Raw genomic sequence first — 72,089 nt, 5'->3', positions numbered from 1 at the left:
CAAAATTATATCCCGAATTGTACCTGCACTTATGTTAAAGTGATTGCAAAGTCTATTTTTTTTTTTATTTTTTTTAAATAACATACATATTATACTTACTGGCTCTGTGCAGTTGGTTTTGCATAGAGCAGCCCCGATCCTCCTCTTCTCGGTCCCTCTTCAGTGCTCCTGGCCCCTCCCTCCTGTTGAGTGGCCCAACAGCAAGCAGCTTGCTATGGGGGCACCCGAGCCGAGTCACAGCTTCCTGTATCCATTCAGACACAGAGCCCTGACCCGGCCCCGCCCCCTCTCTCTCCCTTTTGGCTGACTGACTTTGATTGTCAGCAGCGGGAGCCAATCGGCACCACACTGCTGTCTCAGCCAATGAGGAAGGGAGTCCTGGGCAGCTGAGACACTCCTGCAACATCGCTGGATAAAGATGGGCTCGGGTAAATATTAGGGGGGCTGAGGGGCTGTTGCACACAGAAGGTTTTTTTTACCTGAATGCATAGAATGATGCAATTAGATAAAAAAAACCTTCTGCTTTTACAATCCCTTTAAGCAATCTAAATCAAATAAAATGCAAATTAAATTATATACAGTATCAATAGCAGCAGCTGTCTAAAGGTGATGAATCACCGTGCAGAATACATAGAAAATATCTCTTAGTTAAGACAACGCTTGACAATATTATACATAAACAAAAACAATATATTTCTGATCAAAAACACACAAAAAAAAAAGAAAAAAAAGTGCTTAAAGGGATTGTAAACATTCACCTTGTAAAACAACACATTCAGTTTAAAATAAGAATGAAAGGCAAAATATTTTTGTATAGATATAAAAAACATCATAAATACCTTTTTTCCCTTTTTTTTTTATAAGTGATGAGATTCCCTCTGTTCTCAGCTGCATAAGAGCTGGGGGAATAGAAACAGCAGCACTCTGAGCTTCCCAGTGAATGGCTGCACAGCGGGGGCGTGTCAGGAGAAAGTCATATCATTTGAGGATAGCACACTGAGTTCCCAGCATAGCTAGAGAATTGACCACAGTGTGCTCTCCTTCTTGGTGTGGTCAATTTGTAATAGGAAGGCAGAAGGACTGGCAGGAACACCAGAGATTTCATATAAAAGGAAACATTACAAGGAGAACAAGATACTTTATCATACAAGGACATGGTACAGCAGACACATATCAGGAATATGAAGTGTTGGGGTAACAAAAGCTTTTTATAGTTCACTAGTCCAAACGTGTTTGTGTATAGTGTTTACTTCATTCCATATGAAGTTCTGTGCAAAGAAGAAAAGTGCTGATAAAGGTGGTGTTCCCAGGAGGGGTATGTTTCAGACAGAGGAAGTATCCTGAGGATAGGAATAACACTCCACTCTCAAGATTATATTGACCCCTTGTTTTACCAACCACCTTACCTTTTGGGGGGGGGGGGGGGGGGGCTGCTACAAGCTGCTACAAGCTAGAGCTATGAAACACCACAATCAAGAAATAATCAGAGGGTGTACTGGCCTAGCTCATTATAGTCAATACAAACGCTTTATTAAAAGAAAGTGCAAATTCATACTCAAGAACGTAGTTTTGACAAAGGTACATCAACACCAATGTTACAGCATCAAGATTGTCGCATCACAGATATGAAGTCCTTACAGTGGCTGGCTGACACGTTTCAAGGTCTCGCCTCTTTCTCAGAGCCTCTGAAATAAATGTTGATGTGCCTTTGTCAAATCTACGTTTTGTATGTGGCTATGAATTTGTACTTTCTTTTGATAAAGCTTTTTCTATACATATATGTATATATACACATACACACATATAGGTGTGATAGGAGCGGAGCCCTATGCCTGCAAATAATTTCATTAGCGCAGGCATAGGGTTTCGCTACTTTCACACCTATATGTGTGTATGTGTATATATACATATATGTGTGTGTGTATATATACCCCTACACAGAAGTTCAGATGTTATGCCTGCCTCCAAAGACGCCCAAAAAATGCCCAAAAAAACGGCTGCAACAAAAACGCCCAGGTGTGTTGTTGCAGGCATAACATCTGAACTTCTGTAAAGGGGTATATATACACACACACATATATGTATATATATATATATATATACATACACACATATAGGTGTGATAGGAGCGGAGCCCTATGCCTGCAAATAATTTCATTAGCGCAGGCATAGGGTTCCGCTACTTTCACAACTATATGTGTGTATGTGTATATATATATACATATATGTGTGTGTGTATATATACCCCTATACAGAAGTTCAGATGTCATGCCTGCCTCCAAAGACGTCCACAAAAAAGACCAATAAACACCTGCAACAAAAACGGCCAGGTGTGAAAATAGCAGAGCCATATGCCTGCTCTACTGCAATTCTAAGACAAACAATATTTTTTTTCTGGTTCTGGACATGCTACAGAGCTGAAACTTCACAGGTACACTTTTTAGACCCCCCAGACACTAAATTCAAAGAAATCTCTTTTTTTTTTTTTCAATAATTTTTTTAATAATTGGCTCTCTATCAAAAACGACAATTTTTAAGAACTTTTTTTTGTGTGATTAATAGTCCCTGGGGCATGACCCAGAACCCTAGGCACTTTTTAGGGGTATTTATTGGGTTTTAGGGCTTCGAAATGATGTTATTTGATTATCGAAGTTCGGGTCCCATTGATTTCAATGGGGTTCTGGAATCCGGACCCGAACTTTCGGGAAGTTCGGGTGTTCTGGTCGAACCAAACTTTTCAAAAGTTCGATCATCCCTAATCTTGACATCCCTAGTCTTGAGAGGGCAGCAAGGCGGGTGCTATCCCGAGTGGACAAGTATTAGAGCCCTAAGTGACACCTTTTGTGAGGCCCATCTCTAAGCGCAGGAGAGTGATGCTTTTTTTCTTGGAGACTATGAAACACCACAGTATTGCCCTAAAGATTCTGCCATATGATATAGGTAAACACTGTTTTTATAATTAACCTGTTGCACCGACATGTGTTTGCTGGAACCAACTGTGTCAGAGGATGAACAGCAGAAGAACTGGTATATCTGCCAATACTAAACATGGTTGTGCTAATTTGCACAGAAATGCACACAGACGTTGTGTGTGGGTGCGTGTGAATGCGTGTGTGCGCACCGTCACACACATTGGGGTGCCATGGTGCGCACAAAGAGCAACTGTCAGGGTATTACCTTGCCCTCATGTTGCCAGCCATCTTGGACATGTGAAGACTGCTGCCTCTTATAAACTCTGATTGCATCATCACTTGCCTGCTGCCTGGGTGGCACACAGTGATGATGCTGCACACCTGACTATATCTATCACCTGATGGGTTGCAGTCCTTGCCCTTGTGTTTGTGCTCCAAGATGTCTTCTGTTTTCCGTGTTCCTCCGCGTATGGCCTGGCTTGGTTGACGACTCTCCTGGCTCTCGACCCGGCATCAGCAGACGACCCGGCATCTGCAGACTATCCGCTTCTGGACTCAACCCCGGCTTGGATGACTACCTGCTTCTGGACTTGACCCCGGCTTGCTCTTGCTCCTACTTCCTCACTCTTGCTGTGCGTATATTGTTGTTTGCTCCAATAAGCTGCTTTATTTTACCTGCATCCCGTGGGGTCTGGTTTCCTGGCACCCTGACAGTAACAGATTTTGGCACCCAGTGACCTTTAAAAGGACAACAGTCTGGCTCATGAATAGCTGGAGGATCATCAGCCTTCTGTATTCTGTGCTTCTGTGTTGTTGTATTCTTGGATTTGCCATTGCTGACCAAGCTTGCCCCTGGACTTGTCTTGACTCTTCAGCTTATTCACACGGACTTTGCTACTGCCTGCTCTCTTCTTCATCCTGTTCTTGTTCCTGACTGACCTCCTGTGTATGATCCTGGTTCTGGCTCCTGGCTCTGCTTCCTACTCCACTCATCTGTCAAGATCTGCCTGCACACCTGCAGTGTCAACTGCTTGCTGTCATCCCTGCATGGCCAAGTCTCCTTCTAGTGCCTTGCCTGATCTGATCATCAGACAATTACGCAGCTTCTTTGGGCGCAGCACTCTCTGTCACCACCTTTAGGGCTGCTCTTCACTCAGCCACAAGGTAAACCCTATCATCACTTCTGCCTCCAACCAGGTACGTGACAAACTGTGTGAAGAAAAGTTGCATATCCATGCCTTTCATTCATTATCCACTTTCCAACCACTCTATAGCCCGATGACAGCTACAGTTCTGGGAGGGCATCATATGATGTCCTCTCATGATCACGCCCGCCACATGCCCACTGGCATGCTCTGTGATCACTGTTTCCTTCACAGATCGGGGTAAAGAGCCAATAAGTGGCTCTTTACCACATGATCAGCTGTGTCCAATCACAGGTAATCATGATGTAAACACAAGCCGGTAATCAGCATTCCTTTTCTCATGCTGAAAGCATGAGGAGAGGAGAGCTGACAACTGTCTTGTGTGAAAGGGACATTTACACTGATATTCAGAGCATTAATTATCATTGTTCTGATTATTGGTGCAGTCTCAACAGTGCCTACCAGGGCTGCCAATTAGTGCCCACCAGTGCTGCCAATTAGTGCCTTCTCATCAGTGTCACCTATCAGTGCTGCCCATCAGTGCCGCCTCTCAGTGCCCATCAGTACCACCTGTCAGTGCCCATCAGTGCATCCTATCAGTGCCACCTATTAGTGCCACCTATCAGTGCCCATCAGTGCCACCTGTCAGTGCCCATCAGTGCCACCTAACAGTGCCCATCAGTGCCACCTATTGGTGCAGCCTCATCAGTGTCCACCAGTGCCTATCAGTGCAGCCTATCATTGCCCATCAGCGCCACCTCATCAGTACTGTCTCATTAGTGCCCATCAGTGCAGCCTCATCAGCGCACATCAGTGAAGGCGAAAAGTTACCTGTTTGCAAAATGTTATAATAAACTATGGAAAATGTTTTTTTTTTCAACATTTTTGGTCTCTTTTAATTTATTTTGCAAAAAAAATAAAACCGCAGTGGGTAATAAATACACCCAAAAGAAAGCTCCATTTATATGAAAAAAATGATAAACAATTCATATGGGTACAGTATTGCATGACCGTGCAATTGTCATTCAAAGTGTGACAGCGCTGAAAAGCTGAAAGATGGCCTGGGCAGGAAGGGGGTAAAAGTGACCAGTAGGCAAGTGTTTTAAAAGGAGTTTCTGGTTAAGTGAATCGTTTGGTATGATTTAATGAGGGTATGTAGTGAGAGTGTATGAGAATGGAGACTGAAGTGTAAACCTTCATGTTAACCTTATGGGTTTTGGAAAGTAACTAATGAAAGGAAGGAGAAGCAGACAGTTTGGAAGAGGAGGCGGTGGTGGTCTGTAATTATAGTTCTGTCAGAGGGCTCGATTGATGGCTGTATGGTCTGCCCATCTAAGCAGCAGGGACCCTAAGTTAGGGCCCGCTGCATAGCAGAACTCTCCTAGGGACTGGGACTTGACCATGATTGTATGAGGCCTTGCTAAGTATACAGTAGCTTCCCTTCATGTCTTTTGGTTGAAGAGTAAGTGAAAAGTCTAAAATAATTGGTGGAGAAAAATGAGAGCCTTACACTATTTCCCTCAAAACGACTTTATAGTTAGTGTTAGGACAGGTGTCACTGGCAGTTAAAAGGAAATGATCCTTCCGGTGTAGGGCTCAGTGCAGTTGTTTGGCCTCCATGGAAGGGGATAGTAACTAACACAAGAGAAAGCAATACCATCAGGTTAACATTGGGTGAAAGTAACTATATAAAGTTAGTGACATGCGGTTCCACCATGTATTATCATTCAAGCTTCACGGCAACCCTGTCACTATTTAAAAGAAGAAGTATAACTTTTTTCAGTATTCAGTTACTAATAGAACAAAGCACATGTAATACTACCTCCAATATTTCTAGGTGCCTTGTAATGCCAACTGCGGTGTTGGACAGGGCAACACTTCCTTTGCTCAAAGCTGCCAAACACCCAGCCAGCAAGGAGACAACTGCGAGCCTGTCCCTGACTCCCAGCACTTGCGGAGGCATACACTGACACTCAGAATGCAGAGGAAGGTGAATACAGTGAAATACTTACCTGTCCAGCTGTATGCACCACCAAACATTTTAAATTGAAGATCCAAGTCTGTAGAAAGTTCTCCAGCATTCAATAAATAGGGAGTGTCCGATTCTGACATCCCCTACTGAACTCAATGATATAATTTGCCTGCCCCTACATCGTTGCAATCAAAGCTATGGTATTCCCAGTAGTAGGCTATGGCTGTGAAAGCTGGACCATAAGGAAGGCTGAAAGCCAGAGAATTTATGCTTTTGAACTATGGTGTTGGAGAAGACTCTTGAAAGTCCCTTGGACGGCAAGAAGATCAAACCAGTCAGTCTTGAAGAAAATCAACCCTGAAAATGTATTGGAAGGACAGATCCTGAAGCTGAAACTCAAATACGTTAGCCACCTAATGCAAAGTGAGGACCCATTGGAAATGACCCTGATGCTGGGAAACATGGAAGGAAAAAGAAGAAGAGGACGACAGAAAACAAGATAGATGGCATCATCGAAACAATGAACATGAAGTTAGGCAAGCTCCAGGAGGCAGTGGAGGACAGAAAAGCCTGGCACAATATGGTCCATGAGATTACGAAGAGACGGACACGACTAAACGACTGAACAACCAACATCACTGCATTAGACAATACTGAAGTTAATGGTGGCAAAAGCAACTACAGAAAGAAGCATGGAAATCCGGTATCTAACACTCACAAATTATTGAATGCTGGAGACCTTTCTGCAGAGTGGGATCTTCAATCAAAATGTTTGGTGGTGCATGCAGTGGGACAGGTAGGTATTGTTTTCTTTGCAGGAATAGCTGCAAGTGTTGAATGCTCGAAATCTTTTAGCCAGCTTAAATCTTCAAGCAGTGTTGGTGGCGTGGGCAGTAGAGCAGGTTTATATCAATTCCTTTCTTTACAAAAATGGCTTTAATCCATTTTCTTTTTTTTTTAATGCAAGAACTTTTTAAAATTACACTTACAGCCTCTCCTCTTATAAGAAAGTACACCGATGCATAGCGCATAGTAGCACAATGTAAGATATTTCAAGTACAGGTACAGAACTTTTTAAAATGTGAATATAAATATTAGACTCTGTATGTGAAGCATCCTTTGTCTTTGGTTGATTGGCTCTTGTACGTACTGCTCACTTTGATGACAGTTCCTCTGTAACTAATAGCATGAAAGTCAGACATTGAGGAGTCACTGGTACTTTTCTTCCAGTTTTCTACTTCGCTGCACTGCCCAGCAGAACCCACAGGACCAACCAATTATATGATACAGGGTTTAAACGCTTAAGCTAATGTTATCCTATTAGAAGGGCTGAAGAATTCAAAAGAACGGCTTAAAACCAGCACCTCTATAATTAGATGTCCAAAACTATCTTCCTGATTGCCAGAATCACATATGCTTTGCATATTATTACTACGGAGGAGAACAGATGTACAGTTCTCTCATGTGACAACATTCGGCAATAATTACGATAATATTTGTTGATGGAGAGTTCTCATACAATTTCCCAGTGGATCAGAAATATTGGATATATGCTTTTTTTGTATCATACTTAATTTTCATTGATAAACAAGATGGGTAAGACTAAACAGCAAGTAAGTGTTAAAGTACCAGCCATATGGGCATAAGTTGGACCTCATCTGGAAATAATTTGCATGTGCATAAGATGAGGTGGGCCCTATGGAAATCCAGTGAATACTGAACAGGATGGCTGGCAGAGCCATCTATACAATTATTGATGTTGTTTAAGGTAATCTTTCCTGAAAGAATAAAGAAGGTACATTTGTTGACTGCAAACTCAAAAAAAGTATAAGAGCCAGACAGCTAGTATTTTCAGATGGAGGTCAGCAGTGGCTACCCTCATACTTATGTTCAGAAACGTTCATTATAAGGCTGAAGTGTTACAAGCCGATTCTGTTTCATCCTGTTTGATTCAGAGATTTAACTTATACAAACACAGTATATACAGTCGGAAGAGGCTATAAACCAGAAGAGTGTATGCAAACCCTTACAATGCAATTTTTCATATTTGCTAATGTTTGATCTGTTAAAAGAGAAGTATAGCCAAAGCTCTTTTGCCCATACTTCTCATGTAGGTCACAGGAGTGCTCAGAATCCTGTGACTCAGAATCAACTGACAGGGGGCTAAAGCCTGCTGTCAGCTAACATCACAGAGCTATTCCAGACTATGGAGGGATCCTGACAACAATGTCGGGATTCATCCAGATGCTTTGTAGGCAGCTAGATTAGCCCCTCAGAGTGTCACTGAGAGCCTGAGCCAACTGCCTCTCCTGCCTAGTGTTCCGGTGAGCGCTGGAGGGGTGGAACAGAGAGCAGTGACAGATAGCCACTGTTTTCTGCTCAGAGCAGACCCAAGATCTGAGTGATCCAGGGTCATGTGATTGCTCAGTTCTCAGGCTTAGAGACAGCGGGGGACAGCTTGCAACATTAGGTTGATGCTGCAACAGGTAGGTTAGTATGTGTGTTTTTTTTTTTTATTGCCCCACTTCTTTAAATATACCTTTAAAAGGGGATTTGTTTATCACTTGCCATAAATGCAGGGTTGGCCTGCATTCCCTTCTTGCATAATCCTAAAGTGTTACTAAACCCCCAACAGTAAAATCAGTCTGTAAATGCAGTAAAACATGCTTGTTATACTCACTGTGAAACCTAAGGGGTTGATCTTCTGCATGGTGTATAAAGGCTGTTTGATCCTGGCTCTCTGATCCTCCTCTTCTTTAACTGACTCCAATCCATCTTGTGATAGAACAGAGCATTAGGAGTCAGGTTGCACATGCTCAGTTTCGTGTGTATTGCTAGAGAGTTATTTTTTTACTTGGGACAGTGCACGTGATTAGCGCAGGGCCAATCAGCTCTGTTGAGACAGAGGGTCAGGGGAGAATGAAGACATCTCCTATAAACTTTAAGCAGAGACTGATACAAGTCACAAGACTGTTGTAAATGCTGATGATAAAAAGTATTTATTCTGTTTGTATTTACTAAAATAATTGCATTTCCGTGTTCTGTGTACTGTGGGAGACCAGCTATAGTGAATGCAGGGTCCTGGGTTTAGTAACACTTTAAGAGGTTTTTGTAGCCTTCCTCAGTCTTTTCTTGAACTATAGAATATTTAGTATCTGTGTTGTAGAGAAGAGGAGAATGGCAAGGTTTAAGTAGTTTAGCAGCCGGGCTGACACAACTTAGACACAAAAATGCAATGTATTTTCAGCCCACGACAAGAGAGAGCATTTCTTGCATATCAATATGTATTTTACTGTACATCTTAAAAGGGGGAAAACAGAGGTAAATGTGCATGTATTACAGAGATATACTGCATATAGTTTTTTTTTTTCTTACCCTGATATACGCTCTAAGTCATTTTATGAATTTTTTTTCAGGTTTATCGAAATCTGGCCTCATGTAACTACAAGGGTGTCAAGAAATACACAAGTACAGCAATGTGTTGTTCTGATGATATTGATCTATGTTTTCACCAAGGTGACCCTGTTATATCAAGAACATTTCTTCCTTTAGATTTAGATATGAAAACAAATAGGTCACGGGTATGTTATTCATCTCATTTACTTTTTTTTGTCCAACAACTTATACATTAAAGCAGGATTTCTCAACCAGGATTCCATGGAGTCGTAGGGTTACTCTAGACTAGAGCATAAGTGCTCAACCTATGGCCCTCCAGCTGTTGCAGAAATTCAAGTTCCATCATGCCTCTGCCTTTGGGAGTCATGCTTTTAACTGTCAGCGGCTTGTAGTGCTTCATGGGAGTTGTAGTTCTGCAACAACTGGAGGGCCACAGGTTGAGCACCCATGCTCTAGAGCACATGTGTCAAACAAATGGCAAAATCCAGCCGTACAGGTAATTTCATGTGGCCCTCGCTCCTCTCCTGCAGCTGTAGCACCCCTCTCATCTCTGCTCCTACCTTAACTATATATCCAGAAATGAGGATCCTTGGTGCAAATGGTGGGATTGCATATTGTGGCCAAAAACAAATCTAATACTTTCATCTGACTGCCATTGCATCCATGTTTTTCTCTACTTATTGCCACTGCACAAATGTACTTCTCTACTGATTGCCACTGCACTAATGTTCTTATCTACTGATTTCCATTGCACAAATGTTCTCCTCTACTGCTTGCCACTGTATCCATGTTATTCTCTACGGATTGCCACTGTACCAATATACTTCTCTACTGATTGCCACTGCATCGATGTTCTTCTCTACTGATTGCCACTGCATCAATGTTCTTCTCTACTGATTGCCACTGCATCAATGCTCACTGTTGATTGCCACTGCACCAATTCCCTTATCTACTGAGTGCCACTGTACAAAAGCTCTTCTCTTCTAACCACCACTACACCAATGTTGGTCAATTGACCACATTTTTCCACTGACCATCACTGCCCCAATGCATTTGTCAACTCAGTGTCAATGCACCAACACAGTTTTGCAGTGACGGCTCATGCCTTGATGCACTTCTCCACTGACTGTCACTGCATTGACTCCACTGATTGCCATTGCACCAATTCACTTCTCCAGTAACCACCACTGCACTCATGCACTTCTCTATTGACCACCACTTCATTAACACATTTTTTCTACTAACTGTTTCTGCCCCATGTATTTCTCCAGTGAGAACCACTGCACGCAATGTACTTTTCCTCTAATTACTTTCCTTCACTGACTCATACTGCACTGATGAACTTCTCCACCGCTGCCACTGCATCCACATACTGTACTTCTGCAATGTATTTTCAGTGAGAACCACTGCATGCAATGTACTTTTCCTCTAATTACTTTCCTCCACTGACTCATACTGTACTGATGAACTTCTCCACTGCTGCCACTGCATCCACATACTGTACTTCTCCACTGACCTCCATTGCACTGATACATTTATGCACTGAATACACTGCACTGACACACTTTACTTTCTACCACTTACCTAACCTTTAAAATGAATACCTATTATGTAACCTACCCCCTAACACTTAAATGTATCCCTAAACCTAACCTTAAAAAATACCACTTAATACTTACCTAACCCTAACACTAAACCTTAAAGCCTACCCTGAAAATGAACCCCCTAACCATTAACCTAATTCCTAAAATTAACTTTTCATACTCCTAAAACTCAGTTCTAACCTTTCCACTAATTAAGATTTACAAATTGAATTTACCCCCAAACACATAAACTCACTGCTAACCTAACTGTGAACATCTCTAAATATTACTCTAACACGTAGTTACATAGTTACATAGTTACATAGTAGTTGAGGTTGAATAAAGACAATTGTCCATCCAGTTCAACCTGTGTAGGTGTTTGTGGACGTAATCATTTCCCATACCCCTGAATGTTTTGATCTTTGAGATGTACGTCCAAGAGTCTTTTAAAAGTAGCCATACTCTCCGCAGTTACCACCATTTGTGGTAGAGAGTTCCAAATTCTTATTGTCCTTACTGTAAAAAAAACCCTGCGTAGCCTTAGGTTAAAACGCTTCTCCTCTAATCACATTGTATGGCCTTGTGTTCCCTTGCATTCTTTGCGACTGAATCATTTTTTTTCCTATGCTGAAATCACCATTGAGGTATTTGTATTAGTCTTATTCTGTCTCCTAACTTTATTCCTTGCCCTAGCCAAACCCTTAAACTACCTATAACAAATAAGCCCTAACACTTAAAGTACTTCCTAACACTTAACGTTTACCTTTAATTCAACCCTTAACTCCCAACTTATCTGCTAACATTTAAACTTAAGTCTAACATTTTTTAGAGGCCTGGCATAATTTCCTTGTGCTTACTTATGCCAAGGGAGCCACACATTCCACATCCCACTACAATACAAGTAAATGGCTTTACGTGGCCACGCTTTTGTAAAAGCTAATGCTTCTTTGCATTGGTGTTTACATGCGCAAGTGCCTAGAGAGCTGCATACAGCAGAAGACCATCATTTTACCACTGGGTATAGCATTCAGCCCCATCCAGCTGTAGCTTGCCACTGACTTTAACAGGCTGCAGGCAGTGGGGCTGAACACTGCACCTGTCCCTCCTGGGTGCAAACTAAAGCTCCATTCTACGCCCGAGCGTATCATTTTCAGGTGTTTTTTTGTGCATTTTTCAGGCAGTTTTTGGGTGTTTTTTGCAGGCCTTTGGAGGCAGACATTGACATCTGACCAAAAATGCTTGCAATCTGCCAAAAAGGAAGTTCATTTATTTTTTTTGAACTTCAGGTGACAAACCGCTCGTATGTGAACAGGAGCCATTGAAATAATTGGGATTTTGCTTGATGGGTGTTTTGGAACTTCAGAGATGAGGGTTTTACGAGCCAAAAAATGCTCAGGTGTTTTTCACGGCAGCTAAAAGCTGTATCCCTCTTCTCTGGAAGCAGTCACAGCCACCCACGGTAGCTATGTGGCTGCGGAAAGTAGCAAGTATCAATGAAATGGAAGATCTTGTGGCTGCTGAACGGGGCACAAGGGAGAGGTTCCTCAAAAGATGGTACTACTGGCATGAGTTCAGTTTTTCTGCAGAATACAAAGACTTGGTGATCTAGCTTGTTATTAGCGGAATGGGTGGCCATCTCCCCCCCCCTCCCCCCCTAATCCCCTCTTTCCTCCTTTCTTTCTCGCCCCCTTCCCCCCTCTATTGTCCCAACCCCCCCTTTTTCCCTCTCATTTAGTGGGATCTTCCCACCCTCTACGTAAAAAAGGAAAGGGAGAGGAAGGGAAATGTTAATCACCCCATTTTCTCTTTTGTTTCTCGTTCCTTCCCTCTTAGACATACATACCTGGGTCTCCTATGGTTGGCTGCGAGGGGTTGGGTCCGCCGGAGTTGTTTTTCTCCACCTCCGTACCCCGGCCATGTGATAGATGCCGTTGGAGGGGGGGACCTCTCCGGGGAACAAGCTCCCTGTGGCAGTTTTCTCTGACGTCTAGTACCACTGCCCTCTAGTTTAGAGGCTGCATATGCTGCGATTTTAAGTATTCGCTTTTGAGCTGTTCTATGTCTGTAATGGTGTGTATAGACCTGTACTGTTGATTTTGCCTGTACTGTGTGTCTTTTCCTCTCCTAATAAACTTTGAATTTACAAATCCAAGGCCCAAAGGCCAGGATGGACACACAGCAGCTAGACTCCCTGTGCGCAAGGGGCCTAACTTTAAAAACAAACTTTTAAAATTAACCTTTGACTACAAATCCCTCTTTTTAGGAAGAACCTTAAAAATTTTATTTTAACGCTTAATTTATTGCTTACAGTGTATTTGTAACTTAACCCTTAAAATTATTATCTGAATTTTAAATCAACATGCACTCAACCCTAAGCATTACATTAGCCTATTAATCCTTTACCTAACCTTTACAATCAACTGTTCAAGTTTTGCAATTAATCCCTTAATAAACTTAGTCTTGACCTAACTTTTAACATGAATCCTCATAAAACAAACCCTCAACTTTATTAAAATCTGAAATTAAAATATAACCCTAATGTTTAAGCTTTAGACCCCATTCAGACTAGCGCGACTTGTCAGGCGACTTGTCAGCCTGACAAGTCGCACTCGGTCGCTTGCCATTGATTAGCACAGGACCCGTTCTAATAGGAGCGACACAAGTCGCTCTGAGTTAGAAAAAGGGTCCTGTACAACTTTGGGGCGACCTGGGAGCGAATTGCATTGACTTACATTATGTGAAGTCCCTGCAAGTCACGCCGAAGTCGGATCGCCTCAGTGTGAACCGGCTCTTAAACTAACTCCTAAAAGTATCCTTACTTTTAAAATGAATTTGAAACAATTAACTTGTTTCTAAAACCTAACCCTTTCCCCTCCCAAAAATGTATTGACGTAACTCTTAAAATTATTAACACGGGTCAGCCTTACACCTAGCATTACCTATAATTTAACTCTGACAACAAACACTTAATGAAAATGCTGGCATTTAACCATATCCCCACTCTAAATTCATACCTAATCCAAAATATCATAATTAATACTTTTTCCATTCATCCTTAACCTAACCAAAACTCATCATCAAGCCTAATACTAGAAAAACTCCCAACATTGTGCACTTAACTTATTGCCACTAAAGTGTTGTCAATACCTTGCAGGCCAAAGTGAGGGGCTGTCAGTATTCAAGTTTGTATCCCAGAGACTCAGCAAGTTCCCAAATCACAATCTTTCAGCTGAAAGTTTTAAAGATTCGCCATCAGAAATAAGAAACACCTACTGTACAATGTAGTGCATTGCCTTTTTCCCTGTTTAGAAGAGTCACAAAAGCCAATAATTTAAAGAAATGTATACTATGGCCCCTTTCTACAAAAGGATGGGCTCACATATTCTATCTGTTGGAACTGTTAGGAAGAGCTGACAGCTCTGTGAAAGCAAGGATACTGTTTTTTTTTTAAATCTAAATTTAATACACCAATAGATTCCCTTATGAACAGACATACACTAACCAACATAAATTGACTGCCATGCAGTGGCCTACCCTAGGTAAAGGTAAGCACCGATTGAAGGACTCGCACTGTGGGATGATGCATACCAACAGATGTCAAAAGCATAGCGTAGATTAAACACAGGTTAGAAGATAACAGAGACCACAAACATGCATCTACCCCTAAAAAAATTACACAATAATGACTAGCAATAAAAAGAGTAGGCTAGTGAAATGTAGTGTATGTCATGCCCTAAATGAAGCTACCTTGCCTTGTAATCTCTTGCTAAAAAAGTTGTCATTAATTATGGATCCATTAATAAAATAACTATGAAGGCGGCAGTGTTAATGACAACCTCCCCTGAGAAATGATACAGAATATAACACAGCCCCACTTTTCCTGTACCACTGCCTCTGTCTTCTAAAAAACATTCAATATTCGAACACCCTTTACATTCTCAAATATTTTTTTCAAGCTTTTTGATATTTCATATCTATTTTAGTAGAACAAAATGAGTAGTGGAATCCTCATATTGTAAAAGCAATGTTCAGCACACAGAAGAGTGGCCAAATAGCCATTCTCCAATCTGATTCACCTAAATAACAACCTCTTCTATGGGCCATATGGAAGCTAATGAAGGTAGGACCTCAATACCTCCAACAGGTTCCTTCTGAATAGGGATGATGTTCACACTCAGATATGCAGGATTTGCATACATTTCCAGTCTTCACAGTTCGGCAGAAAGGCAAGCTAAATTGGGTGTTCGCATGACCACCAAAGCAAACCTCCAGAAGCGGCCAGAAGTCATTTACTTTAGTGGAGGCATAGCAACTAGCAACTGAAGATGCTGTGCAACCAAAGATATCATCAGTTTCTAGGATGCCAGCGACCACAGGGTTGTGATTTGTGATGGTCCACCAGAACCATTTTTATAAAAAACAACATGGGATTCCCCAAAACATTTTTACTAGACCCTTATCCTGGATAGGGGGTCTATCAAAGATAAAAAAAAACTGTCTGGAGTCACCCCCCAAGCTACATACAGGGCTGCAGTTAGAAATCATGAAGCCCCCTATAGCCTACCTGGCAGCCCCCCCCCCCACAAAAAAATATATCAAGACAATATTTCCACTAAAAGAACACTAAAACCATTATATATATATATATATATATATATATATATATATATATATATATGTATTGTTTTTTACATTTTGTTACTTTATTACAGGACAGGGAAGCCTGCAGCGCTGCGGTTGGGGGGGGGGGCACAGTGAAAAGGGGGCACACAGGGAGGGGGGGGATCAGAAGCAGGCAGAATAGGGAGGGGGGGTCGGTGTCAGTGAAGCAATTACAAGAACAATGCCCTGGGTCTGTGTCTCTCCCTGCAGCAGCTGTAAGCTGGCAGGAGGGGGAGAAACTGGCTTTCAACTGCTGCCTGCAGAGAGCCGCACAAGGCTTCCTTCTGTAATTTCCCCTCTGTCCGACTCCACCGATTTCCCATTCCATGCTGTTGGGGCCTCCCTGTGTGCCCGGGCCCCCCTACAGGAGGACTGGCTGCCCCCCCCCCCCCCTATCAGCGGCCCTGGCTACATACCAGACCTATAACAAAGAAAAATTGCAGCACTCACCACAATATCAAAGGACCCAAAACACCTAAAGTGTTATAATAGTGAGTTCAACATTGAAAATATAAAAATAAAATGTAAACATAAATAGTTCTTATGAAGAAGTATCAAGTGTAATTATTCAGGTGATCTCTCTCCTCTAGTGCTTTAATCACCCAGTGCGCCCCCCACCAATGTCAGAAAAACACACTCACCAGATATAGTTCCTGTCTTAATAAATATAACAGCAAAAATCCCATATGATAAGATCCAGGTAATCAGAGGTATGTAGTCATCATTAGCTCGCACTTATCCCCTCTATCCGAATCACAGGACCCTCTTCAGAATGTATCCAAGTGCATGGATCATAATCAGGAAGCTTTATTTTTCATGGTAAAAACAACTCAGTTTGTCCCAAGTAATAAATCACCAACATTAATAGGTCACCCCCCTCTGCTGCAACATTTGGCACCTTTTGAGGGGGAGGGGGAGGGGGGGAGCAGGTACCTGGTTTTGACAGCTACCCACTTCCACTTCCGGCTGACTTCACGGCAGCAAACTCATCTGGAAATTTGGCCAGCCTCCTCCTTCCCCTGCCACTGGGCCATTCACAAAGCGCAGCGCGCTTGGCGCATGCGCAGTAGGGAACAGGCTGTGAAAACGGAAGGCTTCACTGCTGGTTTCCCTTACCTGAAGTGAAGACATCAATGGATTTGTGAACAGGTAAGTATCCTATTATTAAAAGTCAGCAGCTACAGCATTTGTACTGGAACTCTGCTTTAAGTCCCCTTCGTGACCATGCAGCCAATCACATCCTTCCCATATCTCTCCTTTTTGAGTTGTCCATCACTAGTGGGAAGCAGGAATAGGCACAGGCCACAGATTAACCTAAATGATGCCCTTGGCTGTGTGGCTCCCATGTCTCAAAGAGGCCAATGGTTACAGCAGTTTTAGATGGATTTAGGCTACAGGATCGCGGGCAGAATTCCTGCTATTCTGCCCGCAATACCGAATCATGGAAAATCGCGGTACGCCCGTGTGATTCCCGTCACTTCCAAAGGCACCCCAAACGCAGCGTGATTCTGGCGCAATTGTCGCCCAACGAATCACACAAAAATCGTGCAAACAGAACCGTGGGATGCCTGTCGTTCTTATACTTCTTTTGGGTGACAGGCATCCCGCGATTCTGTTTGCACAATATTACCGCGATTTGTCGGGTGCTAATAACGGCAAAATCGCACCGCATTTGGGGTGCCATTGAAAGTGTCGGGAATTGCACGGGCGTCCTGCGATTTACCATGATTTGGTATCGTGGGCAGAATCACAGCAATTCTGACCGCGATCCAGGACGCCAGTATGTGAATGGAGCCTTAGAGTTGGTGTCAAATAAATTAACCACTTGCCGACCGCTCACATGAAGCGCACTGCGGCAAAGTGGCTCGATTCCATCCAGCGACGTAGACCTACATCGCTGGACTCCTCCCCTTGTGGGCGGCGCGCGCGCAACGCCGGAGGCTCGCTCCTGCTGTATTCAGACACAGCAGGAGTCGGGCCAGGGGAGGAGAGGCGGTGATCACCGCCGCTCTTCCCCGATCGTCGGGGATCAAGTGAGGAAATCCGCCCGCTTGTGTAAACAAAGCGGGCGGATCTCCTATGTGACAGGCAGGGACAGATTACAAGATTCAGCATAACTGAACCTGCGATCTGTGCCTGTGTCACACAGTTCCCTCCCCCCCACACACGTCAGTAAGCACCAGGCATACATTTAACCCCTTGATCACCAATAAAGTTAACTCCTTCCCTGCCAGTGTCATTATTACAGTAACAGTGCATATTTATAGCACTAATTACTGTAGTAATGTCACTGGTCCCCCCCAAAAGTGTCAAAAATGTCAGTCAAGGGTCGCAGTCCCGCAAAACAAAATCGCAGATCGCCACCATTACTCGTTAAAAAAAAAAAAACAATAAAAATGACATAAATTACACATCTTTCCCGTAGTTAGTAGCTGTGACAACTTTTGCGCAAACCAAACAAAATACACTTATTGCGATTTTTTTTACCAAACATATGTAGCAGAAAACAAATTAGCCTAAAATGTAAAAAAAAATTTGATTTTTACATTTTTTTTTGGGGGGGGGGGGGGGATTTCATATAAAAAAATGTGAAAAATATTGTTATTTTTTCAAAATTGTCGCTCTTTTTTTGTTTATAGCGCAAAAAGTAAAAATCGCACAGGTGATCAAATACCACCAAAAGAAATCTCTATTTGTGGGGAAAAAAGGACATACATTTAATTTGGGTACAGCACTGCATGACCGTGCAATTGTCCGTTAAAATAACGCAGTGCCGAATCGCAAAATATAGCCTGGTCAGGAATGGGGTAAAATCTTCCGGTCTTAAAGCGGTTAAAAATTCGCTCATTGAGAATTTTTTTGTCAAAGACATGTAGCTAGATACATTGTGGCCTACATATATGACAAAAATTGAATATATTGGATATTTTTTAACTGTCAAAGTAGAAAAATATTGTTATTTTTTCAAAATTGTTGCATTTTTTTATTAATATCGCAAAAAATAAAAAGCACAGAGGTGATCAAATACCACCAAAAGAAAGCTCTGTTTGTTGGAAAAAAAGGACGTAGAAATTTTGTTTGGGTACAGCGTCGCATGACCGCACAATTGTCAGTTAAAGTCGCACAGTGCCAAGTTGCAAAAAGTGGCTTGGACGTAAAGCAGGAAAATCCTCCGGTCCTAAAGTGGTTAAAGCCCAACTACAGTTAAAACTTTTTTGTTCCTGCAACCATTTTTTTTCCTAAGGAAAAGAGGTGAAATGATATACCGAATACTATAGTCACAAATATTAACCACATATGGTTGCCAGAGGATAGTGATAGTGAGCGTTTGAAGTAGCCATAGAGACTGGTAGTTGGAAGCACAAAATAACCACAAACATCTTTTTTTATAGATGACCATGGAAAAAATGGTACGATTGTATTGTCTTAGCATGCATACTGTATCTGTATAATAGAGGGGACTTTGCAGGCACCCCTGGTGGTAAATATGTCAAATGCCTCGTACACACGCAACGATTATCGGCCGACCGATCGGCCGTATTTTGTCCAAGTTGTGTTTTGTTGGTTGGAATGTGCCTAGACTGCACACAAATTTTCTCGGCCAACAAAATTCTACTTCAGAAGTGATGTCATGTGCTGGTTTACTTTCCGTGTGTTTTTTCTTCTCTGAGCATGCCCAGTCTTGCTCATCAGATTTTTGACTGCCGAAATCTGTACTGACTGATGGAAAATCGGCCGTTGTGTTGACGGCCAACAAAAATTTTATAGCCTGCACACCAGATTTTATTTGGCCGAAAAGTCGGAGTCGGTTGTCGAAAGCATCATACTAACAAGCCAAAAATCGGCCGATCGGACGTAGGCCGAAAATTCACGGCCAATAATCGATGCGTGTGTACAAGGCATAAGGACTTTGCAGGCACCCCTGGTGGTGACTATGTCTAGGGACAGATTTGAATAATTATACCCAAAGAATGATACATCAAAAATGTTTGTAGGTGCCAATGACTCGTACTGATGCTATAGACAGCCATGCATTTTCATGGGAGTTATCAATTGAAGCCTATATATTTCTCTTAACACAGGCTTCCTTTAATTAAATAATCAATTAATCAGTTGCAAAATGTCTACTTCATCTAATTAACTTTCAATATACAAATTGTTAACATATGTATTGGAAGTATTTATTTACCCTTTTCTGCCTTTTGTCTTGTCATGCATAATGTAAGAGGCTACTGGGAAGCTGAATAGCTTCTCACACAATATCCAGTGTTTTAGATTGCCCAAAAGGTATTGTCACTGGACAATTGGCGTTATGCAAATGATTTACAGATTCCCAGTATCTCTGTTTGGGACAATTTTTTGTAATGTTTAGCAAGCCTTAATCTGTTAGCCTAAATGTTTAGATCCATTAACAGCTAAAGCCACAGTGTCCACATTTCAAACTGTTAACAGTAAACAAAAGGTTTGTGGAATGGTCCTTTAACAATAGCTTAAGCCACCAACCATTTTGTAATCAGATGCTGTGAATGTGTACACACCAATTCTGGTCCTCCTCCCTCAATTACACAGATATCCAGTTTTATCCCTACTACTGTGTCTTCGCACATAGCAGTTATACGAGTTTGCCTTCACATAGGCGTTTGATTATACAGATGTTTCAGACAAAAAACAATATGAAAATGCATACTGTATGTGTTAGCAACTAATGGGAAGATCCATGGAGCATGGGTGGACTCAATGACAGCTTCATCAATTCCAAAAGGAACATAATGAATGAACATCATTTAAATAACTAATGGTTTACAGTATTGGTGCTCACACACATGGATTTCATGCCTTTTAATTCAAGTACCTGATTATTGGATTTTGATATATATATTACAAATAATATGCGTGACAAATTATTTTTTTCTGGAAATTGGCAAACTGGAATGTGTATTTGGATATTATGTTAGAAAATATAAGTTGTTAAATGGTGAAGCAAACTGGTAGTTGCCTCCATTGTCTGATCATGTCCACCATCTGAACATTATTCAGTCACATTATAATGTTCATCATATGTTTTGTGATAATCTGGAATAAAGCTGCTGAAGATTGTGGAAGTGTGAACCTGGTGTACATTTGTCTTTTCTCAGTCAGAATAAGCACAAACAGTTATCTAATGTATTTGCAGGTAATTATTGGTCCAACTTACCTTGTAGCTGGTCTAATTTACGTAAATTGTTTGCTACTCTGAGAGTAGAGGGAAATATTCAAGGAGATGTAAAGTCTTATGGTTTTTCACCTTAATGCATTCCATGCATTAGGCCCCTTTCCCACATACAAACCGTTCATCCGTTTTTCATCCATCTTTTGACGGATGAAAAATGGACATTAATGCATTCCTATGGAAAAACGGATGTAAATGGATGAGCATTCATTTACATCTGTATTCATCCACTTCCGTCAACATCAATTTTTTTTTTGAACGGATGAAAGCCTTATTTTTCATCCATTAAAAATGGATCGAACGAAAAACGCATGAAAACGGAGGAAAACAGATGAAAACAGATGCATGAAAGAAGAAATTGGTCGCACATCACCACAGAATTCAATGAAGAAAAGTTCTTTATTCACATAAGTGGTACAAGGTACAGCAGGGTAGGACAGTAGACCATGTTTCACACGAATGTTACGTGCTTGTTCACTAGGCCAATTGGTAGTGAACAAGCACATAGCAGTTGTGTGAAACACGGTCTACTGTCCTACCCTTCTGTACCTTGTACCACTTATGTGAATAAAGAACTTTTCTTCATTGGATTCCATGGTGGTGTGCGACCATTTTCTTCTTTCATGCTTCTCCTGGTGGTGAGCCGAGGTTCAGCACCCACCTTAAATCGTGGACTTTGACTAGCCTGAGCGGTGTTATCGCTCTTCATAGATGATAACAGATGACAGGGGATGAAAAACGGATGCAACACTGATGTTGACTGAAAAAAACTGATGACAAAAAAATGTGACTGAACTGATGAAATGAACGGTCCATATATGTGTGAAAGGGGCCTTAAGGTGAAAAACCTTTTCTGCTTCAGGTGCCCCTCTCAGCCCCCCTTTTTCTTACCTGAACCCGATTGTTCCAGCGGTGAGCACAAGCCATTGGCTCCCGCTGCTGTCAATCAAATCCAGTGACACGATAGCTGGGGGTGAGGCAGAGTTCTGCTGTCTGTGTCAATGGACGCAGCAGCGGGACTCGTGAGCGTGCCCGTTCGGGTGCTACATGCAAAACGGCTCTCCGGGGGGGGGGGCACCCAATGAAGAGGAGGATCGGGGCTGCTCTGTGCAAAACCCTTGCACGGAACAGGTAAGTATAACATGTTTGTTATTTAAAAAAAGAAACAAACCTTTACAATTACTTTCAGTAACACACCACACAAAATTGCCCACAGCCCTAGGATTTGGAAGCAAAAGAGATCTCCCAACAAATATACTGTAAATTATGCACATTTCATACGTGGTATATACCAAAAAGAAAAGAAAGAAGGAGAGGGAGCATCACTACATGAGTGTAGTGTTTATTAAAATTTAATAAAAATGAAAGGTATAGATTGCACTTACATGTAAAATTAATATACAAGTACATCTGTCAAGTAGAGATGTCCCGAACTGTTCGCCGGCGGACAGTTCCCGGCGAACTTCGCATGTTCGAGTTCGCCGCTGCGGGCGAACATATGCGATGTTCGGTCCGCCTCCTATACATCATCATTGAGGCAAACTTTGACCCTGAATCTCACAGTCAGCAGACACATTCCAGGCCAATCAGCATACCTCCCTCCCACACCCTCCCACCTCCTATGAATAAGCAAGGGCAGCATCCATCTTAGATCATTTCTGTGTTACTGAGAGCAGGGAAAGTGCTGCTGCTGCTGCTGCTGTTATAGCTAGGGACAGTTAGTCAGTGTTCCCGGTCTTGTTAGCCAGTGTTCTTGGTACACTCCTGCTGTAAGGACAGCACCCCAATAAGCCCTTCCTAGGGCTGGTATTTGAGGTTTTTTTTGGATATATATATCTATTGTCCCCAAAAAGCCCTTTTGAGGGCTGGTATTTGTGTAATTTTTTTTGTTCTGTGATATATATATATATATCTATTGTCCCCAAAAGCCCTTTTGAGGGCTGGTATTTGAGTATTTTTTACATATATATATATATATATATATATATATATATATATATATATATATCTATTGTGCACTGCAGTTACCTGCCCGCTGTGTGTGAGAGGGCACAGACCCACCACAGACTGTACTGTGTGCACACCACACTCATTTCGGGTGGCACAGGCACAGTACCTTGCATTTTAAAAAATATTTTTTGTTTTCCTCTGTCATAATTGCAGTGAGTGCTGTGTCAGGTCCACAGAGTGTACTGTACCCACTGCAGTGCACTGCCCACCACTGATATATATACGGTGGCACAGCATCTTGTTGCAAATTGAAAAAAAAATATATATTTTTTATTATTGCAGTTGCCTGGGCTGCCAGTGACTGTCAGGTCCACAGAGTGTACTGTGCCCACTGCAGTGCCACTGCCCACCCACCACTGATATATACGGTGGCAGGCATGACTTTTTTTGGATTAGTGTCTGGGGGGGTCTAAAAAGCGTACCTGTGAAGTTTAAGCTCTGTAGCATGTCCAGAACCAGAAAAAAAAGATCATATAGGTGTAAAAGGGGTTCCCACCATCCCTGCTCTACTGAAAAATGATCTTTTTTTCTGGTTCTGGACATGCTACAGAGCTGAAACTTCACAGGTACACTTTTTAGACCCCCTAGACACCTAGACACTAAATCACACAAAAAAAACTTGTTAAAATTTGTCATTTTTGATAGAGAGCCAATTATTGGAAAAATTAAAAAAAAAAAAAAAATGTCTTTGGATTTATTGTCTGGGGGGGGTCTAAAAAGTGTACCTGTGAAGTTTCAGCTCTGTAGCATGTCCGGAACCAGAAAAAAAATTAGAATTAGGGTTAGGGCTAGGGCTAGGGCTAGGGCTAGGGTTAGGGTTAGGGTTAGGGCTAGGGTTAGGGTTATTTTTAGTGCTTAAGGGTTAGACGGTTAGGGTTGGAGGCGTAGGGGTAGGGTTACTAACTCTAACCCTAAGTATCTCACCGTAACCCTAACCCTAGCCCCTAACACTAAACCTAACCCTAACCCTTAAAGCCCAGTTCCTGTCCCATTTTGGTCGGTTCTGGTCTGTTTGCGGTTGTTTGCGGTGCGTTAAACGGGGAGTTTGGTCTGTCACTGTGAAGCGGGCGTAACCCTTACACTACCTGATCGATACAACATCATACCTGAACGTATACACACACTGGATGTTTTAAAGCACGTTATTCCAAACAATTTAGGAATGTTAGGTGATTTATGCCCTTTATGGAATAAAACCCGACTCTGCGTCAACTACGTAATTTTCCATGGGAGCTTTGCCATGGATCCCCCTCCGGCATGCCACAGTCCAGGTGTTTGTCGCCTTGAAACAACTTTTCCATTACTATTGTGGCCATAAAGAGTCCCTGTGGGTTTTAAAATTCGCCTGCCTATTAAAGTCTATGGCGGTTCGCAATGTTCGCCGATTCGCGAACATTCGCCGATGTTTGCGTTCGCCGTTCGCGAACGGCGAGTTTTATGTTCACGACATCACTACTGTCAAGTAGGCGGCAGTATACCAGGTGGTCAGTGGTGTTACTGCAGACCCCTCTGGGTGGATGTGATTGCAGCAGGATCCAGGAAGTATACAAGGGAGAAGATCAAGAAGAACCAGCAGTATGTAAAAATTAAGATGGCGGTTGCTGCCGGTGTTTTGGGGCATGGAGCCCATTTCTCAAGCTTGGTAAAGGCACTTTACACCCTGAAACATATTGCCACCCACCCACATAATGTATAATGTCTTCCCACCCACAGCAGCCTTCATCTTGGGTATTACATGCTGCTATGTCATTCTCTGGTTCTTTCTGGTTTGCTCCCTGCTATACCTCCTGGTTCCTGATATCTGCAGGGCCGTCTTTATCACAGGGAAAAAGGGGCAGCTGCCCTGGGTCCATTCAGTGTTGTGGGGCCCAAAGCAGCTGCCCCTTGAGCCCACACTGCCTGCAAATATTTAATAAGGGGTTTTGGGAGGGCCCAAGAAAATATTTGCCCAGGGTCCAATCAATATTAAAGACGGCCCTGGATATCTGACATCACATCCACCTAGAGGGTCCTGCTGTAACACCACAGACCACCTGCTATACTGCCACCTACTGGACACCTGATAGATATGTTTGTATATTCATTTTACATGTGAGTGTATTATATGCTTTTCATTTTTATTGAGTTTTAATAAATACTACACTCAGCTAGTGATGCTCTCTCCCCCCCTTTCTTTTATTTTTTGTGTTAACAGGTTCTGCTGGTGGGAACTGTCCCTGATCCTGCATGAAGGAGGGACTGCTTACCCTGTCATCATATGAACTTTTCATGTTTTATGGACTTTTCCTTATGGGCTCATTGTTCTAATATATTCTTTTTTTTTTTTTTTTTTTTTTTGTGTTATATGATTTGAATTTCTCCGCTTTACATACCTGACAACATTAGGCTAGTGAGTGCAGTTTTTTTTTTTTTTGGTAAGGTACTTTCATAAGTGGTATAGAGAACATTTCTTGGTTCAATATCATTTGCTTTTTTGCTGCATGTTAAAATACACTATTGTTTAAAACATTTTTTATTACAAGTGAAGCCTTTAACCTTACAAACACAACCTAAAATATTTTATTTGTGTGGATGGACCTAGCCTTCTTATCAAAGTACACAATCATACATACTAAAAATGCTGGAAAAAAATGCTGGATAAAAAAACGCTAGTAATAGCTTTTTGTACTAGCAGTTTAGCAGCAGTTTAGGAACGTTAGCGTTTTATTAGCATTTTTGCAGTAAAGGGAAAAAAAGCTCAAAAAATGCTGAAAAAAGCTCCAAGAAACTCTACAAATACTAAAAAATCTATGAAAGGTTAACAGGCAAATATGACCCGACCTAAAAAAATGCTGTAAAAAAACTATGGATAAAAAAAACGTTAGTAATAGCTTTTTGTACTAGCACTTTAGCAGTGCTTTAGGAGCATTGGCATTTTATTAGCACTTTTGCAGGAAAATAAAAAAAAAAAAAGCTCAAAAAATGCTAAAAAAACGCTCCAAGAAACCCTACAAAATTTTTTTTTTTCTGCTCCCAGACGTTGAAGCTCAAGAAACGCTAATAGTCTAAAGTAGTGTGCATGGACACGTAGGATAACACTATTCAGCTTTTAGGAGTAGAAAAGCAAATGCTAATAACAGGTTCTAGGAGCTTAAAAATACGCTTCCTAAACAGTGTAGAAAATCTTTTTTTTATTTTCGATTTAAAAATCTATGAAAGGTTTGCAGGCAACTATGACCTGTCTGTGTGATAATGGTGTTAACTGTGGGGTGCTAAAAACTGCAATATATCTTGGATTTTCAAGAAAAGTCTGTTGGACAGTTTGACGAGAAGAATGTTATATTCCTTTTTACGTTCTCAGATAAGACATGCACACACACACTTTTAAAATATAATCAAGTATGTGTGTACAGGGGAGGACCTTAGAAGATTGGTTTGCCACCTAACGTACAACTGTGCTTCTATAACCATGGTCAGCTTTGCACTAATACAAAACATTTTTGTTATACAAACATACCTAAGGTCCTTCACAGTGATTATATGTTTCCCAAGGATTGTGTTGCATTTAACATTCCTCATCTGTAACCTACAGGATCAGTAACTTATGCTCCTTTGTTCAGATACCCAATCTTATGTGTTAAAGTCCTCAAATTCACTATTATTTACTTGTTGGCCGTGATGCAGAAACCACATGCCTATACAAATCACCGATCTAAACCAGTTTATCCATCTCCCATTATATCCTTACACGTTGTCTTTAAGTTAATAGATTATTGGGAACTTAAATCCACCAATTAACACAAGAGGTCTTCTATCAGATGGAGCCAGTGAGAGTGATATACACTCTAGTAGCGTAGACTGCTAAGACCATTTATATAAACTAAGAAAGTATTAGCATTTGCAGTTAGTGCTTAGAGTCAGTGATGACTATCCCAACACAACACATTCTTAGGCAGCCCTCCACACACATTATCACATTCTTCACTTCCACCCCACCCAGGATAATAGCCGTAAGGTAATCCCCTTACTCACGAGTTTGACTGTAATTGGATGGTCCAGTTACACAGTTACACACACAGTCACTCTGTCCCATTCCAGATAAGATAAAGACTTCCTTTTACTTTTACAGGTGGGGATAATCACCATTCATTGCCATTTCTTCACATCATAATTAGTTAATGACGTGCATTAGCAAACTGATGTTTGGAATAAAGCATAATGCAATTACGAAGATACAACTCACCTTACCCTTCTGTTTGTTGTCCAAGACCAGGGATCTTAGGATGCATGGACACTGAAGGTGACATAAGATTTTTGCTGACTACTTTCTGCCAGACTGGGAAACTGTGAGGCACCTGCAGATATTGCTTGCCAAGGTTTATTAGGAGGAATAGCAAAATGCCTTCCCTAATTGATAAGGCCTTTCCTTCTGAGATGATGCTGTAAATGTCTGCAACATATCTCCTCCACCCTTCTCCATGTTTTAAAGCTGAACTGAAACATTCCTAGTAATTATTGTATGCAGTTAGGCTTCATATACAGAAAAAAAATACACTTCTCCTTTAGTTTTTTTGAGTTCCATATGCGCAGTACCAACAGTCCAATTTTCAACGGGTAAGAAACACGTTAACCTTTCAATTTATCTTCCGTTCTGAAGAAGTTTTCCAAACTTTTGATTCGATTTTTTGGCTCAAAACGTCACAACTGATTTTAAATTAGTGTCCATTAACTGGACCTAAAAGAAACAAACTGTCCAACTGATAGATTTTTTTAAATTATTTTACATCTAGTGTATGGGCACTATTAGTGCTGCAGCAATGGTTACATTGTCTTGTGCAGACAGCACCTTGGGGATCGGAACTACTGCTCTAACACAAGCAGCGGCCTTGTTTTCTAGGGATCCAACATGTCCCTTTGCTTTAGTTACCAGCTCAGGGAGCTAAAGGCCCGTACACACGTACCGATTGTCGGCCGAAAATGTTCGGCCGCTAAACGATCGGCCGATTTTCGGCTTGTAAGTATGATGCTTCTGACAGCCGACAGCGCACTTTCGGCCGAAAAGAATCTGTCGTGCAAGCATTAAAATTTTTGTTGGCCAACACCAGAACGGCCGATTGTTCGCCAGTCAGTACAGAATTCGGCCGACAGACAGCAGATTTGCAAGACTGGGCATGCTCAGAGAAGAAAAAACACAGGGAAAGTTAACCATCACATGACATCACTTCTGCAGTCGGCTGTTGTTGGCCGACAAAATTTGTGTGCAGTCTTTTGCAGTTTTCAACAGACAAGACAGCCCTGGACAAAAGACGGCCGATCGTTCGGCCGACGATCGGTACGTGTGTACGGGGCTTAAAGCTCTGAGGATTGAGACAGTGTTTGGTGGTGTGTCAGAAAGCAACTTCTTGAGATTTAAGCATTCCAAATCTCCAAGATGCTCCCAGTACGGGATATCTTGTTTAAATGTCCTTTTATTAGAACATTTTCACAGTTTAGAACAAATTAAAGTACAATATGGCATTCAAGTAGAAAATTAGATGCTTCAAGTAGTACAGGGTATTTTAACCTTTGCTGCAGCACTTAGGAACAAAAAAGACCTTAAATAGCAGTGTATATATTATTGTATTTGCAGTCAGACTACATTACAGTAATAAATACACAGAGTTAATTTGGGCTTTAACCTCCCTGGCGGTCTAATTATGTACAGATTTCTGTGCTAAAAGAGGTACATTGTTTTGCATGGAAATCTGTTGTTTTACATTTTAAAACTCACCTTCCCCTGCGATCCCCCACTGTCCTCCCCCGCCGTCCTCCCCCGCTGTCCTCCTGCTGTGTGCTCGGCCGATGCCGGCACCTGTCTTCCGGTTCCCTTCCCTGCGAGAGCGCAACGCAGGGTGGTGGAACCGGCGGCAATTTTAAAAATGTAAATGCACTAAATGACATGATACAAAGTTGTGATCTTAACGGATTACACTGTACCATGCGATTTCACCACAGGATTTCACCTGGTGACTTTTCCAGTGCCCTGCCTGTGCTTTTCCAGTTCTTTGTGCCTGGAAAATTGAGAACGACCATGGCATCCAAAAAGCGTTCTTTTTGCACAAAAGCGCTTTTAGACTAACTGGAAAACAGCGACAGCGAAACTGAGTTACTTGAAGAACTGAGCGATAGCGATTAGTGGGAAAATTCGTCATCAGGTACAGAAAGTGACGACAGCGACGATTCTGATGTCTCTTTCTGGCACATAGCTCCGTTGGAAATTCTGAAGAATCATTTGATATTCTTCCCAAATTTCACAAACTATGTGCCAGAAAGAGACATTAGAATTGTCGCTTTTTGGACGCCATTGTACATTCAAAATTTTCCAGGCACAAAGAACTGGAAAAGCACAGGCAGGGCACTGGAAAAGTCACCAGGTGCAATCCTGTGGTGAAATGGCATGATACAGTGTAATCCGTTAGGATCACAGCTTTGTATCATGTCATTTAGTGTATATACACTTTTGAATTTGCCGCCGGTTCCACCCCCCTGCATCGCAACGCTTATAGGGAAGGGAACCGGAAGGCAGGCGCCGGCAATCGGCCGTGCACAGAGCGGGAGAGAGTGTGAGGACAGCGGGGAGGACGGCTGGGAATCGCAGGTAAGGTGAGTAACATTCTGGGGTAATCTCAAGTGTGGCTCGGGGTTACCGCTTTTGGTACTGAAAGTTAACCCCTAGCCACACTCGGGAATACCGCCGGGGGGGTTAAATGAGAAATATATTTTTAGTTATCATTAAAAAGAAAAAAAAAAAATATATAGCCAGCGCTTTCCTTAAAAAAAAACAGCTTCTAGCACTAAGAGTAAAATATACCCAAACCCTAGTAAACAAAAAAAAAAGAATGTGTTTTGAAGGTATATAGTGTAGTGTTCAAAAAAAAAAAAAAATATATATATATATATATATATATATATATATATTTATTTATTTACAGATTCCAATGAAGGTAATTGGACCCTTAAGCAGTGGTCATATTGTTGAAGAATGGCTGCAATTTCCCCTAAGGTTCTCCTGTGTAAATGGATAATTTATGTAACGTCAGCTATTTTATTGAAGATCAGCAGCCATTTTCCATGAGATCTCCTATAGTAAATGATCCTTAAAAAGCAGCCAACTGATTGCCAACCCCCCCCCCCCCCACACACACACACACACACACATACATACATACACACACACACACACATACACTCACACACACACATTTTCTCCATTCATTTGTCTGTAATCCAAGGAGTCCTCCATTGTGGGGCCACAGGGTTCCCCACAGCCTCCTCACAGAAAGTCTTGTAGCTGGTCCAGGCATGCGCAGTGGATTCCCCATTCATTCCTAAAGGAAGCGTATCAATCATTGAGGTTAACAATCAGCGTGTTACTGATAGTATCACCAGGTGAAAATAAAGGTAAAAAGCCTGAAAAAAATAATGTAGTCATCAGACCAGTGGTGTATTTAGGTTTTGTGCTGCCCTAGGCCTGACTAAACTTCTGCACCCCCTAATTTAAATATGACCCACCCCTTCCAGTAAAAGCCACACCTTTCCTGTTTATGACCCACCCTGTTATCTGTAAAACACAGACCATAACCACAGTCTGTCAGTGCCTATCAGCATAGCTTCATCAGTTCCCATAAGTTCAGCCTCATCAGTGGAGCCTTATCAGTGCTGCCTTTTTACTGCCTATCAGTGCAGCATATCAGTGTGGCCTAATCAGTGGTCACCAGTGCAGCCCCATCAGTGGTCACCAGTGCAGCCCCATCAGTGGCCATCAGTGCAGCCTTATCAGTGCCCATTAGTACAGCCTTATGTCATGGGATTAGTAAGATTACTCTTTTAGGATATTTGGACTTGTGTTTGCTGCCACTGATTGTAATTATAGGATTATTTCCCTTATTTGTATAATAAATAGGAAGTCCGTAGTCATTATACAAATAATTAAATATTTTTTTTTTTTGCTGCCCCCCTGCAAAGTGCCGCCCTAGGCCTGGGCCATGTTGGCCTAGGCCAGGATACAGCACTGCATCAGACACAGGTAAACTGAAATTCAGAGATTGGTGGTGATCAACACTGAGGACTCTTATTTTTTATTATAATTTAAATTCCTTATCCAGAGAGCTCAAGCTGTCAAGCAACTGTATTTTTTCATCCCAAGTTCAAATTCAAGCTTTATGCAGTTGTTGACAATTTTGTGAATACCATTTAGATATTGTAGTTTTTATCCAGTCCTACCAAAGCCAAAAAAGAAAACTCAAATCATTTCCTGAGTAACAAGTATACACATTAACCCATTTAATAGTGGAGCAAAAAAAAATAAAAAACTCTTCCTGATCATGCGTTTGGATATGAAAGACTGGCACAGAAGAGCATAACTGTTTATTCTTTTGTTCACTTGTATTTTTATGTATAAGCTAGCATGTTCCCAAAAGATATAAGATTTAATTTAAATAGAGTAAACATGATGGTATATATCAAAAAAGAAATCAATAGCATTTAAAGCATATGTTCATATAACAGTGTCACGGATCGAGTTATATTATAATAATTATTAGTTTAGTAGTATTGGTATTAGTTGATTTTGTTGTAGAAGTAATGCCTTCTTCCTTTTTCTCGTCTTCTCTTCCTTTTCTACGCCCTCTTTTATACAATTTATACACTTGGCATTATAAGCAGAAATAAGTGAACTCCAAAGTAACCACCAGTTACCTAAAATCCTGTAAGAGATTAACTAAACACCCACTGACATGGAACTAGAATGCTAAACACCCTGACCATCAACAACCACAATTCACCATATTTTCCACACCTCCTCTAATACTGTTCGGTTTTTTACATCTCTGTTATCATTATTAACACTCCAGCAATGTAGCAATATAGTTTAGTTTGTACAAATAAACCATGCATACAGAATAGACGGCATAATAAAAAAAAGTAATTTTTATTTCGTAAAAAAAAAAAAAAAAAAATGATTCCGCGCACAAGTTATTTCTGAGATTCATACATCATTTATATGCAGATAGATACCGAAATATAAATTGAGAAAATATATAATTCCATACAGTGCATATTTGTTCCATGCTGGTAAATGGTCACATTATAATAGCACAATAAACAACAGATAAAACATTCTTAAGCTACAGCATTCTTTTCGTCAAAAAATAATAGCTTCTGTTTATAGACAGTGAAATTTCAATGTGCTTCAATTAATTTTTGCTAATGTTGTCTGGTGCTTTTAAAAGAAACTTAAATTAGTTTTTTTTTCTTCCTAGCATTGGAGCCTCATACAATAAAATAAAAAAAATGTTTACCCAATTAACAGTACATTCTCAGTGAATAGCTAGGCTGCCTTTAAATATTGTGCTCTACAGTACCTGTAAATAATTGTCTTTTTGTCTCATTGTCTGACCTGTCATGGAGTATAATTTCCACAGTCCAATAGACTATTTCTTTTTTTTTTTTTTTATAAATAATTGTTTCACAACCTGTCAAGGGATTAAAATTGAATATATAAATGATTCTTCTTTGCAGCCAGTTTAGTCCCATAATGTGTTTTCACAGAAAGATGTTTTTCCATATACAGTAAGTAGAATCTGTAGCTCTATTTCTTACATATTAATTTAAAATATAGTAAAAAATAAATATGTAGGTATATTTTGTGTTTTCATTAAAAGAATGGAAGATCAAGGAATAAACATTTCTTAGGTATATTGGACATGTGAAGATACCCCATCACTTAAAAGAAACGGGGGAACTGCTATCCCACTATATGGCACAACAACATTATCATATTTCCATATTAGAGAGCCATTGGGGTTGATTTGCTTAAACTGGAGAGTGCAAAATCTGGTGAAGATCTGCATAGAGACCAATCAGCTTCCAAGGTTTATTGTCAAAGCTTAATTGAACGACTGAAGTTAAAAGGTGATTGGCTACCATGCACAGCTACACCAGATTTTGCACTCTCCAGTTTAAGTAAATAAACCCCATTACATCTAAAAATGGACGAACTGTGATGGCATATTTTACTCCCCCAAGTGGCATGGTAGGTATAATGTGGAAAAAGCACTGTCTGGAAAAGAAAGAAAAAGGTGCGGTATATGGACTTTTATTAGACCAAATCCAGCTGTTTTTTTTTTTTGTAAGCTTGAAACCCATTTAGATCACTCATTATATTTTTATTATTATTATTATTATTAATATGCAGGATTTACTGTATAGAGTGCCAACAGTATGTACAGAGCTTTACAACAAAAGGGAAACAGTAAAGGTACAATAAAATTCAATACAAGAGGATATGGGGGGCCCTTCTCTTAAAAGCTAATAATTTAATAGGTATTTCTCCTGTTTATTTAGAACATTTTAGATTCCGAAAATGGAACAATACTGTATATATTATTATTTACCGATAAGACTGGAAGTTGGTTTTTACTCTTTGTTTGGTTATCAACACTGCTTTTTTATTAAAAGTAAACTGATGAAAATTACCTGCATTCAGAACATGAACTTTTAGCTTTAGTAATTTCTCATGCAGAGCTCCAGATGTGGAGACTGAGAGAATGATGCAGTACCCTTTGCTCCCTTACACTATCCCTCCCTATTACACTAACCCTCAAACTACAAAAAGACTGATATATGTGGAATACGTGTGTGTCTCAGTCCCAACAATGTACACAAAGACAGAAACTAGAGGCCCACGGGACTTTAACCACTTGCCGACTGCCGCAAGTACATTTACTGCAGCGGTCAGCCCCTCCTGGGCAAAGTGACGTATATATACGTCACTTGCCCTCGAGCCAATAGGGGGGGAGCACGCATCGCCGGAGGCGCGCTCTCGCTCCCGCTCGTTCATGGACATTCCAGCGCGAGTGACCAGCGGCTCGGATGTCCGCCGGTCACTCACGATCGTCTGCTGCAGAGGGAGAAAGGCAGGCGGCTAATGTAAACAAAGCCGCCTATCATTCTCCCTGGTGTAACTGCAGAGATCATACGATCCTGCTATGTAGGATTGTATGTCTCTGTGGTTACATGAAAAGCCACACCCCTTTACAGTTAGAAGCACGCTCCTAGGGACACATTTAACCCCTGCATCTCCAATAAAGTTAACTCTCTCTCTCTCTCCTCCGCTCCTGTGCATCCCCCTGTGCATGCCCGGTAAAAGGTTGTAGGGGGCAGAGCTGCGGGGGGGGGAGGTCTGTGTAATGCAAAAGGGGCCCAGAGGTGTGGGGGGGCTATGTAATGCAAAAGGGGTCCAGAGGTGTGGGGGGCTGTGTTATGCAAAATGGTTCCAGAGGTATGGTGGGGGCCTGTGTAATTTAAAAGGAGTCCAGAGGTGTGGGGGGGGGGCTGTGTAATGCAAAACGGTTCCAGAGGTATGGCGGGGGGCCTGTGTAATGCAAAAGAGGTCCAGAGGTGTGGGGGTGGGGCCTGTGTAATGCAAAAGAGGCCCAGAGATGTGTGGGGGAGCTGTTAAATGCAAAAGTGGTGTAGAGGTGTGAGGGGGCTGTGTAATGCAAAACTGAGTAACTTACCCAGCAGGTGATTGGTTGCTAGGTGGTCCTAGCAACCAATCACAGTGTGTAAACTGCATACTATAGCCCCGAGTTTTGAGCCAACCCCAGTCCTTGGGACACGAGGCTAATAGATTAACTTGGAAAGTTTACTCTGCCAGCTCCCGCCTCCCGCTGTCTATTCAGCACTAACACTGCTGTTTCTCTCACCAGTTCTGCCTCTGTCCTGCTCCCTGCTCCGCTCCTGTGTCTCCCCCTCTGCATGCCCTAGTAAGGTCGTAGAGGGCGTAGCTGCAGGGGAAAGGGGGGGCTGTGTAATGCAAAAGGGGTCCAGAGGTGTGGGGGGAGCTGTTTAGTGCAAAAGGGGTCCAGAGGTGTGGGGGGGGGCCTGTGTAATGCAAAAGGGGTCCAGAGGTGTGGGGGGGCTGTATAATGCATAATGGGTCCAGAGTTGTGAGGGGGGCCTGTGTAATTCAAAAGGGGTCCAGAGGTGTGGGGCGGCCTGTATAATGCAAAAGTGGTCCAGAGGTGTGTGGGGGGCTGCGTCATGCAAAAGTGGTGCAGGGGTGTGGGGGTTGTGTAATGTAAAACGGGTCCAGAGGTGTAGGGGTGCCTATGCAATGCAAAACGGGTCCAGAGGTATGGTGGAGGCCTGTGTAATGCAAAGGGGGTTAAGAGGAGTGCGGGGGCTGTGTAATGTAAAGGGGTCCAGAGGTACAGGAGCTGTGTAATATAAAGGTTTGGGGGGACTGTGTATTGAAAAAGGGGTCCAGAGGTGGGGGGGGTAACGCAAAATGGGTCCAGAGGTATGGTGGAGGCCTGTGTAATGCAAAGGGGGTCCAGAGGTGTGGTGGAGGCTGTGTAATTCAAAACAAGTCCAGAGGTGTGAGGGAGGCCCGTGTAATGCAAAAGGGGTCCAGAGATGTGGGAGGGGGCCTGTGTAATACAAACGTGGTGCAGAGGTGTGGGGGGGGGGCTGTGTAATGCAAAACGGGTCCAGAAGTGTGGGGGTGAGCTGTGTAATGCAAAAGGGGTCCAGAGGTGTGGGGGCTGTGCAATGTAACGAGGTGCAGAGGTACAGGGGCTGTTTAATGTAAAGTGGTCCAAAAGTGCAGGGCTGTTTAATGTAAAGGGGTCTGAACCCCCGGGGCATCGTGGGATCAAATTTACCTTTGGGTTGAAGCCTCTGGTCTTTTCCCCACCTAGCAACACCCCTGCTAGTGTGATTTGAGACGGGGGGGGGCACACATTCACTTTTGCTAGGATGCAGAAGGCCATTTTCCTTCTTGTTTTTTTGTGGGGTCCCACTTATAATCTATATCAGACTGTCATCTAGAATAAGGGTCTGGTATGGATGAAGAGAATAGCCTTTGTATACAAAGGAAGTCAAATGACAGGAAATGTCTTTTACCAGCTGGAAAAATATATATTTTTTTGGTAAATACCACCTTTGCTTTGGTTTGCACCACTTCACAGGTAAGTCTAAGCCATTGCTAAGTAGTGATGAGCCGAACACCCCCGGTTCGGTTTGCACAAGAACACTGTGAACAGGGAAAAAGTTTGTTAGAACATGCAAACTCCATTAAAGTCTATGGGACTCGAACATAAAAAATCAAAAGTCCTCATTTTAAAGGCGTAAATGCAAGTTATTGTCCAAAAAAAGTGTATAGGGGTCTGGGTATTGCCCTGGGGAACATGTGCCAATGCAAATTTTTTTAAAAAAACAATTGTTTTTACAGAAGCAGTGATTTTAATGATGCCTAAAGTGAAACAATAAAAATAAAAAAATCCTTTAAATATTGTGCCTGGAGGGTTCCCTTAATATGCCTGTAAAGTAGCGCATCTGTACGATGTATGTAGCCTGCTGCAGCAATACTGACATTTCTAAAGGAAAAAATGTGATTTAAACTTGCTCGCGGCTGTAATGTATTGTCGGCTCCCGGCAATACAGATAAAAAACCTGAAACAAACGGCGTGGGGTCCCCCCCCCCAGTCCATACACGACCCTTCAGGTCTGGTACCGATTTTAAGGGGAACTCCACGCCAAAATTGAAGAAAAAAATGGCATGGGGTCCCCCCGAAATCCATGCCAGACCCTTATCCGAGCAAGCAGCCTTGCTGGACAGGATAAGGGGGGGGGGGAGATGAGCTCCCTCCCTCCCTCCTGAACCATACCAGGCCACTTGCCCTCAACATGGGGAGGGTGCTTTGGGGTGCCCCCCAAAGCACACTGTCCCCATGTTAATGGGGACAAGGGTCTCTTCACGACAACCCTGGGCTGTGGTTGTGGGGGTCTGGGGGTGGGGAGCTTATCAGAATCTGGAAGCCCCCTTTAACAAGGGGGCCCCCAGATCCCCCCCTTATGTGAATGCATATCAGGTACATTGTACCCATTCACCAAAAAAGTGTACAAAAAAATAAAAGACAAAAGCCAGTTTTTGACAAGTCCTTTATTAAAAAAAAAATAAAATAGTGCCCTGATGTAAATCCAATGTCAATCACGTCGCCTGCCGCACCCAGAAAATAGAAAAAAAAGAAGCTCTTGCCTCTTCAGATGCTTCCCCTGTAATGAGCTTTTTGAGTTTGACAGCTCTTTTATAGGAATCTGATGTCACAAGCGCCCCATAATGCACTGCTCAGGTGCAGTGAATAAATTACTGACGTCACGTCAGAAGGGGCGGTGCCACCGTGTGGTGTCCCCGCCCCTTTCCTATAAAAGTGTCACAGCTCCAGCAGCTCATTACGCCAGAGGCGTCTGAAGTGGCGGGAGCATTTTTTCTTTTCTATTTTTCAGGTGCGGAGGCTGGGCAAATTTCCCCTGAACGGCCCCATTTGTTTGTGTGTTCAGCGAACACACGAACGCCCGATGTTCGAGTCGAACTTACGTTCGACTCGAACTCTAAGCTCATCCCTATTCCTAAACATATAAAAAAAAAAAAAAAAAGAATTGCTCCTGCGCTTGAGGGGCTGTTCATGCGACTTGGATCACTGGACACGACCTTAGCTGGTATTGTTGTCGTCCTGCTGTGCTGCCACTCATGGATGGTTGGGGAAACCACAAAGAGAACTGGAAAGAAAAAATACAGAGGGCACACCAACCTAGCGCATTACCTTAAAAACTGTTTATTGTTAAAAACATGTGTACAACATACTCACAAAAATAGATGGAACATCAGTGGCGGCCGGCCGATAGGGGGCGCAGGGGCGCCGCCCCCCCCCCCCAAAAAAAAATGAAGAAGAAAAAAAAGATTAAATAAAAAAAAAATGTCTATTTTTCGCCCACTTAGTGATTGGTATGGGGGGGTTTTGCCTCCCAGACAGAGGCGCCGATTGGCGGCCTTCTGGGGGTCATTGGGGCGCAGACACTCCCCACTTTCCTGGACTCCTGGCTGTGATTGGTCCAGACTCCAGCCTGGACCAATCACAGGAGGACATCCCAAAACGTGACGCGTGGGGGCGGTGCACCGCCCCGGCATCATGTCGTGATCACCTTCCGTTCCCGGAACTTCCCGCCCGGCTGAGAGAGAGGAGAACGAGAGCGCGTGAAGACTCGACTACTGAGGCGACTCCGTGGAAGAAAAGCTCGTTAGCAGTCCGCAGGCAGAAGAAGTGTACAGGAGTGACCACCTGACCTGACAGACAGTGGAGTGGGGACACGCACGCACGCTGGTCTCTCTCTGCATTGATGGGGGGGGGGCCGTGTTACATGCCTGTGACATGCCTGTACCTGTGTACAATGACCTGTGCCATGACCTTACCATCACCTGCGCCATGCCTATTCCATCACCTGTGCCATGCCTGTACCATCTGTGCCATGCCTATTCCATCACCTGTGCCATGCCTATTCCATCACCTGTGCCATGCCTGTACCATCACCTGTGCCATGCCTATACCATCTGTGCCATGCCTATTCCATCACCTGTGCCATGCCTGTACCATCTGTGCCATGCCTATTCCATCACCTGTGCCATGCCTGTACCATCTGTGCCATGCCTATTCCATCACCTGTGCCATGCCTGTACCATCTGTGCCATGCCTATTCCATCACCTGTACCATTCCTATACCATCATCTGTGCCATGCCTATTCCATCGCCTGTGCCATGCCTGTACCATCTGTGCCATGCCTATTCCATCACCTGTGCCATGCCTGTACCATCTGTGCCATGCCTATTCCATCACCTGTGCCATGCCTATACCATCATCTCTGCCATGCCTATTCCATCACCTGTGCCATGCCTATACCATCTGTGCCATGCCTATACCATCACCTGTGCCATGCCTGTACCATCTGTGCCATGCCTATACCATCACCTGTGCCATGCCTGTACCATCACCTGTGCCATGCCTGTACCATCTGTGCCATGCCTATTCCATCACCTGTGCCATGCCTATACCATCTGTGCCATGCCTTTTCCATCACCTGTGCCATGCCTGTACCATCTGTGCCATGCCTATTTCATCACCTGTGCCATGCCTATACCATCATCTGTGCCATGCCTATTCCATCACCTGTGCCATGCCTATACCAGCTGTGCTATGCCTATTCCATTACCTGTGCCATGCCTGTACTATCTGTTCCATGCCTATTCCATCACCTGTGCCATGCCTATACCAGGCAGAAGAAGTGTACAGGAGTGACCACCTGACCTGACAGACAGTGGAGTGGGGACACGCACGCACGCTGGTCTCTCTCTGCATTGATGGGGGGGGGGGCCGTGTTACATGCCTGTGACATGCCTGTACCTGTGTACAATGACCTGTGCCATGACCTTACCATCACCTGTGCCATGCCTATTCCATCACCTGTGCCATGCCTGTACCATCTGTGCCATGCCTATTCCATCACCTGTGCCATGCCTATTCCATCACCTGTGCCATGCCTGTACCATCACCTGTGCCATGCCTATACCATCTGTGCCATGCCTATTCCATCACCTGTGCCATGCCTGTACCATCTGTGCCATGCCTATTCCATCACCTGTGCCATGCCTGTACCATCTGTGCCATGCCTATTCCATCACCTGTGCCATGCCTGTACCATCTGTGCCATGCCTATTCCATCACCTGTACCATTCCTATACCATCATCTGTGCCATGCCTATTCCATCGCCTGTGCCATGCCTGTACCATCTGTGCCATGCCTATTCCATCACCTGTGCCATGCCTGTACCATCTGTGCCATGCCTATTCCATCACCTGTGCCATGCCTATACCATCATCTCTGCCATGCCTATTCCATCACCTGTGCCATGCCTATACCATCTGTGCCATGCCTATACCATCACCTGTGCCATGCCTGTACCATCTGTGCCATGCCTATACCATCACCTGTGCCATGCCTGTACCATCACCTGTGCCATGCCTGTACCATCTGTGCCATGCCTATTCCATCACCTGTGCCATGCCTATACCATCTGTGCCATGCCTTTTCCATCACCTGTGCCATGCCTGTACCATCTGTGCCATGCCTATTTCATCACCTGTGCCATGCCTATACCATCATCTGTGCCATGCCTATTCCATCACCTGTGCCATGCCTATACCAGCTGTGCTATGCCTATTCCATTACCTGTGCCATGCCTGTACTATCTGTTCCATGCCTATTCCATCACCTGTGCCATGCCTATACCATCTGTGCCATGCCTATTCCATCACCTGTGCCATGCATGTACCATCTGTGCCATGCCTATTCCATCACCTGTGCCATGCCTATTCCATCACCTGTGCCATGCCTGTACCATCACCTGTGCCATACCTGTACCATCACCTGTGCCATGCCTATTTCATCACCTGTGCAATGCCTATTCCATCACTTGTGCCATGCCTATTCCATCACCTGTGCCATGCCTATACCATCACTGGTGCCATGCCTATACCATCACCTGTGCCATGCCTATTCCATCACCTGTGCCCTGCCTGTACCATCACCTGTGCCATGCCTATACCATCATCTGTGCCATGCCTGTACTATCACCTGTGCCATGCCTGTACCATCACCTGTGCCCTGCCTATACCATCACCTGTGCCATGCCTATTCCATCACCTGTGCCATGCCTATACCATCATCTGTGCCATGCCTGTGTCATGCCTGTACCATCACCTGTGCCATGCCTATACCATCTGTGCCATGCCTGTACCATGACCTCAAAGTCACGCAATTCTTTACCACGTTTTTTTCCACGAAGTAATACCTATTACATTTTTCTTTTTTGCGCCCCCCCAAAAATTTTGAGCACCAGCCGCCACTGTGGAACATAGGCACAAATTGAGATAGTAAGTCCACCAAGGAGGTTCACTGGGCGTAGTACACTGGTACAGACCGTGTTGAGATGTGGAACCTCTAAGTGCCGCTTACAAGTTTCAGGGGCATACCCCCTTCCTCAGAGCTAATTTAAGGTGCCACTGACTAGGCTTTATATATACATAATAATGATGGTAGGTCATAAGGGCAATGGAATAGGGCCCACCCCATCTTGGCGGATCAAATCATCATATGATTATTCAACTAATAGATATTCATTCATCCCAATACAAAAATGCAAATACAGAAATTAGTATATATATATATGTATATATGAGATGTATATATATATATATATATATATATATATATATATATATATATATATATATATTCAAAAGGTCTTGTGTTAAACATAAATATAAAAAGAGGTATGTTAGCCAAAAGATAAACAGGACCAGGTTACATGCATCAATAATGAAAAAATAATAATATAAAATTCCTATTCCTAACCATGTTATTTAAAGCAGAGTTCCGGCCCCAAAATCGACATGATCGATTTTGGGCGATCCGCTTGCTCTTGGTCACCTAAAAAAACAAATAGATAGTTACAATTTTTTTTTTGTTTACTTACATTGTTTTTGAAGAAAATATACTCACCTTTCTTCCACTTCCTCCCTCTGCGGCCGCGGCCCGTGCCGTCACTTCCTCTTTGCATTGATTCCTGGGAGCTGAACATCATCGCTCCCAGGAATCAATGCACCTGCACCGGCCCGCTCGTCACTTCCGGTGCGGGCGCCTTATTCCCTGCTAAACAGCTTCTGGGCATGCCCAGAAGCTGTGGAGGGATGACACGCCCGCACCGGAAGTGACGAACGGGGCCGGTGCAGGCAGGGCCGGTGCAAGGATTTTTAAAACCCTAGGCGAAATCAAATTTTGCCGCCCCTCCCCCTGGCTCTGCCCCTAACTGCACCCCTTTCCCCTGCCATGTATACAGTGTAGGTGGCAGGGGTCAGGAGTGTGTAATGCACAGAATGCAGGGGAGTGCAGGGTTGCGGGGCGCGCTACATAAAGAGTGCAGGGTTGCAGGGTGCTCTTCGGACTGATTGCAGGGTTGAGGGGTGTGCTAGGTACTGAGGGGGAGGGGGGAGGAGAGGAGGGGTGGATGGAAAGGGGGGGAGTGGATGGAGAGGAGGGGGGGGAGTGGATGGAGAGGAGGGGGGAGGAGGAGGAGGGTGGATGGATGGAGAGGAGGGGGGGAGTGGATGGAGAGGAGAGGTGGATGAGAGGAGGGGGGAGGAGGAGGGGGGTGGATGGAGAGGAGGGGGGGAGAGGGGGGGTGGATGGATGGATGGAGAGGAGGTGGGGAGAGGGGGTGGATGGATGGATGGATGGATGGATGGAGAGGAGGGGGGTGAATGGATGAATGGAGAGGAGGGGCGGAGAGGGGGTGGATGGATGGATGGAGAGGAGGTGGGGAGAGGGGGTGGATGGATGGATGGAGAGGAGGGGGGGAGAGGGGGGTGGATGGATGGATGCAGAGGAGGTGGGGAGAGGGGGATGGATGGAGAGGAGGGGGGTGGATGGATGGATGGAGAGGAGGGGGGGAGAGGGGGTGGATGGATGGATGGAGAGGAGGGGGGGAGAGGGGGGTGGATGGATGGATGGAGTGGAGGGGGGGAGAGGGGGGTGGATGGATGGATGCAGAGGAGGTGGGGAGAGGGGGGGTGGATGGATGGAGAGGAGAGGGAGGTGAATGGATGGAGAGGGGGTGGATGGATGGATGGATGGAAAGGAGGGGGCGGAGAGGGGGTGATGGATGGAGAGGAGGGGGGGAGGGGGTGGATGGAGAGGAGGGAAGTGAGAGAGACCCCTGCACTGTCTGCAGCCCCTGTCTGTAGGAAGGTGTATGTGACACAGACAGTACAGTACCTTCCATACCGGCAGTGGGGAGGTCCCATTCTCATAGCTGGCTGAGGACAGGTCGTGGAGCTGCTTTTCCAGGGGATCCGTTTACAGGCAGATGCAGCTGTCCCTGGGTGGCTGCCAGCACTTCCTTCCTGGCTACCAGCACTTCCTTCCTGCCCATCCTCGTTCTTCAGCCCCCGGCAGCCGGTCCATCCGTCCTGGGAGGTCCCGCTCTCGCTGCTCTTCCTCCCCGCCGCCGCTGCCTCCTGGAGCCGGGTGGAGCCTGCCCTGAACTGCTATTGGCTACTCCCGTTAGGTTAGAGGATCACCTTTCTCCGCCATGCTGCACGGCTTCAAACACTGACTCACTCAGACTCAGCTCAAAAGCGCCCAGGCGGGCGCCAGCACAGCGCAGCATGAGGGGCGCCGCCCGCACCCACCAGTCCATACTTATTCCGAGACCAGGTGCAGCAGGCAGGATGCTGGCGCCCCCCTGCTGAGTTGCGCCCTAGGCGACTGCCTGGGTCGCCTTACTGGGTGCAGGCGCATTCTGGGAGAAGAGGACACGGAAGAGGATGCAGAAGAGGACGCGCTGGCTTCAGCTGCCCACATCTGAGATGGCAGCGCTGGAGAAGAAATTTTCAAGGTAAGTATTTCTTCTAAAAGGTAAGTGCGACCCGGGACAGTACAGAGGCTATCCATTGTGGAATGTACTAGCCCTGACTGTCCCAGGGGTATTTTTAGCTAACTTTCACCCCCGTGGCCGGAACTCCGCTTTAGAGGAATTGTGCATTTTTATTATTTCCTTTTAAAAGAGCTGTTCCCTGGTAAACTGTATCTCTGTGTTTTTTGCATTGGAACACTGGGAGTACACAGCTCCCCATGCCTTTTGACAGTCCCTTGCATACTAGTCTTGAAAAGTAATAGAAATTAACTTCAAGATTAGGCTTCATTTGACTTCAATGGAGTTTGTGAATTAACATTCACAATTCCTAAACTTTTTGATCAGTTTGTAGAATGTCCCACAATCAAAACCCAATCACATCTGGAACATCTCTTCTATATCTATCTATCTATCTATCTATCTATCTATCTATCTATCTATCTATCTATCTATCTATCTATCTATCTATCTATCTATCTATCTATCTATCTATCTATCTATCTATCTATCTATCTATCTATCTATCTATCTATCTATCTATCGCTATTGATTTTGTAAAATTTCATATTGTGCTTTTGTGGCATTAGAGATCATGGTATAACATTAATTCATATAAATGATGTACTGTACCTTTTTCAAAAATCACCTTCAAGCCACTTCCTTTAATGGACTTAATTATACAGTATTAATTCGCTGCCCACCACAGCCCCACACCCTCAACCCCAAGCATGTACTGCTTTATTATTCATGCCCTCACGATTCTTTTAGTACTGTTTATTTTACCTGGGGAGATTTTCACACCTGTAACTTGTGTTTATGGAGATAGGGACAGAGATCTGCAGTCTGGAGAGAATTATATTCAGTGCACACATTCTGTCCTCTGGTCTTTCCATTTCTTCATGCTGGGTCCATTCTGCTGCCAGGGTATTAAAAGACAAATATATACTCTTTGGAAGTACTGTCGATTTTATTCTTATTTTTCTATGCTTGCTGTGTAAGACACTTGTGGCTCGTACTGTTATCTCTGAAGAATTCTTAAATGTGTTGAATAAATTGGAGCTGCTGTGATGTTTGCGATAAATAGATAGATATATAGAAAGATAGATAGATAGATAGATAGATAGATAGATAGATAGATAGATAGATAGATAGATAGATAGATAGATAGATAGATAGATAGATAGATAGATAGATAGATAGATAGATAGATAGATAGATAGATAGATAGATAGATAGATAGATAGATAGATAGATAGATAGATAGATAGATAGACAGAGAGATTTAGAATAGATAGTGTTGGCCTTTTTTTTTAAATATTCCCAAACCACCCCCATGCCCAGCTTGGTATAGCATTCAGGCTTTTTTAACCAGCCCCCTTTTGCAAGTGTATGGCCTGTGCTACACAACAGTGGCAGGTACTCAGCAGAAATTATTTTGCTTAGAAGGCCATCCCTGCTCTCCATCAGCATGTGGAACATAATTTTCTGCCATTGACCATGCTGTCAATTGCAGGGAACACATGACTACTATGAATATTGTCTAGTAAGCATGGGAAGGATTTCTACTAATCCTTCACGACACGATGGACCAATCTTTTGATGACTGGGAAGGCTGGATGATGGGGCATATCTGGTGATACTGAGACATATTCTGTCCGATTGTGGCAGCACAGTCACCTGTTTCCCTTTTCCTTACTGGCTTTGTCCTTTGACTCCTTGGAACTAGCACTAACGCCCAAGTACCCAGGGCATATACCACTTCCCAAGCTAAACACTTCCATCTTGTAATGCTCCTCATATGCCTGGAGGACAGAAGCTACAATGGGTCAGAGCTGCTGGAAACTCTCTAGGTCCAGGCCCAGGCTAGGAGGTGGCTAATCCCATGCTTGAGGTACTAGCTTGCCCTGTTGCATGTTTCATGTGAGAGCAGACCTTTAGCACAGAGAGAAAGGAGGAGAATTGTGATCGAGAAGCTGGCTTTTATTAAAACAAATCAAACTTTGTTCACAGAGGACTACCAAACACCTACTGCAGGCGTTAGTTACTGCTAAAATCAATACTTTTTTAAAATAAAAGTTATAAAGGGCAAAACATTTTCCCTGTTATTCTCATTGTTGCTGCCGCTGCTCCCAACATTTTTGCCTCCTACCACCTCTTTTCCTCCTTCTCCTTCCCCTCCTTCCCTTTGCCAAAAAATAAAAGAATTGTGCTTCTCAAATCCAAAGAAAACTAAAGCTCTACATTTTTTGGAAGAGAACATTCCTTGTTTTCTGTTTTAACATTTGAACCAGTTCTCCCTGCATTGTGTCTCTACATTTAGGCCTGTGCTTGTTGTCTTAAAAATGTGGTGCCAATGGCCAATTTGCCGAAGACCCGAGGAACAAAGGCTACTGAGTCACCTGATATTTATCTGCTCACCCCACAAGGAGTGATGGACTTTCCTGCAGTACAGCTTCCAAGCTGCGATTGTTGGGTATACTCAGATTGGCATCTTTCCTTGGTACTTAAAAATGAAATTGCAAACAAGAAAACTGCATTGTGTTTACACATTTTAGGCTATTCCACCATCTTGCATACTATCCTGCCTGCTACTTTATTTCATAGGTATATTTGGTATGCCATACTGTGGTTTCCTATGTAGAAAACAAACTCTTTATTGTTTGTATCTGCACAATTTTGACTATTCTACCTTAGTACATTAAAGTACCACCTTGCCACAACTCAATCTTTCGGAAGTGTCTCTGCTCACAAAAAATGACCTTCTGTTTATCAATATTTGCCCCCAATAACGTCAACTCTGATGAAACACGTAGGGCGAAGTCCATGCTCATGATGTCACCACACCCGCCGATTCAACGAGGCTGTTGCTTTGATTCCCGGGACTGGTATATGCTGCATTTATGATTGCTTTTAACCATTACGATGTGAGTAGTTGGTACTTTCACTTCTAATAAATTGTATATACAGTTTTACACTATTGGAATATTTTGATCCCTGTATGTTTTTCTGGGGTAACTACCTACCATCTACCATGAAAGCATTTCCACTGAAAAGGAAGAAACGAGTTGAGGATTTCCACCCTAAGGGATATCTTTCCACTTTGTGCTCATGACTCTTATAACTTAGAGTCCATTTTCTCTGGTAAGCAGACACTTTTTATTAAATGGTGGAGGAGCACCTGGATCATTCACCTTTTTCTTTTGATATCCATATTCACATTAAAGGTACAGATTGGACTTATGATGAGCACTGGATTTTTTCACTACAGCTGCAAGAAAAAGTATGTGAACCCTTTTGGAATGATATGGATTTCTGCACAAATTGGGCATAAAATGTGATCTGATCATCATCATTTAAGTCACAACAATAGACAACCACAGTCTTCTTAAACTAATAACACACAAAGAATGAAATGTTGCCATGTTTTTATTGAACACACCATGTAAACATTCACAGTGCAGGTGGAAAACGTATGTGAACCCTTGGATTTAATAACTGGTTCAACCTCCTTTGGCAGCAATAACTTCAACCAAATGCTTCCTGTAGTTCAGACCAGACATGCACAACGGTAGAAGTAATTCTTGACCATTCCTCTTTACAGAACTGTTTCAGTTCAGTAATATTCTTGGGATGTCTGGTGTGAATCGCTCAATCGGGTTGGGATCAGGACTCTGACTGGGCCACTTCAGAAGGCGCATTTTCTTCTGTTTAAGCCATTCTGTTGTTGATTTACTTCTATGCTTTGGGTCATTGTCCTGTTGCAACACCCATCTTCTGTTGAGCTTCAGCTGGTAGACAGATGGCCTTAAGTTCTCCTGCAAAATGTCTTGATAAACTTGGGAATTCATTTTTACTTTGATGATAGCAATCCGTCCAGGTCTTGATGCAGCAAAGCAGCCCCAAACCATGATGCCCCCACCACCATACTTCACAGTTGGGATGAGGTTTTGATGTTGGGGTGCTGTGCCTCTTTTTTTGCCACACATAGTGTTGTGTGTTTCTTCCAAACAACTCAACTTTGGTTTCATCTGTGCACAGAATATTTTGCCAGTACTGCTGTGGAACATCCAGGTGCTCTTGTGCAAACTGTAAACGTGCAGAAATGTTTTGTTTGGACAGCAGTGGCATCCTCTGTGGTATCCTCCCATGCAACCCATTCTTGTTTAGTGTTTTACGTATTGTAGATTCGCTAGCGGGATGTTAGCATTTTCCAGTGACTTTTGTAAGTCTTTAGCTGGCACTCTAGGATTCTTTTTCACCTCATTGAGCAGTCTGCGCTGTGCTCTTGCAGTCATCTTTACAGGATGGCCACTCCTAGGGAGAGTAGCAGCAGTGCTGAACTTTCTCCAGTTAGGGCCAGTTCACACTATTGCGAGTGCGGCGATCGCATGTAATTCGGAGCGCACTGCTCCTTCATTACATGCGATCGGATGTGCGGATGCGAATTCAGCCATACAATTTGTATGGCTGAAATTCGCACTGCACCCCCACAAAAGATGCACAGGACCCTTTTTTCCAGCTGCATCAGGATTGGATCGCACAGTGGTTCACACTTGTGCGATCCGATCAAACTGGGGGTGTCGTTAACATTTAATTGACATCCCCTGCGTATCGCATATGGCAGTGTGAACTGCCAGATGTGCGTTTGCGATGCGGGAACAGGCTGCGAATTCGCAGCCTTCCCTCATCGCTCAAGTGTGAACCGGAACTTATAAACAATTTGTCTTACCGTAGACTGATGAACAGCAAGGCTTTTGGAGATACTTTTATAACCCTTTCCAGCTTTATGCAAGTCAACAATTCTTAATCGTAGGTCTTCTGAAAGCTCTTTTGTGGGAGGCATCATTCACATCAGGCAATGCTTCTTGTGAAAAGCAAACCCAGAACTGGTGTGTGTTTTTTATAGGGCAGGGCAGCTGTAACCAACACCTCCAATCTCATCTCATTGATTGGACTCCAGTTGGCTGACATCTCACTCCAATTATCTCTTGGAGATGTCATTAGTCTAGGGGTTCACATACTTTTTCCACCTGCACTGTGAATGTTTACATGGTGTGTTCAATAAAAACATGGCAACATTTCATTCTTTGTGTGTTATTAGTTTAAGCAGACTGTGATTGTCTATTGTTGTGACTTAGATGTTGATGATCAGATCACATTTTATGACCAATTTGTGCAGAAATCCATATCATTCCAAAGGGTTTGCATACTTTTTCTTGCAGCTGTATCTTGAAGTGAATATGAAGTTTTATTATTGGACTAATATTGCCCTGTCATTATGTATGGGACTTTTTTTTGATGATTTCATCAGATTTCCACACACATTGCATTTATCCCCATTTTATGTTTTACTATTTGTCTACAATTGCATTCGTTTTTGATTTACCAGCACAATAACAGTTAGAATTTTGTTTAACCACTTAAGCCCCGGAGGATTTGGCTGCTAAAGGACCAGGGGTTTTTTTGCGATTTTTTACTGCGTGACTTTAACGGACAATTGCGCGGTCGTGCGACGCTGTACCTAAACGAATTTGACGTCCTTTTTTTCCCACAAACAGAGCTTTCTTTTGGTGGTATTTGATCACCTGTGCGATTTTTTGATCACGCGCTATAAACAAAAAAAGAGCGTAAATTTTGCAAAAATAACAATATTTTTCACATTTTTTTATATGAAATTCCCCAAAAAAAAAAGTAAAAATCAAAATTTTTTAACATTTTTCGGCCAATTTGTTTTATGCTACCTATGTTTGGTAAAAAAAATCGCAAAAAGCGTATTTTGATTGGTTTGCGCAAAAGTTATCGCGTTTACTAACAAAGAGAAAGATTTTTGTCATTTTTGGTGTTTTTTTTTTTAACGCGTAATGGCGGCGATCTGCGATTTTTTTTTCGGTACTGCGACATTGCGGCGGACAGATCGGACCCTTGACTGACATTTTTGACACTTTTGGGGTTACCAGTGACATTACTGCAGTAATCAGTGCTATACATATGCACTGTTACTGCAAAAATGACACTGGCAGGGAAGGGGTTAACTTTATTGGACAGGGAGGGGTTAAGTGTGTCCTAGGGGCGTGCTTTCTACTGTGTAGGGACATTGCTATTGGTGTAAAAGCAAAGATCAACCGTTCTACATAGTAGAACGGTCAGATCTTTACTTTTATACAGGGAGAACTGACAGGCAGCTTGTTTACACAAGCTGCTCTGTCTTTCTCCCTTCACAGGAGCGATCGTAGTGTGGCCGGCGGACATCGAGTCCGCCGGTCACACGCACTGACTTGCCTGTGAACGAGCCGCGGCGGGCGCGCGCCTCGGCGGGCGCGCGCCCGCTCGCTATAGGCTCGCAAGTCAGTGACAGGCGAGTGACGTACCGATACGTCACTCTGCCTGGCCGGGGCTGACCGCCGCAGTATATAGTCGTGCGGCGGTCGGCAACCGGTTAAAGAGTAACTCAACTTTTATTGAGATAAAAACATTCCCCTCTTGGTGATCTCTGTACATTGCAAGGATTATAACAATATTTGTTGCAGATTCCTACCCTTTTTTATTCTGAAGAAATTACTGTTTGTTCCTCTGTGCCTCTATGCTGAGTGAATCTAATGGGAGTGGTTTCATATTTATCAATCAGCTGAGCCAGCTGCAGAGCACTAATGAGGAAATCTGCTGGGCCTGCATCCTTTTAGACGTGTTCCTATTGGGAGTATCTCACCAAAAATGCAATTTTATTCCAGAGGATGCCTGAAATCTGACTTGTACCTTAGGCAGAATTCTGGGAAAATCGGTGAGCCAATCACGCAAGCAGGAAATTATGTTTCTGGGGTACACAGAACAACTCCAGGTAGCCATATTATCTTGCATTTTCAGAAAATTACAGCGGCTGCAGATTGAAATGGAAAGGTAATTTTTAATAACATTCAATTACAATATGACTTGTGTCGCAATTGTATACGCTATATTGTTTTTCATTATTTGCTATTTTTGTTCCAAGGAAAGTGGAGTTACCCTTTTAAATCTTCTGTCTATCAGATAATCTGCTTGAATTTCTGGTGTAGCACAACATCTGTCACTTTGTGTTTCCACATTTTAGCCTATTCTACCTGATCACATTCACAGTCTGTCCTTGTGCTAGCCAGTTTTTACCAAATCATCTGTAGGGGCTATAGCTCTGATATTTGAAAATAAAGTAATTGGGGCATATGGGGATGCTGTAGGGGACATATGGGCATGCAGCAGGTGCGGTGCACCTGGGATAAGGCAGTTGGGAGGTTTGGGTGCGCAGTGATTTAACTTTTTTTTCCCCAAAGAATGCAGTGAGGTGCTGTTAAAAAGACAGCTCTTGAATGAATTGTCAGCAACAATTGCCTGATGGACGTTAATCACCTCAAGCTAAAAGTTATGATCCTAAAAGAAAGCAAAATACCCCAATGAATAGAAACATGGTAGCTAAGGTGTTGACAAATAAAGAACTTGCTATTAGTTAGATGTTGCAAACAGATATTGAGCCTTCAAATAATTTTTGAGAATTACAGATCTCTGCAAACAGGCAGGGCATAGAAATAAATGTACCCCAGCACTGAAATTCAAAAGACACAAACACAGTTTGTTAAAGTACATGTAAACCCCACTACTCAAATAAACATAAATTTACCATGAAATTATTACTCACAAAGCCCATTTATGTTTTATTCGCTAGCTTTCATGAAAATAACAGCTGGACTTTATTTGGGCACTTTGTGTTATAAGGAGACAAAGCTCTGCCCTGTCTCCTGCTCACTGTAATTTTTAGGCATATTCCTCTGTCATTAAAAACGGCCAGTGAACAAAAAAAAAAAATATATTGTAGCCATCAATAGTTAGGGAACATGCCCTGTGAAAAAACACATACAGCTGGTTATCACTGTAGTGCTTGTGGACAGGGTCAGGTTGCAGAACATGAGCAGCAGTAAGACAGAGGAAACATGATGAAGAAGAGAGCATGTAGTGTGGTGTACTTGCAGCTGATGTGACCACAGATCCACTCCGAGGGTCAGGAGTGCTGAGGAGGCCCAGCTGGGCTGGATGGGATGCATGCTGCAGCTCTGGGATGGTTCCCAATGAAGAAAAGCCACCTCTGCCAGTGCCTACAAACCTCCTGGATGATGTCACACACTGGGAGTGCTGAGATGCCGGTAGGGAGAGACACATTTCTGGGGGAATTCCAGTTTCATAGGTCTCCCAAGATGTATCAAAGGACAAAAAAAGATAAAACCCTTTCCTGCCCCCACCCCAGTTTTTAAGATACACATCATTTTGTTACCTACATTACTTTCAGTAAGGACAAAAGATCGGCCTGTGACTACAAGCCCTACAATAATTCCTCACTATGCACTTTATCATTAGCACTCCCTATGCTTTATACCAGCTAAAGCACATTATCAATATGGCTGATGTGACCTTCCATATTGGCCCTTCTAAGTCATCCTCTGCTGCCGCCTCTCACCTTGTTACTGGGTACAAAGTTATAATGTTGCAGTCTGATCATATGCGGAGAGGAAACCGAGGAAAATCTTTCCTGCCTGCAGCAGAACGATGACATCATTTTAACCTAAGTCAAGGTTAGGATTTCTGAAAAATAATTCTCTTGATCTATATTGTAAAGTCCGGAATTGATTAAAACAGACTATTAATCTACCGAAAGGTCCTCTTTACAGTGCTGCACAAGGGCACTTCATCTTTTAGTTACAATTTCAAAGTTACTCATTGTCTTAAATGTGTAGAAATTGGCATTTGCTGATTCATCCATCAGAGAGCAAGGACAATATGGATCTTTTAGTTGTGATGTCAATTGTGATCAATAATTGTATTATTATCAGTAGTTTTCTTTGTATGCTAATTCTAGAACATACAGTGGAAAAAAGAACATTTAGTAATATTAAAGCGCCATCTTAGTAAATGTAAATATAAAATAATTATTATACCCATAAGGAACACAACGAGTCCTGTTAATATATACATTGCTCCCTGGGTCCCCCTTTCAGAATTTATCAGGGATATGCAGACTCCCTCTACATAATGACTTATTCTCTAATGTATCATTGACCACAGGCTGACATCACATGAAAATAAACCCTTTCACTGGACTGACAATGAGAACAGTTCTGGCAAAAACACTTCACTGTGGGAACAGGCAGTGCCAGGTTTGTAGGATTAGTCCTTGAAAATATTTCTCTTTGGCAAACTTCCTGTTGTAGCTGTTGCTCCTTTTTTTAATAATAATGGCAATATGAATGGCGCAATTTATTTTTTGATATGTGATTTTCTTTGTTTTAGGGCGTCTGTGGACTGCCAAGCCTACTGACCATTGGCTCAGATAAATCTTTCAAATCTAACAAGTGTATATAAACTCTTCTGGGCCAAAATCACCTACGACATTATATTGCTATTTATCATTCTGTCTATTCACTGTGATATGGGGATAGCTTAGCTCTGTGATAGTATTTTTTTTTTTGTTTGTTTGTTAGTGAGTCATGCCAGTCTGTACTGTGGTTAAAGGCTTGCTGTCTCACTTTTATTGAAAAAAGAAACAAAAAGTTCAACACAGTGGTTGCCAATGTAGGGGTGTCAACTTCACACAGCAAAATAGTCAACAGAGAATGCTTGCTCTCTCATGAGCAGCACCACTGCTCTTGGCACTGGTCCCTCAAACTTGGCTCTCTTAACACTCCTAGCTCATTCAGTCTTGTAGATTGCAGCACCCCGCTGCATAGGCCCTGCATGGCCTTTCAATAGGGCTCTCCTGACACCACAGTGTCTCTCCCACTCCTCTGAGATTCAGAGACTCTTTCTGTTCTTCGGACTCCCTTGTCGCCTCAGCTCTTCCAATCTCCCAGACTCACTCAGCTATTCCAATTTCCTCAGGCCTTTGGGTACGGAATCTCTCCAACTTGGAGTATAGTCTCTCTGGAACTCCTCTTTTAATGGGAGCACACCGGTCCCCTGGCTGGCTGGAGCACACAGCTCTCTCCTGGCCAGGGGCCCTGAGCTTTGGCCATCTACTTGCTTATAACGAGTTTGCACACCTACACACTCACACAACCTGCAGGTCCTCAGTAAGACCTGGACATAGTTTTAGAGACTTCTTCACACCCAAATCTCTTGGAAGTCTCCAAGCTCCAGACCCTGTTGTGGGACAACCAAACCTGGAGAACACTGGAGACAAGCCAGTCTTCTCTGCTCAGACATATTATTCTGGAGCTTTGCACTCTCCTATAGTGCAAATCCTGTGTGTTTTCTACCTCAAACAATGGCAGGGCCAAGCACTGTCAAATCACATACAATTCTTACACATAAAACAAACTTTCAAGCATATTAGCATGCTGGTAATTCCCTTGGCACAGTAAAAGTTAAAAAGACAACCATTGTTGTTGAAAGAGGAAAAGAGCTGTCCACCTCATTTCTCCAAGAGACTCTTAAAGCGGAGTTCCACCCAAAAGTGGAACTTCCACTTTAAATAGTCCTAACCCCCTGACATGCCATATTTGGCATGTCATTTTTGGAGAGGGGGGAGCGGGTACCTAGTTTTGACATGTACCTGCTCCCACTTCCGCTCGGAGTGCCGTGGCACCCAGAGCGGAAGTTCTCCTCTCTCCCTCCCTCCCTGCAATCTTCTGGGACATGTCAGAGGTCCCAGAAGATTGCCGGCCAATCACGACGCATAGCGCAACTCGTGCATGCGCAGTGCGTACCTGGCTGTGAAGCCAAAAACTGTCACAGCCGGGTGCCCACATCAGTGATGCCGGCGCCGCGGAGCAGAGAGGGAGAAGACGGCGCATCGCTGGACCGTGGGACAGGTGAGTGTGCGGTTAGGCTGGAACTCCGCTTTAAGTAATTTCAGCCTCATTTCTCCAAGAGACTCTTTAGTAATTGCAGCCTATTAGAGAGGAGCAAAACAAAGTGAAATTTTGGTGAAAGCTCTCAAATTTTACTGAAATTTCCTCAAATGTTTAGTTCTGAAAAATAAAAAAACAGACTATGAAGAAAATAAGTACACAAGCGCTATTCATATTCACAAAACAAAATTAAAAAAAGTACAAATACAAAGAACACTAAATCAAACAAACTACCCTTAAAGCAATCCTCCCTTCCAAAAAAAAGTAAAAACACCCTCTAAATAAACAAAATTCCCCTAAACAGCTCAGGATTTGAAATTACCAGTGCCCGCATTGGTGAAATTTCATCAATGGTGAAATCACTCCTCTCATTTCAGCTGCTTATTCTACTTCTTTGCTATGTTATCAGACTAAGACCTGATCTCAAATAAACAGATGGCTTGTCCCCTTTTCCCATATATCACTGACTTGTGTTCTTCCCTTCCTTACAATATAATCCCCAATGGCATGGCATCCAATCCTAAAGGTAGCTTTGAGCATCTCTGACAACAAGACACTTAGAAATTCACAGGCCATCCAGAGCCTCTAAGCACTTACCTCTTATAGTGCTTCTAGATTATCAATGATTTGAAAATATTTTAATTGAGAAAAGAAATGACAACTAAGGATAAGATGGACTTCATCAGGATTGAAAAAGAGAAACCATGGGAAAATGCAATACAAACAAGGCTATATTTACCATAATGGCACTGGTCAGCCAGTGCCTTGGGCAACTACAAGCTTCCAAATTTAGGAATTTTTTCTCTCTTCTATTTTTTTTTTTGGAAATGTCTTGGTTAAATTCAGAAAGAAAACTGTAGGGAGAAGGAGGAGCAGAAAATGTTTGGAAAAGTCATAAAGCTATTTCTGGAAATATGAAACACGCTCTCTTTTTACCTGTCTGTGAAGACTCTTATTATCTAGGTCATGCTATATCTAGTAGTAGATGGTAACAATCAGCTGGACTTGTTCTGTAATGTAGAACACATTTAATAGCTTACTAAGCCAATAGGAACTAAAGAAGTAGCTTGGTAAGCAAGAAGCTCCTTTAACATTATACAACAAGCCTAGTTGAATGTCTCTAACTACTACTGGATATCTTCTTTTACTTGTTTGTTAGTCTGTGCAGGTGAAAAGTGGTTCTACATATAAAGAAGACATCATTCTAGCATTAGCCTAAGCGTGTTAGCATGGAGTCTGTAGAAAATGGTCAGTATTCATGTGTGTCTAGGGCAGCATGATGTCCAAAAAAGCCCATGCTTACAATCAACCTGTATTACTGTCCTATATATTTTCAACCTGTAGATGTAGTCCCAATGCTCTGTATTGGGAGATATCCTTTAAGGGTCTGTCTTGACAGGTTTTGGGCTATTGTCAATAGGGAAATGCAGCTTGCTTTTAGGTGCATTCTGCTTACATCTGACATCATGTCAAGATGCTTCTGAGGTCATTAAAGTTCTTTGATAGATGAACCTGACCAGGAACTGAACTTCTTTAAGCTGTAACAACCTTCTTCAAGTTGCTTAGCCATTGACTTGTATGGGAGTAGTTGTAATGTGAACAAAAGCATGTCAATATAGTGAAAACTATTCTAGATGCTAAATGTACACTATATTACCAAAAGTACTGGGCCACCTGCCTTTACAAGCACATGAACTTTATCGTGACTGTACATGTAGTCCACGATTGCCGAACTCCACTGGTGTCACTTCGGGTATGCCTCTGCCCACACCCTACGTGTTACGTCACACCCACGTGACTTCATCAGGGGATCTAATGATGAAGTCACGTGAGCGTGATGTAACACGTAAAGCGTGAACAGAGGCATACCGGAAGTGACACCGGCGGTATTACGAGTTCAGCACTCACGGATTACATGTACAGTCATTGTTTTAAAAAGTGAGTAAAAAAGCTGTTTTTAACCTAATAAACCTTGTGAAAACGTTAATACACTATGGGGAGTCTCTTTTATATAGGCATTTACTACAAATGACATTGTGAGGAATTCCCAGGACCAACATAGATGAGACATATTTACTATAGAAATCCACATACCAGGCAGACCATTAGAGGACCCCTAGAGGCAAGCAGAGACATATGGACCACCAAACTGACATAATCATTACATGCTGTTACCTTACTGGAGTAAGGTGAGAGGCTAGAGAGCACATAAGTGTCACAACAATGAAAAGACAAGACACCATTCAACATTCACTTACCTTGAACGGTGAAGGGATACACATTCATTAAAAGGTTTACAGCAAATTGGAATTGTTATTCTTAATGGACTCGTATAGTTCACAATTCATTGTTTATTTCATGTGGATTGCACACCAGTCACAGAATATTGGTGCATGCATTTAAGTTGTACATATTTGTTTGCACCTGTTTTTGTTCATTTATGCATTGGTATTTTTTAGCAATTAAGCAACACTTGTTATGTGATTATGAATTATATGAATTATCCAGTTTTAAATATTTATTTGTGACTTTGCACATTTTAGAATTTATATAGTTTCCTGGGAGCTCTCCACACGTTTTTCAAAATGTATTTCACTGTTACATATTAACAGCAGTTACTAACACTTTGGCACATAATTCATTGTATTTTATATATTAGTTTTTTTGCTAAGAAAAGACACCAGTCACTTTCTTTACGTTTTTGCATGGTAAAGGGATCTCACACGCATCCATATTTTTGTACATTGGATTCCGTGTTTGTTTTTTCCCATCACGTTTTTCACTATTTTTTCTATGGACTCATTCTGACCATTTTGTTATGGACTTTTATTGATCACTTCCTTTTATTCACCAGTCTGGGTGGTGAAGTTTGCAGTCTCATCCATTTGTATTATACTGTGCTCCTTAGGGACTACATATCCCATGATCCTCCTCCTTGCAGCATCATCAAGTCTCCTTTTCACAGGCTCACAGCTGCTGCCAGGAGGGAGGGAGGGTGAGCAGGAGATTTACAGAAAGACAATGGGCTCCATTCACAGAATTTACTCGCATGAGATATTTAGGTGTCAGGACATATTTTGCCTAAATATTGCATGCGATCCTGAAACTGTCAATTCACTAGACCTTTTTGCAGTTTTTACCAAGAAACGCTAAAAATGCTTGATAAATACGGCATGAAAAGGCATTAAAATCTATGTACAGAAGGAAATAAATAAGGCTCCTTTCACACAGGTGGTGCGCCCGAGGAAGTCTGTATTGCTCAGCGGGGATCGATCCGCCGATCCCCGCTGAGCAGGCGGATGACAGCTCCGTCTCTGCTCTGTGTGCAGAGATGGAGCTTTCAGATCCCCGCTCTCCTCGATGGGAGATCAGATGAGAATGGACCGCCTGTCCATTCTCATCGGATCCTATCCGATCTGATCCTCCAGACGAACGGAAAATAGGGTTTCCATCTGTCCGGATTTCACAGACAGGATCAGATCGGATAGCAGTGGGTGTAAAGCTGGATACACACTATCCAACTTTTGTGGTTAGATTTCCTTCAGATTTACCTTTTCTATGTAGTGCAAGGGCCTGCCAGATTGCATACAAATTGAAAGTGTTTAGGTTTGACCTCATATTATATGGTTTTGGTAAGTCTGAAGGAAAAAGTCTTCAGAAAATCTTATAGTGTGTATGGCCCTTTAGCGTAGATGTTTCCGCTGACATCCGCCGCTCCATAGGGCTGCATTGAGCATCCGATTCAGTCCGCCTGAAAAACGTCGGATAAGATCGGAAAGCCAGCATGGAAGGGGCCTTACACAGGGCAAAAAATAGGCAGCTGGTGAAGCTATACATAACCAAAGCCTAGGTTCACTTTGAAGCAGATCTCCAACCCCCCCCCCCCCCCCCAACACACACCCCCATGAAAGGAAAAAAAAAAAAAAAAAGCACGTATTCTATAGTCATTATAAAAAAAATAATAATAATAAATCTTGTGTTTTTAAGTCCAATCACATGACAAGCCGGGTTCCTTTCACTTGGTCTATGGTGTGGAAGGGTCCTTCCCCCAGTACCAACATTGCTTTTTGGATACTTCCTTTGAGTATGGTGTCCTTCAAAGGAAAGAACATGGCAATGTTGCAACAAGGGGAGTCAGCAAGACAGGTTAGTGGCAAGCCAGGCCTGCAGTGGTGGAATTCCATGTCATCAATATAAAAAAAGATGCCACTAAAGGTCTCATGATGGCAGATTCAGGTAAGGGAAAAAGTGACTTTGGAAGGTTTTTCTTTGCCCGGAGATGGGCATTAAAGCATAGAATGGTTAATTGTTAGAAAGAGTGTTAAGTGATTGTAAACAGTCACCTTGTAAAACAACCCATTCAGTTTAGCCTCCTTTCACATGGACGTTTCATCATTATGTTTTTTATCCATCTGTTGATGGATGGAAAATGCACAGCAATGCATTCCTATTGGTAAAGGAATGGAAATGGACCTCATCCCTTTGCATCAGTTTTTCATCTGCTTCCATTCAGGTCCACATTTTTATTCCATTTAAAAAATGGAAGCGGACAAAAACGGATGTAAATGGATGGTCATACATTTTTTATCCGTTACGTTTTTTACAAAATATTTTGATTTACCTATTTTAATGTACTTTATGAACCAAAAGTTAACCACTTACTTAAGCCCCTTTCCTACCCAGGCCAATTTTCAGCTTTCAGCATTGTCGCTCTTTGAATGAATGGCGCGGTCATGGAACACTGTACCCAAATGAAATTTTTATCATTTTTTTTTTCAATCAAATAGAGCTTTCTTTTGGTGGTATTTAATCACTACTGGGCTTTTATTTTTTTGCTGAACAAACAAAAAAAGACCGAAATTTTTGAAAAAACAAAAACTGTTTTTATAGTTTGTTATAAAATTTTGCAAACAGGTAATATTTCTCCTTCATTGATGTGAGCTGATGAGGCAGCACTGGGCCCTGATAGGCACTGGTAGACTGCACTGATGGGTACTGATAGGCTGCACTGTTGGGCACTGATAGGATGCACTGATGGGCACTGAGAGGCTGCACTGATGGTCACTGATAGATGACACTGATGGGCACTGATAAGGCGGCACTGATAAGGCGGCACTGATAAGGCAGCATCAATAGATGGCACTGATGGGTGGCAATGATGGGCGGCACTGAAGGGCACTGGTAGGTGGTGCTGAAGGGCACTAATAGGCAGCACTCATGGGCACTGATTGGCACTAATAGGTGGCACTGATGGGTGTCACTTATGGGCAATGATAGGCACTGGTAGGGGACACATGATGGGGCACTGATAGGTGGCACTGGTAGGTGGCACTGGTGGGCACTGGTGGGTGACACTGTTGGGCACTTGTGGGCACTGGTAGGTGGCACTGGGGGCACAAATTATCCCTCTCCTCTTCGGGACCGATGTCCCTCTGACAGCAGCGGGCGATCGTTGTTTTTCTCTCCTCACACTGACATCGTGAGGAGAAAAAAACAGCTGATCGCCAGCTAATGTTTACATAATCAACTGTCATTGGCTGACAGCTGATCACGTGGTAAGGGGGCAGGATCGCCCCCGATCTCCGATCTGTGATCAGGTGAGTCTTATGGACTCGCCGATCACAGAGCGAGATGGGCGCACTCCGCAGGGAGCACGCAGGCCACTCGTTGCTGAGAGGACGTCAATGTTCGCCCTCTCGGCAATTCAGCTCCACGCTGTAGCCGTCCTTCGGCTATGGTGCGGACATCAAATAGTTAACCTGTGACCCAGGCAGTAGTCAGCAAAGGAAGTGACATCAACTTCATCTACTGTCATCTAGCATGAAAACTGACAAAAAACAAAATGAAAAATGGACGTTAAAAGGATAAAAACTGATATACACGGAATCCGTTTTTCCTTAGCAAAAACATGACTGAGCGGATGACGCCTGTATGAAAGGGGCTTTAAAATAGAAATGAAATGCAAAATATTTGTGTATAGATATAAAAGAAAACATTATAAATACCTTTTTTCCCCCTTTTTTATAAGGAATCACATTCCTTCTGTTCTCTGCTGCATAGGAGCTTGGGGAGGAGAAGCATCAGCACACTGAACTTCCCAATGAAAGGCTGTGCGGGGGAGGGGGGTGTCAGCAGAAGTCTGGTCATTGGAGGAGAGCAGGCTGAGTTCCCAGCATAGCACCACTGTGCGTTCTCCTACTTAGTGTGGTCAGTTTGTAACAGGAAAGCAGAGTGACTGCCAGGAACATCAGGAAGGAAGGAAGAAATACAAAGGTATCAGGATACCTTTTTCATAGAAATATGTAGTACAACAGGCACATATCAGGAATATGAAATGTTGGGTTTACATACTCTTTAAAGTGTTACTAAACCCACACCAGTAATATTAGTCTGTATATGCAGTAAATCATGCTTGTTATACTTTCTGTGGAACCTAAGAGGTAAATCCTCTACATTGTGTAAAAAGGATGTTTGATCCTGTCTCCTCTGATCCTCCCCTTCTTTCAGAGTCCCAAAACCATCTCCAGATAGTACAACGGTTAGGGGACAAGCTGCACATGCTCAGTTTGGTGTGTATTGCTAAAGATTTTTTTTTCTCTTGGGAGAGTGCATGAGATCAGTTCAGGGCCAATCAGCACTGTACAGACAGAGGGTCAGGGGTCCTGAAGCCTCATTGGACAATCAGGAGAGAATGAAAACTTCTCCTACAAGCTTTACCCAGAAGTCAAAAGACTGCTATATACTGCTGATGAGAAAAGGTATTTATCAGTTTAAATTTATTTAGCAGTTCAAATTTACTAAAACTATTACATTTCCAAGTATTGTGGGAGACCAGATACAGTAAATGGAGGGTTCTGGGTTTAGCAAAACTCTAAGTGTTAGAAGGTGCTTTAGTGTTTGCTAAAATGCACAGCATAGGAAAAGCTAGGTGATCTTCAGCATTTACATATGTTTCTCAATCTGAAACCTATCAGATCTAAAAGCTAACGTACCGAGATATTCGTATCTATGTAGTTCTGTTAGTCTGGCTGTGTGGATGAATCAGTTAGTGCACTATAGATATATATCTATAAATGCATAAACTTTTTTTTATTAAAGTACTCTGGGTGATGTGAACCACATCCACCTGTTTCCTTAGTTGTGTGGTCCAGTGTCCATCAGATTTGGTCCTGGTGGGCCAAGCGGTCATCTCATAGTCCCTATTTCTTCTCACACATCAGGAGATATTGGTACTGTGGTTGAAGTTGGTGAGCATATTCCCCCCGTTTGCTTTAATAAGATAATATATGGAATTAGAAAAGTTAGGTGTATAATATTTTTCAAGCTTGATAATCTTTTAGCTATACATTGAAGTTCAGTGAAGAAGCAGAGAATTATTTCTGTGAAACGCAATGGACAACAATTTACAAATTAACCAAGTCAATGTATTCACTGTAATCTTGAATATGCAAGAATACAAGCCGCTGTGCTATCATCTGTATATCATTGCATGTTTTTATACTCAACTGTAGTGTTTTACCTATTTTGTATGTAGCACTGCCCCCATGGGAGCTTCTTAGATAGGAATTCCCCTGGGTTACCAATAGCAACAGCTTGTAATTTCTTAGCACTTTAAGTCCTTGGCTCAGTCAGTAAATAGTCCAGGGGATTTGGTTTTTGGTATTTTATTAGAACTTGAATGGGAGAAGGGATGAGTGGGATACTCCAACTTGACAAACAATGCACAATCTTGAGGACTTCTATCTGAGTTGAATGCGGCAAGGCCGCTGCTTTACCCTGCCACTGAAGTGAAGTATTGAAAGGTGAACTTTTTGGTAGATTACTCTTCAGGGTCTAACTTGGCACCCCCTTTCTCACTGACTGTGTGCGCTGACCTTCCGTCCACGGACCTCAGTGGAGTGGTCCCCTTCCTGGGCAGACCCCTGGCAAGCCCTGGTACTCACGGACACTGTTTTTCCCAGGTGCTCTACCTTCAGCTCCACTGTCAGTATCTTCAGGACCTCTATGGCTCAGCTGCAGACCTTGTTTACCAGTCCGACTGCCTGTGACCACTTTTCTTTCTGAAAGGAGGAGAGACAGACGTTACACTCCTCTTGGGACTCTGCTTCCTGCCAAAGATGCCTTGTCACATGTGCCCTTGGCTTTTATAGTCAATCCCAAACTGCAGTTGTGCCTTTCCACTGGGACTGCCACAAAAGCCTGTGTGTCACTGGCTGGGTTACCTCCACTGTCCAACAGGCTTCCCTATTGGATACAGTGGGGACACTCCCTCAGACCAGGTGAATCATACATGGACACATGCAACAGGCAGAACTAATAGATCAAACTCTCCTGATAAGCAGACAGAGCAAAAACTATGCTTTCCTAGTACTTATCTTGGAGGGTACTACATGTATAATAAAATTTAGTTTTTTACTCTAAAGAATGTGCATTTGCTCATCTCAGTGACAACTCCATATCCTGTAAAGTCCTACTTTCTTTTGAAGGTGTTTCTCTTTCTCATAAGTGTTTGGTACCTAAATATTAAATCACAGTGCATACTCCTATTTATATTTCTTGGAAAAGTAGCACATACTGCCAATATAGCTTTGAAGCCAAAATTATGCGAGTCCGGTTTCTTGATATTTATATTGTTTTTTTTGTTTAATTAGCATGTAATATATTCCAAGTGACACTTTCAAATTGGGGTCCCAGACACATAAACCTAAAAAATACAGCGCAACAACAGTCTCTCCTGTATAGCGCTGACCTGTCCTAAGATGCATGTTAATGTACCTTATACATGGCAGCTCAGACCGTTCTTACTAATTATACATCATGAAAGGAATTTGATTCACTGTAAGATGATCCCACTGATAGGCTAATCTCCTTTTCTTCTCTGCAGACTGGAGCCTCCGCCTAACATTTTTTTTTTTTTACAACTGTTTGACAATAAAAGTTGCAAAGACAAAAGAAATAAATAGGCAACCAAAGTAGGTAGAGCTCAACACATGGCAGACCATTTTGCTCTTCCCCTTTCGGCTGCTCTTTTGTAGGCTCCAGATCCTCAAGTCAATAGCCAAAATCCAGGCACCTTCACTACTTACCATGACACCCTTACCCTCTCTTTACATTCATGAATAGTCAGTACCCAGCAGACAAAACAGAACTAATCTTTCTTGACAGAATTGTTCGATTTTGGTGGAAGAGCTTTAAGATTCTTCCTTTCCCGCCTAGACGCGCACACGCTCCAAGCATTTTTAGAAAAAGAGAAAGAAAACAATTAAAGTAAGTATGTTTACAAAAAATAAAATAGATAGACTTTTTGCAAAAAAAAGTTACCAGTCCATAATGCAAATTTCCTTTTAAAAAGCTATCACTTTATTTACAAAAAAACATCATAAAGTCATTAGATAACTGTCATCTGCAGCACTGATTTTTTTTCTTTAAAAAATAAAACATAATTTCATAAAAAAAGAAAAATTAAACATAAATTCATAAATAAATAAATAAATAAAAATCTATCAACTCAACAGTTTGTCCATAATGCAATTTTCCTTTTAAAAAGCTTTTACTTTATTTACAAAAAACATCCTAAAGTCATTAGATACATGTCATCTGCAACAATGATTTTTTTTTTCTTTAAAAAAATAAAACATAAATTCATAAAAAAAGAAAAATTAAACATAAACTCATAAATAAATAAATAAATAAAAATCTATCAACTCAACAGTTTGTTTACCATCTAAAAGACTACAGGGTGTTTTTTTTTTTTTATTATTTAGAAATAATTCATTATGCATAAAGGAATTGAAAGGAGAAAGCATGAGTTTTTTTTTTTTTTTTTTCCTCCTATTCTATTTTTCTCCAGTACAATGCTATATCTTTATCAATGATGCCAGTGACATTTCAGGTCACATCATAGAGTGTCACAGCTGAGTGTCCTACAGTCTGCCCTACATACATCTGGCTAGGTTTATTAGCGCAGAAATATAAACACCACGGGTAAAGATAGAAGTTAGCAAAACGGTCCACACAGCTGCAAAGTTGCATTTAAAATTCAGTTTACTCTTAGGAAGAGGGCTAATCCTGCCCCTATAATTCCCTACAGCCAAAACGTACCCCCTCCCTGAGTGACAGTGCATTGCAAAGACACTAGCGTGCTTATCTTGCCTAACCAGATGGCTGCCTTGGATCAATGCACACACGCCACGATCAATGAGAGCGATAAAGAATTAGGAAAACAGTGGTACACGCTCCCAGAAAGCTTGTACACTGCATAATTATTTTATGATTCCACACATGGCTACATGTGATACTAAAGTCAAGAAGGAAAGGATAATTAGAGAGGCAGAACAATTCTACATTGTACTAACCTGTCATTCAGCATCTCCGGGTTTGTTCAAAGCAATGCTGTTATCTAAAAGTGAATTTAACAAATACAAACATATTAAGGCTTGCTACTCAGGTCGTTGATAGATAGACAGATAAGGACAGGAGGATTTGGGAATGGGGTACTAGCAACATGAATTGGGTGCCTAATGAGTAGTGACCACAGCTTAATTGCTAGATTATGTCATAGGCTCAGAGTAACCGTGGTTTAGTAGTAAGCCTTGTGGCCTTCCAGTGCTGTTGTCCTGGATTCAATCACGACTAAGTGTATTAAGAAGGATGTGAGCCTCTGTCCATATACATATTTAGAAGAATCAATGAGCCTGAGATACAAAAAAGTAATAGGTAGGTACCAATATCCAAAGCGTCTAATTGAACGGGGGGGAAGCAGAAGCTGTTGTCCCCAAATGAACAGTCTCAGGGGAATGGGGAAAGGAAATTGGGAGATGGTCGAACTTTCACGGTACCTTGGTTTAAGAACGTTCACACACACACACACATATATATATATATATATATATATATATATAAAACAATAACATATATTTAAAAAAAAAACAGCATATCAAAGTTAAAAGAAGTAGACCAGTTGTCCAACAACAATTCATAACTAGGGTTGAGCGAACACGGACTGTATTATTCGTGTTCGTACCGAATAATTGGATTTTTGTTACCCGAACACGGACCCGAAAACTTTACTGTATGTTCGGGTAAAAATCCGTGTTCGGTCGTTTTATTTCCGGGTTTTGCATGCTTTGGCGCGCTTTTCATGGCGGGCTTTCAACAGCCAATCAACAAGCGTTTAACTGGTGTGCCTAAGCCATCCCAGCCATGCCTACAAATGTATCAGTAGCTGTGATTGGCCGTCTGAAGCATGTGAAGAAGTCTTTATAAGTTCGAGGCAGCGCCGCTGCGGCGTCATTCTGCTGTTTAGTTCAGGGAGAGAGCACACATCAACGTGCTGCCTGCTGATTAGGGACAGACAGGAAAAAAAAAACATTTGTGTCCGGATAGAATTGAGGGACAGGTCGGAGTGTGTTAGGCAGGGCGAGTTGTAGGCATTTTAGGGAGAGAGTCTGCTGATTTTTAGGGTCAGTGTGTTCTACAAACTACAATCGCTATTGCTGTGTGGGGTGGGGTTTGCAGTGACCGATCTACGATCTTAGCAATCCTTTTAGGGAGAGAGTCTGCTGATTTTTAGGGTCAGTGTGTTCTACAAACTACAATCGATATTGCTGTGTGGGGTGGGGTTTGCAGTGACCGATCTACGATCTTATCAATCCTTTTAGGGAGAGAGTCTGCTGATTTTTAGGGTCAGTGTGTTCTACAAACTACAATCGATATTGCTGTGTGGGGTGGGGTTTGCAGTGACCGATCTACGATCTTAGCAATCCTTTTAGGGACAGAGTCTGCAGATTTTTAGGGTCAGACAGTGTGTTCTACAAACTACAATCGATATTGCTGTGTGGGGTGGGGTTTGCAGTGACCGATCTACGATCTTAGCAATCCTTTTAGGGACAGAGTCTGCAGATTTTTAGGGTCAGACAGTGTGTTCTACAAACTACAATCGATATTGCTCTGTGGGGTGGGGTTTGCAGTGACTGATCTACGATTTTATCAATCCTTTTAGGGAGAGAGTCTGCTGATTTTTAGGGTCAGTGTGTTCTACAAACTACAATAGATATTGCTGTGTGGTGTGGGATAGGAGATAGGCAGGTGTCAGTGGTCCACATCCATTTTGCTGTGTGTGGGCTGCAGTGAACACAATCTTTTTGGGGTGCAGTGAACACAATCTTTTTGGGGTGCAGTGAACACAATCTTTTTGGGGTGCAGTGAACACAATCTTTTTTGCCCACTGAGGAGGAGGGAGAAAAGTATTTTTCTATCAGGCACTGTGTGCAGCATTTTTCCTTCAGCTGTGCTGTGCTGAGTGACTGATCATACACTCCTGTGTTCAGTTCACATGTGCTAATATTGAGTGGTTTCAGAAATCATACACTTTTTTTCTATTCCACTATCCAATATAAAGCCTTGGGTTAAAAAAAATTAAATTGTGGCCTGCAGCAGAGCTGAATGATATTTGGGGTTTTTGGGGTTCATCTCATACTTCTGAAGATTTGAGGGTGCTGCCTGTTCCATGCTCCTCCTACTCCTCATTCAGCCTTTTAGGGGTACAAACAATAGTAATTGGGGCCTAGTGTGGTTTTGTACGTCTGAGATACATACACATTTTTTGATCATATTTCCTATTCCGCTATTCAATCAAAACCTTTGGGGATCAATTAAATTGCGGGATAGTCTGTGTTGGTAGGTGTGAGATCCACCTTTGCAAGTTTTTGGGGTTCATCTCATACTTCTGAAGATTTGAGGGTGCTGCCTGTTCCATACTCCTCCTACTCCTCATTCAGCCTTTTAGGGGTACAAACAATAGTAATTGGGACCTAGTGTGCTTCTGTACGTCTGAGATACATACACATTTTTTGATCATATTTCCTATTCCGCTATTCAATCAAAACCTTTGGGGATCAATTAAATTGCGGGATAGTCTGTGTTGGTAGGTGTGAGATCCACCTTTCCAAGTTTTTGGGGTTCATCTCATACTTCTGAAGATTTGAGGGTGCTGCCTGTTCCATACTCCTCCTACTCCTCATTCAGCCTTTTAGGGGTACAAACAATAGTAATTGGGGCCTAGTGTGCTTCTGTACGTCTGAGATACATACACATTTTTTGATCATATTTCCTATTCCGCTATTCAATCAAAACCTTTGGGGATCAATTAAATTGTGGGATAGTCTGTGTTGGTAGGTGTGAGATCCACCTTTCCAAGTTTTTGGGGTTCATCTCATACTTCTGAAGATTTGAGGGTGCTGCCTGTTCCATACTCCTCCTACTCTTCATTCAGCCTTTTAGGGGTACAAACAATAGTAATTGGGGCCTAGTGTGCTTCTGTACGTCTGAGATACATACACATTTTTTGATCATATTTCCTATTCCGCTATTCAATCAAAACCTTTGGGGATCAATTAAATTGCGGGATAGTTTGTGTTGGTAGGTGTGAGATCCACCTTTCCAAGTTTTTGGGGTTCATCTCATACTTCTGAAGATTTGAGGGTGCTGCCTGTTCCATACTCCTCCTACTCTTCATTCAGCCTTTTAGGGGTACAAACAATAGTAATTGGGGCCTAGTGTGCTTCTGTACGTCTGAGATACATACACATTTTTTGATCATATTTCCTATTCCGCTATTCAATCAAAACCTTTGGGGATCAATTAAATTGCGGGATAGTCTGTGTTGGTAGGTGTGAGATCCACCTTTCCAAGTTTTTGGGGTTCATCTCATACTTCTGAAGATTTGAGGGTGCTGCCGGTTCCATACTCCTCCTACTCCTCATTCAGCCTTTTAGGGGTACAAACAATAGTAATTGGGGCCTAGTGTGCTTCTGTACGTCTGAGATACATACACAATTTTTGATCATATTTCCTATTCCGCTATTCAATCAAAACCTTTGGGGATCAATTAAATTGTGGGATAGTCTGTGTTGGTAGGTGTGAGATCCACCTTTCCAAGTTTTTGGGGTTCATCTCATACTTCTGAAGATTTGAGGATGCTGCCTGTTCCATACTCCTCCTACTCTTCATTCAGCCTTTTAGGGGTACAAACAATAGTAATTGGGGCCTAGTGTGCTTCTGTACGTCTGAGATACATACACATTTTTTGATCATATTTCCTATTCCGCTATTCAATCAAAACCTTTGGGGATCAATTAAATTGCGGGATAGTTTGTGTTGGTAGGTGTGAGATCCACCTTTCCAAGTTTTTGGGGTTCATCTCATACTTCTGAAGATTTGAGGGTGCTGCCTGTTCCATACTCCTCCTACTCTTCATTCAGCCTTTTAGGGGTACAAACAATAGTAATTGGGGCCTAGTGTGCTTCTGTACGTCTGAGATACATACACATTTTTTGATCATATTTCCTATTCCGCTATTCAATCAAAACCTTTGGGGATCAATTAAATTGCGGGATAGTCTGTGTTGGTAGGTGTGAGATCCACCTTTCCAAGTTTTTGGGGTTCATCTCATACTTCTGAAGATTTGAGGGTGCTGCCTGTTCCATACTCCTCCTACTCCTCATTCAGCCTTTTAGGGGTACAAACAATAGTAATTGGGGCCTAGTGTGCTTCTGTACGTCTGAGATACATACACATTTTTTGATCATATTTCCTATTCCGCTATTCAATCAAAACCTTTGGGGATCAATTAAATTGTGGGATAGTCTGTGTTGGTAGGTGTGAGATCCACCTTTCCAAGTTTTTGGGGTTCATCTCATACTTCTGAAGATTTGAGGGTGCTGCCTGTTCCATACTCCTCCTACTCTTCATTCAGCCTTTTAGGGGTACAAACAATAGTAATTGGGGCCTAGTGTGCTTCTGTACGTCTGAGATACATACACATTTTTTGATCATATTTCCTATTCCGCTATTCAATCAAAACCTTTGGGGATCAATTAAATTGCGGGATAGTTTGTGTTGGTAGGTGTGAGATCCACCTTTCCAAGTTTTTGGGGTTCATCTCATACTTCTGAAGATTTGAGGGTGCTGCCTGTTCCATACTCCTCCTACTCTTCATTCAGCCTTTTAGGGGTACAAACAATAGTAAGTGGGGCCTAGTGTGCTTCTGTACGTCTGAGATACATACACATTTTTTGATCATATTTCCTATTCCGCTATTCAATCAAAACCTTTGGGGATCAATTAAATTGCGGGATAGTTTGTGTTGGTAGGTGTGAGATCCACCTTTCCAAGTTTTTGGGGTTCATCTCATACTTCTGAAGATTTGAGGGTGCTGTCTGTTCCATACTCCTCCTACTCTTCATTCAGCCTTTTAGGGGTACAAACAATAGTAATTGGGGCCTAGTGTGCTTCTGTACGTCTGAGATACATACACATTTTTTGATCATATTTCCTATTCCGCTATTCAATCAAAACCTTTGGGGATCAATTAAATTGCGGGATAGTCTGTGTTGGTAGGTGTGAGATCCCCCTTTCCAAGTTTTTGGGGTTCATCTCATACTTCTGAAGATTTGAGGGTGCTGCCTGTTCCATACTCCTCCTACTCCTCATTCGGCCTTTTAGGGGTACAAACAATAGTAATTGGGGCCTAGTGTGCTTCTGCTCGTCTGAGATACATACACATTTTTTGATCATATTTCCTATTCCGCTATTCAATCAAAACCTTTGGGGATCAATTAAATTGCGGGATAGTCTGTGTTGGTAGGTGTGAGATCCACCTTTCCAAGTTTTTGGGGTTCATCTCATACTTCTGAAGATTTGAGGATGCTGCCTGTTCCATACTCCTCCTACTCTTCATTCAGCCTTTTAGGGGTACAAACAATAGTAATTGGGGCCTAGTGTGCTTCTGTACGTCTGAGATACATACACATTTTTTGATCATATTTCCTATTCCGCTATTCAATCAAAACCTTTGGGGATCAATTAAATTGCGGGATAGTTTGTGTTGGTAGGTGTGAGATCCACCTTTCCAAGTTTTTGGGGTTCATCTCATACTTCTGAAGATTTGAGGGTGCTGCCTGTTCCATACTCCTCCTACTCTTCATTCAGCCTTTTAGGGGTACAAACAATAGTAATTGGGGCCTAGTGTGCTTCTGTACGTCTGAGATACATACACATTTTTTGATCATATTTCCTATTCCGCTATTCAATCAAAACCTTTGGGGATCAATTAAATTGCGGGATAGTCTGTGTTGGTAGGTGTGAGATCCACCTTTCCAAGTTTTTGGGGTTCATCTCATACTTCTGAAGATTTGAGGGTGCTGCCTGTTCCATACTCCTCCTACTCCTCATTCAGCCTTTTAGGGGTACAAACAATAGTAATTGGGGCCTAGTGTGCTTCTGTACGTCTGAGATACATACACATTTTTTGATCATATTTCCTATTCCGCTATTCAATCAAAACCTTTGGGGATCAATTAAATTGTGGGATAGTCTGTGTTGGTAGGTGTGAGATCCACCTTTCCAAGTTTTTGGGGTTCATCTCATACTTCTGAAGATTTGAGGGTGCTGCCTGTTCCATACTCCTCCTACTCTTCATTCAGCCTTTTAGGGGTACAAACAATAGTAATTGGGGCCTAGTGTGCTTCTGTACGTCTGAGATACATACACATTTTTTGATCATATTTCCTATTCCGCTATTCAATCAAAACCTTTGGGGATCAATTAAATTGCGGGATAGTTTGTGTTGGTAGGTGTGAGATCCACCTTTCCAAGTTTTTGGGGTTCATCTCATACTTCTGAAGATTTGAGGGTGCTGCCTGTTCCATACTCCTCCTACTCTTCATTCAGCCTTTTAGGGGTACAAACAATAGTAAGTGGGGCCTAGTGTGCTTCTGTACGTCTGAGATACATACACATTTTTTGATCATATTTCCTATTCCGCTATTCAATCAAAACCTTTGGGGATCAATTAAATTGCGGGATAGTTTGTGTTGGTAGGTGTGAGATCCACCTTTCCAAGTTTTTGGGGTTCATCTCATACTTCTGAAGATTTGAGGGTGCTGTCTGTTCCATACTCCTCCTACTCTTCATTCAGCCTTTTAGGGGTACAAACAATAGTAATTGGGGCCTAGTGTGCTTCTGTACGTCTGAGATACATACACATTTTTTGATCATATTTCCTATTCCGCTATTCAATCAAAACCTTTGGGGATCAATTAAATTGCGGGATAGTCTGTGTTGGTAGGTGTGAGATCCCCCTTTCCAAGTTTTTGGGGTTCATCTCATACTTCTGAAGATTTGAGGGTGCTGCCTGTTCCATACTCCTCCTACTCCTCATTCGGCCTTTTAGGGGTACAAACAATAGTAATTGGGGCCTAGTGTGCTTCTGCTCGTCTGAGATACATACACATTTTTTGATCATATTTCCTATTCCGCTATTCAATCAAAACCTTTGGGGATCAATTAAATTGCGGGATAGTCTGTGTTGGTAGGTGTGAGATCCACCTTTCCAAGTTTTTGGGGTTCATCTCATACTTCTGAAGATTTGAGGGTGCTGCCTGTTCCATACTCCTCCTACTCCTCATTCAGCCTTTTAGGGGTACAAACAATAGTAATTGGGGCCTAGTGTGGTTTTGTACGTCTGAGATACATACACATTTTTTGATCATATTTCCTATTCCGCTATTCAATCAAAACCTTTGGGGATCAATTAAATTGCGGGATAGTCTGTGTTGGTAGGTGTGAGATCCACCTTTCCAAGTTTTTGGGGTTCATCTCATACTTCTGAAGATTTGAGGGTGCTGCCTGTTCCATACTCCTCCTACTCCTCATTCAGCCTTTTAGGGGTACAAACAATAGTAATTGGGGCCTAGTGTGGTTTTGTACGTCTGAGATACATACACATTTTTTGATCATATTTCCTATTCCGCTATTCAATAAAAACCTTTGGGGATCAATTAAATTGCGGGATAGTCTGTGTTGGTAGGTGTGAGATCCACCTTTCCAAGTTTTTGGGGTTCATCTCATACTTCTGAAGATTTGAGGGTGCTGCCTGTTCCATACTCCTCCTACTCCTCATTCAGCCTTTTAGGGGTACAAACAATAGTAATTGGGGCCTAGTG

This window comes from Pelophylax lessonae, assembly GCF_965119305.1.
Source record: "Pelophylax lessonae genome assembly, chromosome: 13".
In the NCBI taxonomy this organism is placed as follows: domain Eukaryota; kingdom Metazoa; phylum Chordata; class Amphibia; order Anura; family Ranidae; genus Pelophylax; species Pelophylax lessonae.
Note: the sequence above shows the minus strand (reverse complement) of the source record.